The sequence below is a fragment of the Castanea sativa genome, chromosome 1 (genome assembly GCF_040712315.1).
Source record: "Castanea sativa cultivar Marrone di Chiusa Pesio chromosome 1, ASM4071231v1".
Taxonomy (NCBI): Eukaryota; Viridiplantae; Streptophyta; class Magnoliopsida; order Fagales; family Fagaceae; genus Castanea; species Castanea sativa.
Window position 1 is genome coordinate 40,484,334 of NC_134013.1, and position 71,053 is coordinate 40,555,386.

Here is a 71,053-nt window from a genome sequence, read left to right on the forward strand (position 1 = left end):
GAGCTTAATTAAAATTTTGCAAACCCGTGTTTCGATTGGTCAAGCTTGTCTTTCGATTGGTCGAACTTGACAAGTTTCTAATTTCCTCTTTCTGCTGCTTGAATGTTCTTGTATTTTGATTGGTAATACTTTGAGCATTGTCTAATCAAACCTATAGACTTAGGAATCTATATCTAGACAAGTTTGTGTTCACTGTTTGCTAGTTGTTCTAAACTTTTAGAACCTAACAGATCCCTCAATGTCAAATGGAGAAAATAATGGTTAAGCTACTTAAAGCATAATTAAAACTTTTAACGTGTGTGTGCAGATGAGCTTATTTTCAACTTTTATAACTTATTTGTTTTATTTATAATTTTTTTTAAAAACTACTTTTTTAAGGTAAAATTATTTTTATCCAACTTAGTTTTTATTTAATGCAAAATATATGTATTTAGTATAATTTATTTTTATTTTCTTATTTTGCTTAAAAATTCAAGGGAAAGATGACGCTTTGCCACAATAATTTCTAAGAGTGTAGTCCAGTAAGAAACATTGTCAAATCATATCACATCTTAATTAGAAAAAAGTATTACAATTTAGTTACTAGAATTTAAAGTGATCATTTTTAATCCATAACAATTTAAAGTGATAGTATTTTTGTTCTTCCATCAACATCCGTTTAAGTCTCTATAATAAAACAATAATGTAGCCAAATTAAAAATTAAGCTCCATTTCTCTTTAAAAAAAATTAAGCTCCATTTAGTATGATAAATTTATTATTGGACTAAAAACAACCACCTTACACTTTAGAGCCTAAAAATGATTACTTTTTCTATTATGAACTAAGGGTCCATTTGGTTGGGATGAAAATTAGGGGATGGAAAATAGAGGAGATAAAACTCAAAATTTGTGTATTAGGTTGGGAAGAGAAAGGGGAGAAAATGGTTGGGCCCAAAATTTTTCTCTCTAGGCCCACCAAAATTCAATCCCCAAAATGGAGAAAAAATGGGAGGGAGAAAAGAGGGTTGATGGAATTACTCATCTACCCCCAATTCTCCCCCACAACAATGTAACGTTGATTTCTTTATTTCTTTTTCTTTTTTTCAATTTAACTTACATGTTTGGTTTTATTTTTATTTTTTTGAAAAGGGATCATTCATTCATATAATCATAATAGCAAAACATCTTGAATCAAGGCCTCCACAACCGGAGGAGGGGAATCCTCCATCCAATACACATCATTATCTAAAGAATTCCTAGCATGTTGAGCAAGAGCATGTGCAACCTTATTCCCACCCCTCCTAGTAATGCTAATTTTAGCCCACTCTAAACAATGAACCAAGTGGTGAATGCCATCCACCACATAGCCTAGCAAAGAACAATCAATCTGTGTCGATGAAATGGCTTGCATAAAATTTACATTATCTCCCTCTATTATCAGCTTGTTGAATCCGGCATCCACAACAAATTCCATTGATCTTCTACATGCCAATAATTCTGCTTCCATACTAGAGCTCACCTACGGACCACTTGCTGTCATTGCCGCCATAACCTAACCTTGTTCATTCCAAAAAATTGCTCCCACACTAGTTTTGTCCAGGTATGAAAAAATGGCTGCATCGAAATTTAATTTATAAGTAGAAGATGGGGGAGGTTGCCAAATTGCACTACAATATGGTTCCGTCTGTATCACAGTCAGCTGCATCTGTGTTGATTTATATTCTGTCAAATACTCCTCTTCTCTCTTATTCAGGTTCTTCGGGTCCATTAGAGTTCCACCAAACATCACACGGTTTCGCTGGTTCCATATAAGCCAAGCTTTAATCTAGAACAGCTCCAATTCCTCTATCGTCAACTTGTCAATTAAATACTTCATGAGCTGCATCACGTCAATTGAATCTAAGCATCTCTTCTACAATTTTTGACAGCTTCCTGCCCAAATATCTTGCACCGCAGCACACTCCCAAATTGCATGGATTATACTCTCTGATTCCCTTAGGCCTAATGGACATTTGGCTTCAATTATTACTCTCCTCTGGACCAGATTAGCTCTTATAGGCAAAATATGCCACCAAACTCCTCCAAACATAAGAGCAACCCAGTGATTCCTTGGCATCAAGGAAAGATGATCGGGGAAAATACCACGCCTTGAAACACTTATATAATAAAGAATCATTACCTTGAATCATCCTCCACCCTTGTTTAGCCAACATCACTAAATTAAACGCTCTTAGATCCCAGAATGCCATACCACCCTCCATTTTAGAAGTTGATAATTTATCCCAACTCTTCTAATGAATTTTTCTTTCATTGCCTACTTGTCCCCACCAAAACTTAGCACACAAATTATTCAATTCATCACATAATTTCAAAGGAAGTAGAAATACACTCATCGTATATGTGGGTATAGATTGGGCTACAACCTTTATAAGAATTTCTTTGCCAGCTCTGGATAACAGCATGCCTTTCCATCCTTGCAATTTTTTCCATACTCTATCTTTCAAATAAGCAAAAGTATGATATTTATCCCTTCCAATCAAAGTTGGCAGCCCTAAAATCTTCAGCATCTAATGTTTCTGAATATTTGTGGTATTACTACTGAAGAAAGCTGAAGACTTCTCCAGATTAATACTTTGACCTGAAGCTCTTTCATAGGTTTGAAGAACTCCTGCTACCACTTCCCCTTCCTTTGGTGTTGCTTGACAAAACGACAAAGAATCATCTACAAATAATAAATTAGTAACTCTAGAAGCTCCTCTACAAATTGACACACCTCGAATCCTCCCTTCCAGTTCAACTTTAGCCAACAAAGCAGTGAAGCCTTCTGCACATAAAAGAAACAGGTACGGTGACAATGGACCTCCTTGACGTATTCCTCTAGACGGGTTTATCATGCCATAAGGTCTTCTGTTCACCAAAATAGAAAAAGATGGAGTAGTGATACAGCTCATCACTCTTTCTATCCACCTTATTGTTGGGAAACCCAACTTTTCCATAATTGTTTTGCAAGAATGGCCATTCAACCCGATCATATGCCTTGCTAACATCTAATTTCAATGCCATAGTCCCTTTCTTGCCCTTCTTCCTCACATGCATAGTATGTATGGTCTCATAAGCTACCAAAACATTATCTGTGATCAATCTATCCAGAACAAAAGCACTCTGGGTAGGAGAAATAATATCTGGAAGTACCCGTTTCAATCTATTTGCCAACACTTTGAAAATAATTTTATAAATCACATTACATAGACTAATAGGTCTAAACTCAGACATTTTCTGTGGATTTTTCACTTTGGGAATAAGGACTATGTTTGTATGATTTATCTCCGGTTACATATTTCCATTATTTAAAAAATCCAAAACAGCAAAAACTACATCATCACCCACTATGTGCCAAAATTTTTGATAGAATAGGGCATTCATACCATCAAGTCCTGGAGCTTTTGTAGGTCCCATTTGGAATAGAGCCACCTTCACCTCCTTAGCAGTAAACTCACAGATCACTTTATGAGGAACTGCATTCAGAAATTCCTCCATTTGATCAGTTGTACTTGCACTAAAAAGATTGTCAAAATAATCTGAAGCTACTTCAACCACCTCCTCTACCTCCTCCACCCACTGCCCTTGTACATTTTGTATACCACTTATGTGATTTTTCTTCCTCCTTTGTGATGCTTTAGAATAGAAAAACTTTGTATTCCTATCTCCATGCTTCATCCATGAAATTCTAGACCTTTGTGCCCAATAAATTTCTTCTTTTTGTAAGAGATCATCCATTTGGTTGCTCACATCCAGGAATTCAGCTCTATTTTCTTCACTAGCTTCAGCTTCATTCAACCTGTCCAGCCATTTTTGGAGCTCCTTTATGGCTGCCTCATTAGGTCTGGCCGAACCCTAACTTGCCAATTCCAGTCCACATGCATGAATTTTGTTTTTAATAGAGAGCAGCCCATTTGATCCATCTACAGACCTTCCCCAAGCTTCCTTAACAGCTTCTTCACACTCATTAGAAAGTAGACAAGCTTCCTCGAATTTAAAAGACTTCCCATGCTGCTGCCTTTGTTGTTTAAAAGATTGAACTTGCAACATAATTGGTAGATGATCTGAAGCATGTGTTGATAGATGAGTAATTGTGCTTATTTGAAATCTCACTCTCCACTCTTCATTTGCAACCCCTCTGTCCAGTCTAATTTTTGTATTTGCTTCACTCGGTCTCTTATTGTTCCAAGTAAACAAATAGCCCTTGTAGCCAAGATCTTGAAGTTGACAAGAATCCAACGCTTCCTTAAAAGCTTCAACCTACACATATTAAGGTGGTCTTGTACTTTGCTTTTCCAAGGCAGGTAAGAATGCATTAAAGTCTCCAATAACCATCCACAGACCCTCTACAAATGTCTTCAAGTATTGTAGCAATTGCCATGATTTTTCTTTATGTTGTGCTTCCGGCCACCCATAAAACCCATTCAAGTACCATTTAAAACCATCTTCCTCCGTTACAAGAGCCAATACATGGTTTACTGTATAATTAATGATCTCCAGATTAATATCATTTTTCCATAAGAAAGCTAACCCACCACTTGCATTAGGATGTTTAACAATAACCTTGTTCTGAAAATGTAAATTGCTATATAAATTTTCAAAACCATCCTTGTCTAGTCTAGTCTCCATAAGGAAATAGACCATGGGATCTTTTTCCCTCACAATCTTGCGAAGGCTTCGACCTGTCCAAGGTTCCCAAGCCATTGACAGTTCCAACTAATCAGCCTCATTGCTCCCGACAAGGGTGGCTGTCCACCCCCACCGATATATCAACAAAACTTCCTTCCACCTTATCTTGTTTACTTCTTTTAGTCCTTTGTTCTTCATGCTGCCCAATTTCCCCATCCTTCTGTTCACGTTCACCCAATCCAGGAATTGCAATGGCCTTAGCTAAACCACCAAGCCCAAAATTCATTCTATTTATCCTAGTCCACGTGGCCTTGGGCTTAAAAGAGGATGGCCCAAAATTCTCCAAATTCGTGGAATTACTAAGAGTGTTAACAAGCACGTGAGTTTGAGTTGAATCTGTCATGCAACTTATTCTGCCCTCATCCACTGAAAACAGAGCATCACCGAAATTCTTGGCAAAATCATTATTCTCCTTATCTATTATTATGATTTCTAGCCTTACCCTTACTTCACTAGACTCCTTTCCCTCCACATTAGCTTCTACATGCGAAATTACCTCCATTGGATTCACAGACTCACCCTCGTCCACCATTTTTCGAATTTTCTGGACTGTCCTTCATCACTGCCACCATCTTTACTAAGTCAGCCACCACCGAATTTGCTATATCATTATCCTCACCCTCCTCCGAATTGGTTTTGGGATTGGTATGTTGGTTTGGCACAACCCTCACTCGACCCCCTATTGCCTTAAGAAAATCACCGTATTGATACTCCAAGCTTCCACCATTTTTCTCCGCTGCATAATGCGCTGCACAGTGTTTTATATCATGGCCTAATATCCCATAAAATGGTAGAACATAGGGAGTCTTTCATATTTAAAAGACACCCAATGACGCTTGCCGTTAGAACCAGCAATAAACCCACCTCTTCGCAAAGGTTTTGTTATTGTTACAGCAACTCGTACTCACATAAAAAATTTGATATCATCCTTCCATTTTCTCTCTTCTACTTCTTCAACCACTCCCAATCTGCTTCCAACTTCCTTCTCCACCTGTGGAGAAATCATATCAAACGGAGCCCCCTAGATCTAAACCCAGAACGATGCTATCTCCATTCGAATATTTCCTACATTCATTCCTTTCCTCCATCTTTGTAGCATAAGGAGTTGATTATCAAAAGACCAAGGACCCCCTCTTAGAACCCTATCCATCTCGAATTCAGATTGAAACTTGAATTGAAATAGATTCGGCCCCACTTTTAATATGTGTAGAGATTCATCCAAACCTTCGTATTGTATTCTTCACCACCAATTTATTAAAAGATTTGCACGTTAAAAATTTCCCGATCAGACTCAGATGACAACTCTCAAGGGCTTCCATTCGTCCTTCCTCATAAATAGCTATAATTTCTTCTTCCTTAGTCATCAATTTCATTCTATGCATACTGTCAGCAACCTTGTCAGCCAAGGTTATTGTAGAAAAAACGAAAAAACAATGCCCTTCGCTCAAGGCCAAGGGAGGGAGGGACTCGTGTAGGCACGAGAGAGAGAGAGAGCTCCACTTGGTTTTATTTTTTAACTCAACTTTGGTTTTTTTTTTTTCTTTCAAATAAGATATTTATTAAAAAACAATATATCTACTAGGAACTTTAGATAAATTTATACAATGTACTTTTTATATCATTTTCCATCTTCCTAACCAAATAAATATGACATATCTCTTCTATCTTCTCACTATTCTACCACTTTCCCATATTTTATTATCCAAATTTTCTACCCCAACCAAACGGACCCTAAATTTTAGAGTCAAGTGTTTTGTAACTAAACCGATTGACATTTCTTGGTGTTTCAATAATATCTAGGGTTTAAATTCCATATTGTAGCATTTGATACACTAGATGGAAATTAGAAAAGGAATAATATTCTTTATAAAATATGTTGTATTGGTGAGATAGTGAAGACATTATTGAGTAGGGCTATATACATAAAATAAAAAAAAAATAAAAACAGTGAGAGAAAGAAGGAAAAGAATTTTAACACCATTGCCACTGGTTTGGATAGATCCAATTCTAAGCTCAGTCCTAAACTATGAAATCCGACATAGGACGGTTTTTAGGTTAAAAGAACCATCTTGGTTAACGGTTCCCAGTTAACCTAGTAGGACCATATGATCCGGTCTCTAAAAGTTAAAGGTAAAAGGCCAAGTGTATTTTCAAAAAGAGTTTAAATTCGGTCTGGTCTTGCATAAAAGTGAGGTTTTACTCCATGCAATGAGGGGAAACCATGTCATCCTCTTAACAAACACCATATACAATTAGCACACACAAGAAGAACTCAAATAAATCCCCAAATTCCAAAAAAAAAAAAAAACCATCGCATGCCATTTTTAGAGGAGGAATCAAAGATAACCCAAACACCAAAACCAAATGTCATCTGCTCTTCTTAGCACTGAACCTCCATGACTTCGCCGAATTAGGTGCTAGAACCTGGAAAATATGTCGGAGTTGTTGTGATTGTGGTGATGCAACCTTAAATTTTTTTTTTTTTTTTGTGAGTTCTTTTACCCAATTTGGATTTCGAAATATTGATTGGTTTGGGTTAGTTTTTTGGACGTGAATCACTTTATTTGATTTGGTATAGTTTTTGCTATATCTAATGTAGGACACAATTTACTATTTAATTATTGCAATTTATTAATTTTTGTATTTAATTTGTAATTTTTGTCATTTTAGGTTCAAAGTTATTTTTTCCTTGTTTTTAGGTGCTTGTAATGATTTTTAGGTCAAATTTGGTTCATGTTATGGTTAGGTATTAATTATGAGCTATTTTAGAGTATATTTTCTTGTCTATCAAGTCTTACGGAGCCCTTAAATAGACTCCTAAGTCTATAAACGTTTTTAACAATTATTCAATCAATAAAATTCAGACTTTTGTCTTTCTATTTTCTATTAGATTCCAGAACCTTTCTTCTTGTGGATTCAAGGAACTGTCGTGAATTCAAGGTTATTTTCAAAAGCAAACTTGTTTTGTTTCCAAAGTGGTTGAGACATATTTGACTGTCTATTATCAGAATCTTTTTTTTTTTTTTTTGCAGCTAATTTTGTTTGAGTTCCAAATCATGATTCTTGTATGATAAATCTTTCCTTTTTTTGGGGGGGGGGTAATTTTAATCCTCAATCCTTCATTGGTACATGACTTTTTAGTGAGCCTGGTAGTTTAGAAGATTCAAAGAGAACTTCATTTAAGGCCATTATCATTAAGGTTTTTAGGAGAACAGTTGGGTTTTCCTTTCTCCACAAAAAAATCATGGGATTGTGGAAACCAACAGGAAGGATAGACATGGTGGACCTTGGCAAGGATTTTTTCCTAGTGAGATTCTCGACTTAGGAAGATCTTGAAACAGTTCTCAAGAAAGGCCCCTGGTTCATAAAGGAGCACTTTCTATCCATTCGTAAATGGGAAGCTAATTTTAAGCTGTCGGAAGCCGTAGTTACCTCAGTGGCGGTTTGGGTTCGCCTAAATGAACTTCCCATAGAATATTATGACACTGAGGTCCTGCGACAAATTGGGCAAGCTTTGGGGAATGTCCTAAGGGTCGATACTCATACTGCCATGGAGGCCAGAGGCAGATACGCTCATATTTGCATACAAGTCGATATCGGTAAGCCACTTGTCACGACGGTTTGTATCGGAAAACACCAGCAACATGTAGTTTATGAGGGTCTTCAGAAGCTTTGCTTCCTATGTGGGCGCATTGGCCATCGTTAGGAAATTTGCCAGTATTCCATCAGACCTCCCTCGCCTCAGGCCAATGCGGAAAATACGGAAAAGGTTGACAAGGAAGCCCAAGCCTCTCCGGCTCCCGAGGTGCACGAGGTTGAGTCATGCGAGGCTGTCTTCGAGTCTTGGATGGTGGTTTCACGAAGAAGGAAAGGTTCTAAAGTTGGCCAGGAAAGCACCACTAACCTCAAACCCAAATTGCACCATTCTTTCAAAGATGCCAATATGATGGAGACGTTGGAGACAAATAAGGGTGATAGGCTGCCAGTTGGATTAAAAAGCTCTGATGGGAAGAGAAAAGCTCGAAGTGAGTTGAACCCATCAGCGGAATTGGAGTCCAGTTTAGTGGGTAATGAGGTAGGGGGCTTATGGGCTTGGGGTTCTCAAGGACTACACAGGCCGAGCTTCCTATTGGGCCTTCCATGAAGTTTAATTAGGGGTTAAGCTTGGAAAAGCTCATGGCCACTTCAATGAAGGGCAAAAAAGGCATTGCGAGAGGCAGGGCATCACCCATCTCTTAGGGCAAAGCCGCTCCAAGCAAAGGGAAAATTTCAACTTCCCTTTCTTCACATACTGAGAAACTTCCTTCCACGGGTGTTTGGTCAAGTAGTGTTAAAAAAATTCAAGGGGATGCTAATGGAGATTTCCAATTCCAAAGCAAATCGTGAAGCGAGGTGGGCAATGAAGTTGGAGGGGAGGGCTGTGGAAACTCCTACAGTGGTCGCCGATGAAGTCCGAGCTCGCCCCATACTTGAAATGGAATGGTTCAATGCAAAGATTTGCAAAATATGGAAGTTCTCCTTTCCTCTAACTCCGAGGAGTACGACAGTAGGTCTTCTTCCTCTGAAGCTTTGAGTGATTTTGATGCCGGGCAACAATCAGATGGTAGAAGTGGAGAGGATGATCGGATGGATTTTGACGGAGGAAGTGAGATTGCTCCCTCCGTATGATGCTTTCCCAACTCCAAATCATTGTTTAGTCATAAATGTGATTGCTTGGAATTGTCGGGGTGCGCCAAAGGCTTCGTTTATTAAGCATGCTACTAAAATGGCTACTAACCATAATCCGGCCATCATGATCATCATGGAGACTCGTATAGGCGACAAGAGAGCTAAGGATATTACGAACAAGCTCTCATTTGATGGAGCGATACATACAGACACAATAGGCTATGCTGGTGGCCTCTGGCTCATATGGAACACTGAGAAGATGCATGTTGCTCAGCTTGCCAAGACTGAATAGGAAATCCATGTTTTGGTTAAGGTAACCTCTTCCAACCTTGAATTTATTTTTAATGCCATTTATGCTAGTCCTAGGTTTCGTGAAAGACGTATGTTGTGGAATAATTTGAAAATTATTACTAACCTCCATGACAAGCCTTGGATTATTGCTGGTGTTTTCAATGAAATGCTTGTTGATGGGGATAAATTTGGGGGTAGGGCTGTCAGTGCCAACCAGTCCTTAATTTTCAAAGACTGTCTTGATAGCTGTAATATGATTGATCTGGGGTTTTGGGGTCCCCGGTTTACTTGGTCTAATCGGAGAGATATATTGAATCTAATTCAAGAAAGAATTGATCGGATTTTTGTCAATCCAAACTGGTGTGCATTACATCCCAATGCGAGGGTGAGTCATTTGGCTCGCTGTCACTTTGATCACTGCCCCATTCTTTTGGAATCTGATCCGAGTAGTGGTGTATACCTCCCTCGGCCTTTTAGGTTTTAAAGTTTTTGGCTTGAAGACCTGACTTTTCCCAGGGTTGTCTTTGTAATATATTCGCCAAAAAGAATCGAGTAATGGCTAGATTGGGTGGAGTCCCAAAAGCTTTAATGATGAACCCCTCTTCATCCTTGCTAGCCTTGGAAAACAGACTTCACAGCAAGTTAAATGACATTCTGAGGCAGGAAGAGGAGCTTTGGGTTCAGAAATCTTAAATTAATAGATTGGTGCATGAGATAGAAATACATCTTTCCATCATGTGTCTGCCATTGTTCAAAGAAGGCGTAATCGAATTTCTTGTACAAAAACCGATGCAGGAGATTGGATTCATAATGAAATGGAGATTTTGGAGTTCATTAGGAGAGGGTTTGATAGGCTGTTCACTTCTAGTTTGGATAGTGCTCCCCTCACTCCTCCTCAACCTTTTCGATGGCAATCTGCCCTCACTGAGGAGGAGAATAATTCACTTAGCATGCCTCTCTCTGATGTTGAGATTAAAGATGGTCTTTGGGCGATGAAACCTTGAAAATCTCTGGGTCTTGATGGTTTACATGCCCAGTTTTTTTCAGAGATTTTGGTCTATAGTTGGTGAGTCGGTTAAAAAAGAAGTTAAACTTGCTTTTGAGGAGAGGAAAATTCCTAGCTACCTAAACAAGACCGACATTGCCCTAATTCCTAAGATTTCGGGTCTAGAAACTTTAGGAAATTACCGCCCTATTAGCTTCTGTAATACGGTGTACAAGCTTGTGAAAAAAATTATTGTGTGCAGATTGAGGCATTTTCTTGACAAGCTTATTTCTCCCTTCTAATCAGCTTTTGACCCGGGTAGGAAGGGGGTGGATAATGCCATTGTTGTGCAAGAACTCAGTCATACTATCAGCTCCAAGAAAGGCCAGGTGGGTTATATGGCAATAAAGCTAGACTTAGAAAAGGCGTATGACAAGCTAGAATGGAGTTTTATTTGAGAAGTTTTGATCAATTCTAACCTACCTGATCAGTTGGTGTCTCTTATTATGGGCTACGTTTCTTCGATGTCCACCTCTATTCTTTTGAATGGTGGCAGTGCTGATCCTATTCTCTCGACCAGAGGCATCAAGCAAGGGGATCCGCTTTCCCCTTACCTTTTCATTCTGTGTATGGAAGTCCTTGGGTATCTTATTGAAGAAAAATGCATTGAGAAAAGCTGGATTCCTGTTAAAAGCTCCAAAAGTGGTTTAGCAATCTCTCATTTGTTCTTCACCGACGATTTAGTTCTCTTTGCCAAAGCGGATCACGTAAACTACTCTACCATAAGAGATGTGCTTGATGAGTTCTGCATCTGATCTAGTCAGACCATCAATGACAGTAAGTCCATGGTGTTTTTCTCCTCTAATGTGGACATTGACACTAGGGAATCTTTGTGCGACATTTTGGGATTTAAGTCAACGCCTAACCTAGGCAAGTATTTAGGTTTCCCTATTAAGCATCAGGGCACTGGTAGTCAAGACTACAATTTTGTGTTGGATAAGATCAAACAAAAGTTGGCTGGGTGGAAGGCCAATCTTCTCTCAATGGTGGGAGGAGTTGTTCTTATCCAAGCCTCAACTTCCACGGTTCCTGCTTACACTATGCAGTGTGCTGCCTTTCCAGGAAAATTGCTTGAAAACATTAATAGAGTTAACCAGAACTTTTTATGGGGCTCCACTGATACAATCAGAAAGACTCATTGGGTGGGATGGCACAAAGTCACTAGATCTAAGGAGGAGGGAGGCTTAGGCCTCCAATCGGCTAAAGGAAAGAACTCAGCTTTCCTTACTAAACTTAATTGGAGATTTCACACAAAAAATGACTCTATTTGGGCCAAAGTGCTCAAAAGTAAGTATTGCTCGAACCGAAGGTTAAATTCTAGGAACATCGATAAACTTCCTTGTTCTAGGGTGTGGAAGGCAATGAAAAAGGGTTCGGCGGTTTTTAAAAAAGGCATGAGATGGATTCCGGGAGGAAGTAGTAAGCTTAGCTTTTGGCATGATAATTGGACCATGAGTGGCCCTTTGAGATCAGCTATCCAAGGTCCTCTTTTGGAGGAAGAAGAGATTTTGTTTGTAAAGGACTTTAATGGGCCTGGTAGGTGGGATTGGTCTAAATTGTCCCTCCCTCTCCCTGATTCTATTCTTATGGAGCTGAAGTCCATTCCTCATTCCATTTTGGTCCCAAGTATGGAAGATAGGCTGATTTGGAGTGGCACGAATCATGGGGACTTAGACCTCAAATCAGCTTATGACTTGGCTATGAACTATCAAGATTCTCCTACTCCTTTCTCAAGTCAGTGGGTCTGGAAAATGGAGACCTTGACGCGCATCAAGTTTTTCATTTGGATGTGCCTTCATGATAGCATTGGAGTGGCAGTGTGTCTTGCTAGAAGGGGTTTAAGGGACTTGGAAACCTGTCAACTTTGACAAAGGGAGCCAGAGATTATTCTGCATGGGCTGCGTGACTGTGTGGCGGCAAAAAACATTTGGACTCAGCTGGGAATTAAAGCTAATGACAGGTTTTTTGAGGAAGATATGCTTTAGTGGCTTAGCAAAAATTGTAAGGATTCCTTGTGCCGCATGGGAAGTCATACTCCTTGGAGAATTATATTTGCTTTTGCTATTTGGATGATATGGAAGCAAAGGAATGGCATGGTTTTTAATAATTGCCCCTACAAAGCTAACCTCCACAAGGATATCCTTTTTAGTGCATCGGAGTTTCAATATTGTGCACTAAATCCAAAGCAAGCTGGTGCACGAAGGGTGATGCAAATTTGGTGGGAAAGGCACAACAAGGATGGACCCGCCTCAACACTGATGGTGCTTCCAGTGGTAACCCAGGCTTGGCTGGGTGTGGAGGTATTTTGTGGAATGAGCGTGGTGAATGGATCAAGGGTTTCTCAAGAAACATAGGGAGAGCAACCAGCTTTACCGCGGAGCTTTGGGGCCTTAGAGATGGCCTCACCCTCTGCAAAGAGCTTAACTTGTGTGCTGTTGATGTTCAAATTGATGCTAAAGCTGTAATTGAGATCCTTGCTAACCCTCTCTGCTCTAATAATGTGGTCACTCCTATTGTTGATGATTGTAGGTGCTTGATTAGTCAAATCCCCCTAGTTAGGCTTGGTCATTGCTATTGTGAAGCAAATGGTTGTGCAGATGTTCTTGCCAAGAAAGGGATTACTCAAGATAGAGATTTTATTGTTTATGTTGATCCTCCTTTGGATTTGCTTGAGCTTATAAGCTCGGACTGCTCTGGGTTGTATCATAGCAAGCTTTGTCCTGCTTCTATGGTTCCCCTTTAGTTTTGCTGCTATTGAATTCCAGGTTATCAAAAAAAAAAAAAAAATAGAATGAGAGTTTTATACATAGAAGTGCATAAAGACTAAAATGAAGTTACTAATTTTCCCTATTGGGTGGCAAAAAATTAAAGAAGTTAACCAATTGTTGATCTTGTGCTAAACGCACCTATAGTGCTGAAAGTTTAGCATTAGTCAAAAGATTATAAAGAAGGCAAATTTCTTACATTGTTGAACTGACAAAGATAATGCCGCTTACGAAACTTGTCTAGCTAGTTAAGTAGCATATTAAATTGTTAGTCTCTTATAAAGATTAGATTAGAAGTATTTAGGTCAAGTGATGTTGCAGAAACCTAAAGAAATGCACATGATACTCTCTTGATGGAATAAAAACTAAACTATTAGTTGCAGGTATTAAACCTCGAATCCACGAGGGATTTCCTTGAATCCACAAGGAGAAGAAACTGGAATCCACGATAGATATAATTTGACAAAAGTCTGTGTTTATTGATAATAGTTTAATTTGCCTTTGAAGGCAACAAAACATATAAATACTGAGAAAAATGTCTGAAACCCTAATTCGTACTAATTATGTGATTAGGTGACAAAATACCAAAATTAACAAAAATGACAAAATTGAGTTAAATGCAAAATCATAAACTATTGACCTTAATGTGGCGTTTAGTACAGAGTAATGTTTTAGGATTCCCAGAAATATTTAAAGATTCTCATGTTTGGTTGCAAATCACGCTAGGAAATCAAATGCCGGGGAAATCTGAATTCCTCCTTTAAACCCCTATCAGTAGAAAAGTGGATTCCCTTTAAAACAGATGGGTATCCAAATTCTCAAACTTAAAGAAAATTGTATTTTTTTATAAATTAGCAATTTTAACCCTTTTTCCTTATCATTTAAGCAATTAAGAAACAAATCGTCGATATCTTTTCCATTGTCTTTATCTTTTCCTACCAAAATAACATAAACAAAATAGACAACTCTGTTGATATATTCTTTAACAAAATTTTATTTAGGTTTTACGTGTGGAAAAAAAAAGTTTGAAGGAGACCCTCCTTTATTGTCAGATATTCACTTTTGTTGTTGTGTGTGTTGCTCAACAAATTATTAATAGTTTATATTTTGTTTTTCATTATTTATTTAGAGGAAGATTTTTTTAAAGAACTCAGCAGTTCACATTCAAATCTAAGGATAGAATGGAAAAAATAAATAATTCATTTAAGATTCCTAAGAATAAACCAAACATTATCATCACATCCCTAGGAATCTTAAGAGATTTCCAATGAAACCAAACATAGAAATAGCTACATTCCTAGGCATCTAGATTACAAAGAATCACATTTCTAGGAATTTGGATGCTAGGAGTAATGTGGATTCCCCTGTACCAAACGCCACATAAGGATCGTCCCAAAACAAGTGAGACATTATTAAGGAAACAAAAATTACTGTAAACGGCAAAATTGTAGTTTTTGGGGCCTAAATGAAGGAATTCACTATTTTCAAGGAGTACCTCATGGCAAAGCGATGACTATTGCTCAGAAGACTTTTTTGCTTCAGCCTATCAAATTTCATGCAATTCCAACTCTGAGGCCCGCCCATGATTTCAGGCGTGCGTGAGAGTCCAGGAAGGTCATAGCAGCTTGTTCTTCATCATCATGGACCTAAGATAGTTGACCGTGATTGGCCTCATGCTGATTGATTAATTGGATCTGGTGGATTAAGATCCAAAATGAATTTGATTGTATATCACGAGACTCCTGTTTTTCTTTTTGTGGAAACTTTTGTTTTTGGTTTTTTTGAATTTATTTTTTACATTTTACTAAAATTTATGTTCTTTAGCATTCACCTCAATCTTTGCCCAGAAGCTGTGCATTTCTTTGTAGATGCAACCAAGGATCAGACCTGGATGTGGGGATGCTTAGGGAAGCTAAATTCTTGCTTTGTAAAACTGAAAGTATAGGAATTTCATTGGATGGTCATGAAATTTTCAATAATTTGATTGAAGCTTATGTTGGTGAGGGTGAATTAGGGAGAGCTATTATTGTGTATGATCGAATGAGGGGGCAAGGTTTAGTGCCTCCATGATGTGTTGTTGTGTTCTTCTTGATCTTTTGGTTCAAAAGAAGAAAATTCAATTGGCGTATCGAGTTTGTTGGGATTTGTTGGAGATGAATGTTAATATGAGTGATGCAGAGAAATCTAGTTTTAAGAATGTCATTAGACTACTTTGTAAGGATAGAAAGATTCAAGAATGAAGAAATCTTGTTAATAGGGCTGTGGTTTCCGGTTTGGAGCCAAGTAGCCTAGTTATTAATGAAATTGCTCGTGGGTACTGTGAGAACAAGGACTTTGAGGATCTGCTGAGTTTCTTTACTGAGATGAAGTGTTCCCCAACTATTATTGCTGGTAATAAGGTTGTACATTGTGCATGTAGCATTTCAGGAACAAGTGCGGACTTGTTTTTGCAAGAATTGGAAATGGAAAGTGAAATGATTCGATGGGAACAAGAAATATCTTTGCCTATTTTCTAAGCTGTTGGAGAAAATGCCAAAGTTGGCTAATCAACTTGACCAAGAAACTCTCAATTTGCTTCTTAAAGTATACAGCAAGAACGGATTGACAAATGGAGGGAGGCTAATATTAGATGGGATACTCCAACGGCATTTAATTGTCAAGTATAAGGCCTACACTGCTCTAATAATGAGTTTGTGCTGATTCATGACACATTTTAATTCAGATGGATGTATTCTAAATTAGAAAATTTTAGAAAGAATTTTGACAAAATCTTATCTTTTGATGTGTTTATAAACCTGTGTGATAGGTTTTATTTATGAGAAAAAAAAAATGAATTAGAAAATTTTCTATCATTGTAGTGTTTCCTTTTATCAATGTCGCAATCCCCGAAATATTGAATTGTGAGTAGTTTTAAATCAAACGAAAAAAGAGGGGGGGGGGGGGTGCTTTCTAAGGTGGCGTTTGAAGATTTAATTTTTAGATCACCTTCTTGTGAACTAAATTGCTGAGTTAACATTGTAAGAGTACTCACAGCAGTGGTGGTATATTGCTATATTGGTATTTTTTAGCTCCTTAAACATAAAAAAGCTTGCTCCAACAGTGGAGCTAAATCTATTTTTTTTAGCTCTCATGAACAGTGCACATCTATCAATAGATGTGCACTGTTCATGAGAGCTAAAAATAATAATAATTTTTTATTTCAGCTTCCTATTAAAATAATCACACTGTGCCTCTCTCTCTCTCTCTCTCTCTCTCTCTCTCTCTCTCTCTCTCTCTCTCTCATCACATCTGAACCTCATCTCTCTCAACTCCGAAGCTCGACGTCACCGACCCACCGCCGATCAGCCTCAGACCCACGCCGCCGATCCGCCATCCGCCTCAGACCCACGAGTAGAGCGATGAGATTGAAGCCAAGAGAGAGTTGTAGCGTAATCGGAAACCAAAGCATCGGCGACTCACCTCAAATCGAAGCACTCCGTTTCGCTTTGCACTCATCATCACTGTCTATGATCACTGATTGATGATTGGCGCAAGTCTCGTCGGCCGGTATCGAATCGGACAGAGTATCAAGCATGGGTTTCGGTTTGGCTGTGTTGAATCCACTATGTTGCATTGCTCCGATTTCGATCGTGAAGGACCGAGCCACGCCGTTGGCAGCAAAATCGGGCGGTCCATATCAGTTAAGGCTCGATTCGTCGGTGAAGACCATGAAACCGTGCCCCTCGGTGCAGGTCTCGTCCACCGATACTGAATCGGACAGAGTATCGGGCATGGGTTTCAGTTTGGCCGTGTTGATTTTTCTAGGTTTTTGTTTTGTTCTTCTTCACTGGTTTTGATGGGATTTGATGGGCACGGTGGGGTTGTGGTTGTACAGTAATTTTTATGGGTTTAACGGTGGTTGTGGTTGTGTGTTGGTGGTTGAATGAAATATTATTTTATTGTAGTGTTTATATTATTTTATTCTGTTAAAAGCTAAAAATAGCTCCACTACTGTAGAATGTGAGAAGGTAAAATAGATAAAGTAACTTTTTGTGTAGCTAAAAAGCTAAAAATTTAGCTCCACTGCTGTGGATGCTCAATAGGTGTAAATAAGAATAGGAAAAACTCATTTTTTCCCTGAACATGTTACAAGAGTAAAAAAAAAAGTACCATGGGAGGAGGGGGAGGAAATGGTGAATTGCAAGAAGAAACTCGCATTGCAAGGTTTCCATGGATGACAAATATTACAAGCTTTCCATGGACAACAAATGAAAAAGAAGCTTACATTTGCTTTATAGATGAAAAGCTAAAATTTTGAAGCTTGTTTCTATATCTAGAAAACATTATTGTTATTTTCACTCCTAATTTTTGGCTACAAAGAATAGTAGCCTTCACTTCACTCGCCCACTATTGACATCATTGTTATCAAGGATAGCTTCATTTCCATGCTTGCATGGGATGGTAGAGTGTTCACTAACTTTAGCCAAATACTCCAAGAGTTCAGTCAAAGACAATAGTGCAGCTTTCCTTTAAGCATTCAAAACTATCTATCTGCATCACAACATGCAAAAAAAGAGAGAAAATAAGCTATAGCCACATTAGTAGAAAAATCCAGACCACAAGAACACCTAGAAACCCATGTGAATCTTGAGAATATATTTTTTAAAAAAAATTAAAAATAGTAATACTATAAAATGTAAAAAATAAAGTTAAACAAGCCGAGAACAAAAGTACTTTAAAAAAAAAAGATTCTCTTTAAGGTTGAACTAATATAGAGACTAAAAACAATAGAAAGCTCAAGAGTTAACAGCACATAATAAAAGCAGAACTTTTGTGTGATTTCCATTTCATTAAAATAGTTCCTACAAAGAATATCATCTCCAACAATGGCAAGTAAAATGATTAACCACTACATTAATTCCTACAAAAGTTCTCTTAGAAATTTAGAACATAGTTAAGGTTTCAAGACTTCCATAGAATCCTACTATTACATAATTGTTTGTAGCAAGAATCAAGAGCCATGAGATAGCATGTTTAAAAAAGCTTGCCGTCAACAACCTACAATGATATTAATCAATGGGAGTCTATCAGAAGCAACTTGATCACCAGATATTGAATCTTCTTGATTGAATACCATGCAAATGACAGCCAAATTCAAATGGCTATAATTAAAAATTTGCAACCAAAATTAAAGAAACAGGAAAATGAAAAAGGTTAAAAACATAATGCCAATGGTAACGATATCCGTTGAAAATGGAATTGAAGAAAATTACCGAACATTCACTAATAAGGTTTGGCTTGTGAAAATCATATTCATAGGCATGAGCAATATAAAGTATAGGTCCCTCTAACTCTACTTTCAAAAGTAATAGGAGCATTAGGACAGGTCCTATTAGGATGGCAATAGACGCTGTTCCTCTAGTAGGCTGGGCTCGTTTCTGCATAGACCTGCAGGAAACTACAAAGAAGTGAACTAATATTAATAAAATGAAAAATAATAATTTATAAAAAAAAATCATATTATTATATGAATTAGGCTTATTTCAAGTAGTGAACTAAAGAACAAGAATAGATTCAGAAATGTTTATTCATAAGCATTATATAGTTTATTCATAAGTACTATATAATTTATTCAGTGTAAGAAATAAAGAAAATCTTCTTGAATTTGGGGATGTGTGCTAAGGTGGTGGATTTTGTGTTTGTCAACTTCTATATATTAAGAGAATTTAAAAAATTAGTTATGGTTTCAAAAAATGTCAAAAATACTCCTAATCAAATTGTATATTTTTTTGAGAAACCCTAATCTAATTAGATAATTTTTATTATTAAAATATAAAAAAGGCGGAAATCACATTTTCGTCCCTACATTTTCAGGCGATTCCCACTTTGATTCCTAAATTTTATTTTTACCGCTTTTAGTCCTTATCCTAAAAAATGCTTCCTGTTTTGGTCCCTGCCGTTACATCAGAAACGGAAAATGCACACATGGCAAACGGCAGAATTAAAAAAATATTAAAAATATTTTATTTTATTTTAAAATAAAATAAAATTTTAGTTATCAATAATTTTAAAATAAAAATATTAAAAATTTTAGTTAAAAATAATTGTTCTTCATGTTCTTCCCCCAAGAACATGATTGCCTAGAAAATAAGAAATTCAAGATTTTCTTCTCTTTTATTTCATTTTCTTAGCATCCAAATAAGCAAAAATATATACAAAACCATGATCAAACTCAGATACTCCAACACAATCAACTAACAAAACCCAAAAAAAAAAAAAAAAAAAAATTAGCAACTATGGACTGAAGATACTCCAACACAATCACTCTCTCTTCTTTAGTTCTTTCAATCATACAGTCACTCCTCTCTTTCATTTCTCGTCTTCCTTTCTCTCTCCCCTCTCTCTGATTTGGTGTCTCTCTCAGATCGGCGTGGACTGGAGATTGACATCGGCGGTGACAGCGTGGTGGTTTGGAGATCGACGGCGTGGTGGTTTGGAGCGGTGGCGACGGTGGATTCTCTTTCTCTCACTCCGATTCTCTCTCTCAAATTGGATGTGGGTTTTAGTTTTGCTTTGAATTTTTGTTGTGGGTATTGATGCCAGATTTATGGTGGCAGCGGTAGGGGGTTGTTGTGTTGTTGGTGGAGATGGGTTCACTATGGGTTTACGCAGGTTGCTATAGATGTGGGTGGCGATTTGGTGGCAGTGGGTCTGTGGGTGTTCCGATTCTCTCTCTTAGATTGGGTTTAAGTTTTGGTTCTGCTTTGAATTTTTGTTGTGGGTATTTGAGTTTGATCATGGTTTTGGGGGAAAATTGGCCATTAGCCATAATTGCTCAAGAATATAGTTAGTAGGTACTGTTTTGAAAGTTAATATAATACTAACATCTCGAGTATAAGAGAGTCGATTTTGGGGGGCCAAAATCGAGTCTCAAAGACTAGATTTTCATGGTCTATCACGTCTGATGTGGCATTTTATCCACGTGGTGTTCACTTGGAAATCGAGTCTTAGAGACTCGATTTATAAACCAAAAAAATTTCAAGTCTCTCCCAAAAAAAAAAAATTTAAGAAATCCCAGAAACATAACAATCTCAGCACAATCAGATCAGAGCTCACCTCTCAGCACAATCTCACAACAATCAGATCAGAGCTCACCTCACCTCGCCTGAGTCACGACTTGGGTCGCGACCTGGGTTGCGCGCCTAGGTCTCGCGACCGGGTCTCGACCTGGGTCTCGCGCTTGGGTCGCGCCGCCTGGGTCGCGCTGCTGGGTCGGCGGCTATGGGCCTGTGGTGGTTGAGCTTGTGCAGGAAGCTGATGGAGAGGTAGTGAGGAGAGAGACATGAAGAACAGATGCACAGAATAAATGAAACTTAGAAAGAAAGAAGGAGAAGGAAAATAAGAAAAAACAAAGTGAAAGATATAAATCGAGTCTCAAATACTCAATTTCCAGGTGGAGTCCACGTGAAAAAAATGCCACATCAGACCTGATCCGACCATGAAAATCGAGTTTTTGAGACTCGATTTATAGGCCAAAATCGACTCTTTTAGACTAAAGATGTTAGTAAAAAATATAGTTTATAAACAGTACCTACTAATTATAATATTTAAAAATTAATGTTAAATTCCAATTTTGGCCATGGTTTTATATATGTTTTTGCTTGTTTGGATGCTAAGAAAATGAAATAAAAGAAAAGAAAATCCTAAATTTCTATTTTCTAGGCAACCATGTTGTTGGTGGAAGAACATGAAGAACAATCATTTTTAACTAAAATTTTTAATATTTTTATTTTAAAATTATTGATAACTAAAATTTTATTTTATTTTAAAATAAAATAAAATATTTTAAATATTTTTTTAATTATGCCGTTTTTCACGTGTGCATTTTTCGTCTTTGATATAATGGCAGTGACCAAAACATGAAGCGTTTTTCAAGATAGTGACTAAAAGCGGTAAAAATAAAATCTGGGGACCAAAGTGGGGAGCGCCTGAAAATATAGGGACGAAAATGTGATTTTCGCCTATAAAAAAATGAGGTTAAAATTATAATTCATAAAAAAAAAAAAAACTACCAGAGAAACATTTTTTTCCTAAAAATTAGCATACTCTATTTAAATATGAGAAATGATATATCCACAATATTTTTAATAAATCTTAAGTGGCAAGTTGTTACTGGTTGTTATTGTAGGGGTAAAAAAATAAAGAGAGATGCTACGTCCACAACATTTTTACAACATTTTCATAACAAATCACAAGTGTTTAGTTATTATTAATTCAAATTTCAACCTAACATTAAGATTACTTTTTTGCCTCAACAATAACAACCAGTAACAACCTGCCACTTAGGATTTGTTGTAAAAATGTTGTGGACATATCATTTCTAAAAAATAATCTTAGTGTTAGATTCAAATTTGAACTAATAATAACTAACTACCTATGATTTGTTATGAAAACATTATAAAAATATGGGTAAACTACATATTTAGTCCCTAGCCTTTACACCATATTTCAATTTGGTCCTTAACCTTTCAATTGTGTCAATTTGGTCCTTAACCTTTTAATGTCATGTCAATTTAGTCTTTGTCATTATATATTAGATGAAAATTGTTTACATAGTAAATAGCCAAAATTAAATTTTAGTTTATTATCACATCAACAGAAGTTAATTTTTTATTTTGGCCATTAGACATGTCATTAATTTTCATCCAAAAGATAACTGTAAGGATTAAATTGACACTGTAAAGAAGGGTTAGGGACCAAATTAACACAATTAAAAAGTTAAGGATCGAATTGAAATATGGTGTACAGGATAGGGACCAAATACGTAGTTTACCCTAAAAATATTGTAGACGTAACACATTTTATCTCAGACATGTTTGATATATATTTTCCTAAAAACTAGGGCACATTAACCCAACAGTTTATTCTATTTCAAACTATAAATTTTAGTTCCTTAAAAATTCATTCAATCTCACTAATAATAATAATAATAATAATAATAAATAAACTCAAATTGAAAAATTATGTGTATTAAACTCAAAAGAAAGAAAGAAAAAAGAGAGCCATTTAAAGTCTTTGTTCGGAAAGGAAGGGGTGAAGGGGTCGGCTCGGCTGGCTCCTATAATAAAAGAGGCTTAAACCCTACTTCTACTTCTACCACTAATAATAATAATAATAATAGTAATACATTCAATATGCAGCAGCGAGCTTTTTTTTTTTTTTGGGTGAGCTAAAGCCTAATAGCAAACATGGAGCAGCAGCACAGTATGAGAAAACGCAAACCTGTTTTTCTTTTCGGCAACTACAAAAACTACTACGGCTACCGTGTAATTTTTCTTACTCATCCTTTTCTTTTTTATTATTAATATATATTTTCAATTCCTCCTTTCCTTTTTGTTTTTCCCCAAAGTGGGGTTAGTGTTTCACTGTTTTGTTTTCAGTTGGTTGAGTACCCACTACCCATTTTCATGTTTTATCTCAAATTTAAACTTCCTGTTGGGGATTGGTTTTTATAAATATGGGTGATCGGTTTGTACTAGTTTTTTTAATAAGCATTTTCGTTTTATTATATTTTGCATTAATTGAAAAAAGAAGATGGATAATTTGGTGTGATTTTGGGTTTCTGAGGAAGTTGTGATTATGTATATTTTAAGCATATGAATGAGTATAACTCATACCCATTATCATGTTTTATATCTAATTTGGTGATTTTTTTTTTTTTTTAATTTGGGTTAAGCAATGTAGTTTATGTTTCTATTTTGCATAAAAAAAGGGTTAATTTGGTGTAATTTTTGGGTTGCTTAGCAATTTTTGTGTCATACCTAATATGAATGCAGTTGTGTTTTTGTATATTTATTCAGCCTTAAAAAAAAAAAAAAGGTTTAGATTTTGAGCTAATGACTTAGTTTGTGATATATAGTGTCTCACAGTTTGAATTACTTGGATAGGATTAGTACATTAACATTTTGGAATCTAAGAATTCCTTTAGAGCTGATGCTCTTTCTCTAGAGTGGCTGTGTAAATCACCTTTGTTCAATTAAAATAATAATAATAATTTCCTAAAAATATTTTTTTATTTGATGTTTCAGATTGGTCAAGACTTGGAGGAAGATCCTCGGTTAAACGTCTTCAAGAAGGAATGGTTTGAAGGCAAGGAATGTCTTGATATTGGGTGCAATAGTGGCATAATTACCATTCTCATTGGTAACCATTTCTCAACTCTGAAATATGGACACGTATTTTTTCTGGCTTCTAAGCCTTCTGTTGGTTGCAATTGTCCATAAAGGAAAATTTTCAGCTATAATTTGATGTTAATCTTCCCTAATTCTGCCAAACGTTCTTCTAAGGATGGTTTGAGGTGGAGAAATATGTCTATACTAATTAGAAATAGGACTTGGGCTCTTCTTTTTTTTCTTTTTTGGCAATTCAGCTTTTATTCATTGAAACAAACCTAAGAAGTATAGGTGCGTTTTAGGACTTGGGTGTGGGTGTGGGACTCGGCAATTTTTGAAAAAATAGGGTGCGGGTGTAGGTGCGGTTGCAGCGGGGTGCGGCAATTAAAAAATTATTAAAAATATTTTTATTTTTATTTTCTATATATTTTTACCATTAAAATATTCTTAAAAAACACATTACTATGACCTTGGTTCACAAAACAAAGAAAGAAAAAGGCAAGAAACATAAAACAAAAAAGAAAACATAAAAGAAGTAACAAATATTCATAATAAAATTGAGGAAGGACAGATTTAGGATGTTTGGGCCTCATTCAAAGCTGATTTCGGTTGTTCTAGCATGATTCAAGGCCGATTTCGGCCGTTTCGGTCAGTTTTGGCCACCAGCCAAAACGATCCGATTCAGTTGATACGACCCGATTCTAGTTGAATCAGCCCAGTTCGGCGCGAATCGAAGCCAAGTCGGTGTAAATCGGAGCCGAGTCGGCGCAAATCCGAAAAAAAAAAATATATATATATATATATATAAACTCAGACGCGGCACCGATGCGTAGGTAGTGGCATCGGTGGCTGCACCCTGCGTCGGGCTGCATCAGACTCCGGTGCGGCACCCTCCCAACCGCGTCGGTGCTTCCTAGAAACAAACACAGATTACAAAGGAAAATCCCAAAATAAACCAGCATAGGGAAACATCCCTACTACAGCAACCAAAATACAAAGCCAAAGCAAGCCAAAACAAATGGCAAAACAAAATGCACTAACAACTGCTCTAACAACTAAACAATACATCTATAAGGCATTTAAACCAGCACCTTTAGCACAATAGTACTCTGGCAAACATAGCAGCACTGGATTTCTAGGATCAAATTAAATTACTACTTGGATTAATCCCACAATTACAACAGATGGTGGCATTCAAAACTAACTTCTTGAACTTGGTTTTAAACCCCAGCCTAGCTTTGTCATCCTTAATGATGCTTCTCTTTAGCTGCTCTTCAGTCCAAATTCTTGCTTCATGAACTATAGCATTCCTTTGCAGCCAAATGTAGTAGACCATTACCCACCAAGCAAGTTTGCAAGCTTTTACTCTCTGTCCCTTCCCTTTTAACTCCCTAGCCCCCCCAAGCAATCAAATCCTCCCATAAAAACTGAGCATTTGAAACTGGACACATCTTCATCATGTCATCCCAAATTCTTCTAGTGGAAGAACATTCAAAAAAGAGATGATCTCTACTTTCAAGGCAATCTACAAGAAACACATAAGTTATCACCTGAGTATCCCCACTTGGCCATCCTATCTTGTGTGAACAACTTGTTGATTACAGCTAACCAACCAATAAATGAATGCTTTTTGGGATAGTTAAATGGAACCAAAGCAACAAGGAATAGTTGACTCTGAATAGTTACAAGGGCATCGGATCTTTCAAAACAGAATCCACCTTAGCTTAAGGATTACTTGCAGCATCATAAATGATAGGGAAGCCATATCTTTGAACCACAACCCCAACAAGATGCCAAAAGGTTATGTCAAAGAAATGTAGTTTTCCCATCCCCCACTTCAAACCTGATAAACTTTCTTGCTTCATCCCTCAATTTAAGAAATGCTCTCCAACCCTATGTACATTCTTGTGGGATTTTTACAGTCCAAAAACACTTGCCTTTGAGAAGATTTGCATGAATCCAAGCCACTCAAAGAGATCCAGCATTATAGCAGCTCCATTCCAACTTGCAACTCTTTGCAATCCCAGCCCTCCCTCTCTTTTAGGTAAACAAGCTTTAGCCCATGCTACTTTAGGGAGGACAAAGTTACTTGACCAAAATCATTATATACTATATAGAGCAGATTGTAGGAGTTGTAACCTGCCAGCAAAAGATAGTCCTTCAACCTTAATCTATCAGAGATAAGAGGTAATCCCAAGTATCTAATTGGAAGATTACCCTCCTTAAGGGCCCGTTTGGTATATGTGTTTAAACACATGTTTTCAGTTTTTAAACAATATTATACGTATTTCTATACATTTTTTCACCCATACGTATTTCCAAAAAATACAAACAACGTTACTAGAACAACATTACCAAACAGGACCTAAATGGCAACACATCCAAAATTTGCCCTTTCACACCTTGAGGCACAGCTGAGAAGAAGACTTCATTCTTTGCTTGGGTTTATATTCAAACCAGAGGCTACTTTAAATTCTTCAAGGCCCTCTTTTACTAGTTTTGTTGTGGGAAGATCAGTAGCAATCAATATGAGGAGGTCATCAGCAAAACTTTTTTTTTTTTGATAAGTAATAAAGAAATTTATTGAAAAAAGAGAGTCACCCAAGTACACAGGAAGTATACAAGGGAGAACAAATCAAAGACGAACATTACAAAAATCAAGAAAATCCAAAATAGAAAGAAAAGGAAGGCTTCTCCACACGGAGAACCAATCTAGTAAGGTTCGGAAAAAAAGAGACTTAAGAACAGGCATGGAACTCTTGATGTCTTCAAAACATCTACTATTTCTCTCCTTCCAAATACACCACAACAAGCAATGAGGAACGGCCTTCCAAATATCTCCATTACGATGGCGACCAAAACGACCTTGCCAGCAAGCCAAAAGCCCCACAACAGACCTTGGCATAACCCAGTTTACTCCAAATAAACCGAAGACCATGTCCCACAATTCCATGGCAACCGGGCGGTGAAGAAAGAGATGGTCAACACTTTCACAATTGCACTTGCACATATAACACCAATCCAGGATGCAAATCTTTCTTTTTCTTAAATTGTCTACAGTCAGACATTTCCCCAAAGCTGCGGTCCAAACAAGGAAAGCTACTCTAGAGGGGATCTTCTGCTTCCAAATGCTTTTCCAAGGGAAAATTTGCTCCTTATGGCCAACAAGAAGATGGTAGTAAGAACTAACCGTGAACCCCTTACTCTTACAGGGCAGCCAACAGGACTTGTCCTCCCCAATCCCCCTTACGGGAGTGCTATAAATGGAATTGATGAAGCTCCTGAAAGCTTCCAATTCACGATTATGCACATCCCTACAAAACTGAAACTCCCAATGGAGGACTCCATTGGTGTACCTCAAAAGATCCACCACAGTAGCCTCTTTTCTACGACAAATCCTAAATAATTCCGGATAGTGAACGGCAAGAGAAGAAGAACCACACCAATGATCTAGCCAGAACAGCACCTTTGATCCATCTCCAATATCAAACATAATAAAACGAGATAAGGAGTGCCACCCCCGTCTAATGTTTTTTCACAAACTGACACCATAAGGACCAGAGAAAGAGGTAGAACACCAGCCACCCCAATCACAACCATACTTCACCTCAATCACTTGACGCCAAAGAGCATTCCTTTCTTGCCCAAATCTCCATAACCACTTCCCTAATAAGGCAATATTGAAGGTTCTCAGATTCCTGATCCCCAACCCACCTGAAGAGAGAGGAGAACACACCGAAGACCAATCAACCAGATGAAATTTGGGCTCATCTCCTAGACCACCCCAAAGAAAGTCACGTTGAAGTCTAGCAATTCGGTTGACCACAGAAGCAGGAATAGGGAATAAGGAAAGGAAATAAGTAGGAAGATTGGAGAGAGTGCTTTTAATTAAAGTGACTCTACCTCCCTTGGATAAATATAATTTTTTCCAACCTACTAATTTTCTTTCCATCCTTTCAAGAATAGGAATCCAAATTGACTTGTCCTTAAATTTTTCCCCCAAAGGAAGACCCAAGTATTTCATAGGGAGGGACCCATGATTGCAACCTAAGACAACCACTAAAAGATCCATATCTTGCACTGACCCCACTGCCACCAGCTCAGACTTACCCAAATTAACCTTCAGACCCGACACAGCTTCAAACCAAATGAGCACCATACAGAGAGTCAGCAGCTGATCAATGTTAGCATCACAAAAAATAAGAGTATCATCAGCGAAAAGGAGATGGGAAACCATCAAAGGTCTACCATCAGAAACACCAACTCTAAAGCCAGATAAACGGCCTTCAAGGGCAGCCTTATCCAACATTCTACTAATGGCTTCCATAACCAAAACAAATAACAAGGGGGACAAAGGATCACCTTGCCGCAAAACTTAAGTGGGTAATCTTCAAGGCTTTGCAGTAGGGATGGAACTTAAACTGAGTAGGTTCTTGAATCTTCCTTTGCATGATCCTTGTGTAAGCTTACATGGCTATAACAAAGAGGGAGGGATAAATAGGATCACATTGTCTGTGCCCTTTACCTCCTTTGAAGTAGCCAACCATGCTTCCATATAAAGATGCACAAAACCTTGGATTGGTGATGCAATCCCTTATCCACATTTCAAACTTCACAGGACAACCAACAACTATCAAGCACATGGTAATAAAATTCCAATTTACAGAGTCATAGGCTCTCCTTAGGTTTGCTTTAATAGCACATCTACCTAGACCAGAATTTTTGTGATAGCCTTTAACTAATTCATGGGCAAGTAGTACATTTTCAGAGATATTTCTACCTTTAGTGAAAGCTGCCTGACTAGAGTTTACTAGGAAATTTAAGCAAGCTTGAAGCCTATTGGCAAGGACTTTGGTGATGCATTTGCACACCACATTACAGCAAGCAATAGGTCTGAAATCAGCTACTATTGATGGATTTGGGATCTTTGATACCAGAGTTATTAGTGTAGAATTTACCTCAATAAGAAGCTTCCCTGATCTGAAGAACGATGCAAGGGCTGCAACAAAATCTGATTTTACAATATGCCATGCATGCTTAAAAAATTCCACAGTGGAACCATCTGGTCCAGGTGCTCTCTCACTTCCCATGGAGAATAAGACTTTTTTTTACCTCAGCCTCTGTGACCTCTTTCTGCATGAATGGATTATTTTCTGTATCTCCACAATTAAATTCTCAGTTTAATTAATGGAGCTCCTTGTGGTTTCATTGAGAATCATGGAGGTTTATGATAGGTTGACCCTTTGTCCGCATTGTTGTTTGTTATTGTTAAGGAGGCAGTTAGCGAAATGATGGATAAGGCGGTGAGGGAAGGTCGTTTGTCTGGATTTAGTGTGGGTATCCCTAGGTTCCTTTGGGGTGAGTTTATGGAAGACTATAGGTAGTGGTTGGTCTACTTTTTCTCGTTACATTTAGTTTGAGATTGGAGATGGGACTAGAGTGAAATTCTGGCATGATGTCTGGTGTGGGGATAATCCTTTGAGTGTGCGTTTTCCAAAATTATTTAGATTCAGTAATGTTAAGGAGGCTTACGTGGCTGATCTCATGCAGTTTCCTAATGCGGTTCTTTATTGGGACTTGGAATTCTTGCAAGCAATTCAAGATTGGGAATTGGAATTTGTCTTTTTTTGGGATGTTATTTACGGAGTCTTGTTGAGGGGTATTGGTGAGAATAAGATGTGTTGGATGCCTGCTAAGCGTAGGGGCTTTGAGGTGGGCAGTTATTATCAAGCTTTGTTGGGTGTATGTACTTAGTCCTTCCCTTGGAGAAGTGTTTGGAAGCAAAGGTTACTTCCAGAGTTGCGTTTTTTGTTTGGACTGCAGCTTTGGGAACTATTTTGACTATTGATAATTTATGTAGGAGGAAGATATTGATTCTAGATTGGTGTTATATGTGCAAAAGTAATGGAAAGTCAGTAAATCATCTCTTATTACATTGTCTTATTGTTTTTGAGTTGTTGTTTATGTTGTTCACTTTGTTTGGTATATACTGGGCAATGCCATAGATTGTGGTTGAGCTCCTTGCATGTTGGCTTTTGAGTTATGGTCTATGGTGTTCACTTTGTTTGGTATATACTGGGCATTGCCATAGACTGTGGTTGAGCTCCTTGCATGTTGGCAAGGAAATTTTGGTTATTATCATAATGTTGTTATCTAGATGGCTGTCCCACATTGTTTGGTGTGGTGCATTTGGCAGGAGAGAACTAGTGTTTTGAAGATTTTGAAAGGACAAGAGTTGACTTAAAACTTTTCTTTTTTAAAACACTATTGGATTGAATGTCTATCATAGGAAGCCATTCTATTTTTTCGATTCATGATTTGATGGACGCTTGTAATTTGTGTATTTGATTATTTTGGAAATTTGGTCCCCTACTGTGTACTTCCTGCATACTTGGGTTCCTCATTTTTATGACTTCGAATAAGATTTTCTTAGTTTATAAAAAAAAAAAAAAAAATCTATGGAATCTTATCTTGGAATAAAGAAGAGACAGTTTGAATCATGGCAGTTTCATCCACATCATTTGAGGATCCCAACAACTTCTGATAAAAATCAATCATAATATTCTTGATTTGGTCAACTACTTCTACTCGATTCCCAGAATCATCCAGCAAGCATTTAATGGCATTTCTTTCTTGCCTAGTCTTAAGAAGGTAGTGAAAATAGGAAGAATTATTATTCCCTTGATGCAGGACCGTTAAGAAAGTTCAGCACTATACTAGGTTTTGAGGCCTGGCTACCTCGGATTAGTCACAAAATTGTGGTTTTTACTCTGTTGATATGGGAGGTTCCATTTTCTTTTTCGTGGAGTCCAAGACCTTTGAGTTCTCTGTTGAGGAGGGAGGAACTTATTTTATGTTACGCATTTTTGAGAGAAACCGAGATTCTCTCCGATCAGTTTTCATGGGCAAAGAGGGTGCAAAACGTCTGCTAACTATTGTGGAGGATCTCATCTCTAATGTAACTACTGGAAATTTTGCACGAACATTTAGAGAGGGTGTCAAGGTATTTATCCTGCAATTAGGTTCCAATCCTCATGGCAGATTTTTTATGATCTCGGAACTTGTCCATGGCCGGCGGAAAGGCTTTATCGTGGTGCCAGAAGGTAAATTGGGTAGTGGGTGGAGAGGGTTTGGGCTACACTTGCGGAAAGTCATTGTTCCTTGAGTCGAAAATCGGCACCCGACCAAGGTTGTCTTGGAAGCGAGCAGGTGGAGAAGTCCAAGTCTCTTGTGATGGCAACGACGGAGGCGGATCAAAGAGGGCATGGTGGTAGCAAGAAAGGAAAGTCATTACGCAAATTTTCAAAATTCAAACACAACAAACTTGCGCAATCATACCCGTGATTGTCGTGAATTGAATGCTGAAAAAGATCTTGCGAGGTACGAGGCTAAACTTCCGTTTGAAGTCCACGATATAAATGGCGAGCGTATCGGTTGGAGATCTCCATGGGTTTGGAGTGTGGGCCGGATGGTAGATGGCGAGGTTCGGTGGTCCAATGTTCAGGAGGTTATAAAGCCCAACCCTTCTATGAAGTCTATAGCTCCCTTCAAACCAAAGCCCAAGCCCAAACCCATACAAGTCTGGCGGCCCAAACCGACACAAACCCATCTTCGTTCTTTATCAACTGGAGAGACCCAACACTCTGGGAGTTCTGTACCTTCGGTTACGGTAAGTAATGAGAGAGAATCCCGAAGCAGTATCGCAGTGCTTGCTACGCCAATGCACCCTCAAGTTGATCCTTGTAGCTTTCCGACGATAGCCCAGTCATTGAAGCTCGCCGATGACGTCGATACTGATGCCGATACGGGGATTCTTGGCTCTGACGGGGCCGATACTGAGTCTCTTGGCTCCGACGAGGCCGATGAGCAAGCAACCACCTCTGATGGCGAAGACACTTTGCAGCGAGACATCCGATGGTTACTTCAAGAGCATTCCAGCAATGTTATCAAGAAATGGGGGAATTCAGATCAGTGGGTGCTTGAATTGAGAGATGGAAGGAGAGTGGCGGTTCCGATACAAATTTCTCTGCCACCGTGTGAAGTCACAGAGGTTCTAGAAGTGCAGAAACAGCTGGCTTTGGTTCCATTGAAGTGTTCAGACCCTTTGGAGGTGTCATCAGCTCAGTTTGAAGGGGATGAAGTAATTGTGGAGGACTGGGTTTCGGACACATATTCGGAGGTTGCTGAGTTGCCTAACGAAGGGGGTTTGTCACCTATAGCGGTGGAGCTGGCCTTTTCTTTACCATTGGGCATGGAAGAAAAGGAATTGGTAGGGCTTGAAGAGTCCGGTAAAGAGGGAATCTTACTACTGGTTTCAAAGTAAATTCAATGGGTTTGATAATTTCTGGGCGTATCATTAAAAGGGTTGGAAAATCAAGCAACAAATTTCTTGCTAGGCTGTTAAAGGTGAATTGCAACGTAGAGCTGCTTTGGAGATTAAAGCACGTGACTTGAAGAGTTCGGGAGTGAGAGGTATCGAGAGAGCTAAAAGGTCTATTCGGTTCGATTAATTATGGTTCTACTTCTTCTAGGCGGAATGGTACTAGTAGGGTGCGGAGCCTTATCATTTCTAAATGAAGTTGAAGATAATTACTTGGAATGTCAGAGGTTTGAATCGGGTTGAGAAGAGGCTTCAGATTCGTAATTTATTGCGATCATGGAGGGCTGATATAGTATGTTTGCAGGAGACCAAACTTGAGTGGATCACTAGAGGAATTGTTCGAAGTATATGGGGCTACCCATATGTTGATTGGCTTTACCTGGGTTCTGAAGGTGCTTCTGGGGGTATTGTTTTGATGTGGGATTGAAGGGTGGTGGAAAAAGTAGAGGAAGTAGTGGGGTATTTTTCTGTTTCGTGTAAATTTAAAAATGTTGGGGATCAATTTGAGTGGGCGTTTACAGGTGTCTATGGGCCTAATTTAAACAAGAGGCGGAGGAAAATGTGGGAGGAGTTAGCGGGGGCTAATTAGTTGGTGGGATGTGCCATGGTGTCTAGGAGGCGACTTCAATATAATCCGCTTCCCTTCGGAAAGATTAGGGGGCTGAAAGGTTGAACTCGGGCTATGTATGAGTTTTCGGATTTTATCTCTCTCCATGGGTTGATGGATATAGCTATGGATGGGGGCCTTTATACTTGGTCTAATACTTCCTCAAGCTTCTAGAATAGACCGATTTCTTTTCTCTCCACTTTTGGCGAGATCACTTCACGTTGTTCTCCCAAAAAAGGCTTTCAAGAGTACTTTCGAGATCATTTTCCAATGGTGTAGGAGGGGGGAAGTCTTCGGAGAGGAAAAACCCCTTTTCGTTTTGAGAATATGTGGTTGAAGGCTGGAGAATTTTGTTGATAAAGTGAAGGTTTGGTGGGCATCTTACTTGTTCCAAGGCAATCCTAGTTTTATTCTAGCTAAGAAGTTGGCGGCTTTGAAATTGGATCTAAAAAAGTGGAACGAAGAGGAGTTTGGTAATGTCACTATTAAGAAACGACATCTATGGAACAAATTAAATGATTTGGATGTTAGAGAAGAGATTCGACCTTTAACGGTGAGGAAAAGATAGAACAAAATAATCTCCGTACGGATATTGAAAAGCTCACTCTCTTAGAAGAGATTAGTTGGAGGCAGAAGTCTAGGATGTTGCAATTGAGGAGGGGGATGCAAATACCAAATTTTTCCATAGAATGGCTAATTCCCATAGAAGAAATAATGGCATTGAGAGCCTTATGGTAGATGGAAATTTGTCTTCGATCAAGGCATGATTGCTAATTGTATTACTCAATTCTATAAGAAACTATGCTACGAGGAGCAAGTTGATAGACCATTTCCGAAGTATTGATATTTCCAAGGATATCTGGTGATAATGCGGATTGGTTGGATAGACCCTTTGATGAGGCAGAAATTTTTGAGGTAATAAAGAATTTTAATGGTGACAAATCGCACTGGTCCAGATGGGTTTCCTATGGCTTTCTTCCAAGCTTGTTGGGGAATTCTTAAACACGATCTTATAGGCTGTTTTTAATCATTTTTATGTTAAAGGTCGGTTTGAGAAGAGTTTGAATGCAACATTCATTACTCTCATCCCTAAAAAAATGTAGCAATTGAAGTTAAAGATTTTCGCCCCATTAGTCTTGTTGGGGGCGTTTATAAAATCATTGCTAAGGTCTTAGCCAATAGGCTTCGCACAGTCATGGAAGATATAATCTCAGCATCTCAAAATGCTTTTGTGAGAAACAGGAAGTTTCTTGACCCTGTACTTATTGCTAATGAGAGCCTTGACGATAGATTGAAATCGATTTGCCGGGATTACTTTGCAAATTAGATGTTGAGAAGGCCTTTGATCATGTAAAAGTTTGGAGATTTCTTATGCGGTTGTTAGAAAAGGGTGGTTTCTCTGCTAAATGGCGTCTGTGCATTTTCTTTTGTAGATCTACAGTTCGTTTCTCTATTCTGATAAATGGCTCTCCCTGTGGGTTTTTTGAGAGTTCCAGGGGGTTACGACAAGGAGATCCATTATCCCCTTTGTTATTTGTATTGGTTATGGAAGCCCTTGGGAGGATGTTGGAAAAGGCTGCCCATGATGGTCACATGTCGGGCTTCGGGGTGGGTTACGTAGAGGGAAGATCATTGGTGGTGTCTCACCTTCTCTTTGCGAGATGATACTTTGATTTTTTGTGGTGCTGATTTGGACCAGATTACGTTTCTCAGCGTATGATCCTCATTTGGTTCGAGGTGGTTTCGGCTTAAGGATAAATTTGGGCAAGTCGATTGGTTCTGTTGGTATGGTGCATAATTTGGACTTATTGTTATTGTTCTTGGCGTAAACAAGGTACTCTTCCAATGAAGTATTTGGGTCTTCCTTTAGGAGCCAAATGCAAGGATAAAGGCAATGTACGGAACCCAATTCTAGAAAAGATGGAACGGAGATTAGCGGGATGGAAACGTACGTACTTATCAAAGGGAGGTAGAGTCACTTTAATTAAAAGCACCCTATCTAACTTACCTACTTATTTCCTATCTCTATTCCCTATTCTATTTGTTCTTTGTGGCTAACCGAATTGAGAAACTACGAGAGAAATTTCTTATGGGGTGGCATTGGAGATGAACCAAAATTCCATTTAGTTAAATGGGCTAATGTATGCAGTCCCATTGCTTCCGGGGGCCTTGGGATAAGGAAGATAAGACTTTTTAATGAAGCTTTGCTTGGAAAGTGGCTATGGAGATTTGGGATGGAGAGGACTGCCTTTTGGAGGCAAGTGATAGAGGTGAAATATGGGCTGTGAAGGGGGTGGCTGGTGTACTAGGCACCTATTAATGGTCCATATGGTGTGGGTTTATGGAAAAATATTCGTCGGGGATGGCCTTCTTTTTCTCGCTATATTCTATTTGATATTGGGGATGGGTCAAGAGTGAAATTGGCAAGACCATTGGTGTGGTGAGACTTCCCTTGCGGTCGGTTATCTAGGAATTGTATAGATTTTGCAGAGACAAGGAGGCTAGTGTGGCTGAGCTTATGAAGCTTGATAATGGAGTTCTCTTTTGGGATGCAAGTTTCTTTAGGGGTGTGCATGCTCGGGAATCAGAGGCATTGGCTGGTTTTATGGATACTATTTATGGTGCTTCGGTGAAAGGATTTGGTGATGATAAGATATGCTGGAAACTTGATAGAAAGAAGGGTTTTATGGTTAAAAATTATTATAGTCTCTTAGTGGGCTCCAATGATTGTTGCTTTCCTTGGAAGAGTATATGGAAACAGAAAATTCCTTCTCGTGTTGCTTTCTTTGTTTGGACTGCTGCTTTGGGGAAGTGCTTAACGATTGACAATTTACGAAAAAGGAAGATTTGGATATTGGATTGGTGTTACATGTGCAAGTGCAATGGTGAATCGGTTGATCATCTTTTTCTCCATTGTCCGGTTGCAATGGATATGTGGGCAATGGTGTTTGGATTGTTTGGAGTTAGCTGGGTGATGCCACAATCTGTAGTGGGGCTATTAGCGTGTTGGCAAGGCAGGTTTGGTAGTCATCGAAATGGGCATATATGGATGACTATTCCACATTGCTTATTGTGATGTCTTTGGAGAGAGAGAAATAGCAGGTGCTTTGAAGATAAGGAGAGATCAATTTCAGACTTGAAGCTATTTTTCTTTAGAACCCTTAGAGATTGGTTGACTGCTTTGCAGAACCAAACATTTTTATCATTTCTTGATTTCTTAGATTCTTGTAATTTTTGTTCTTGACTGTTTAACCCTTGTACACTCCCTGTGTACTAGGGTGTTACATTTTTGATATCAATAAACATCTTACTTATCAAAAAAAAAAAATACTGGGTTTCTTGATGAATTCTTAAATAAGGAGTGATGTTTAAGAGTTTAGGTTAGAAGAGAATGAATATTGATGGCTGTTTGGGGCTGAAACAGGGGATAAACAGAAAATAACATAATTACATCACATAAACAAAGCTTAAAATAAGCTACTGAATTTTATTAATCAAAATATTCTGCAATAACATGACTACAAAAGAGTCTTTATATAGAGGCTATAGTTATCCTTTTCCTAGTAGGACTTGGACTCTAGATAACCTATTCCTAGAATGAATAGAAATACTAATAATAATTAAATAAAAGACTTGATAATATGTAAACATAAAATAAGACTCATGGGCCTTTGGTATGGCCAAGGACAACCCTTTTCCAGATTTCTAGAAATTACCAAATTGCCCTTATTCTAATAGTAATTAAGACTGATCCAGCAGCTTCTCAACCTAAAAGACTCAATACTAATAACTAAAATGACCTATCAAAGGTGCAAAGGAGGTCCGACATCAAAACTAGACCACAATTCTTGAATCTTTGTATATTTAATCTTCTTTTTCCTTGAGCTCTTCCTTGTCCTCATCATAATCTCTCCAGTTTTCTCCTCCCTTACTCTTGTTTCAACCAAGCACACCAAATTGACATTCAACTTGACCTTTTCCTTAACCTCCTGCTTCAGGGGGCAATTGAACCTACTGATATTCCATATTAACCAATTCATGACCCACTGGTATGAAAGGAGGGAGATAAAGCCCTTCTAACTGATGAATCTCCAACCGTACAATTAACATTCTTTGGTCTGGCTTTAACAACCATTTTTGTACTACATTTCAATACCTTTTCAACTACTTCTTGAACAGTAAGAGTTGAAAATTTCTATTTAGGAGAATTATGATTCCTCAAACTGCTAAATTACAATCCTTTGCCTTAGCGGAATTAAGAACAGCATACATATTACTTGAGAGAAGAGGCTTTGGAGTTACCTTAGGACTATTAACCTTCACTTGAGCTTGCTTTCCCCTTGTATTATCAGCCTTCACTTCATCTACAACCTCCTTAGCCTTAGGAACCCATTGTCTCTTAGTCATCCTCTTTGGATCAACCATTTCAGTATTACCACAATTGGCAGCAGTGTCCAAAAAAATAAATTGCATTTTGGACACTTCATAGGGATCCGTGGGTACTCAATCCCAACAAGAAAAGAATTACCATCCCCCATATCAACTTCAATCTCCCTAAGAAACTCAGCCTCCAGATCAACCTCCATAAAAACCTGAGTAAAACCAAGCCTTTGATTCGCTTCAGTTACAGTACCAGCGTACAAAGGCCTTCCAACTCCACTGGCCACATGTCCTAAACAAATGTGATTCCAATACTCCACAGGGAGATGAAGAATTTTTATCCAAATAGGAACTTTCCTTAAAGAAAGATCAAGAAATTGCATTCTTGGCTGTCACTTACACAAGATGGGTTTGTTTGCAATATGCCGAAGTCGAGCTTCAAGAACAGAATCTCTACTTCGAATATCTGGGAAACGGAATAAGAACATGCCATTATCCAAAGAAAATACCTCCACTAGATCATATTGACCCCATAGACCCTCCTCAAAACATTTCACTAACAGGAATGAAGGAGCCTTGTCAAAGAATTTCCCAATTAAACTTGATTCCCATTTAGCAATACCCTTGTCCACAGCCTCTCTAGGTGGTTGAACAACTACTTTCCCATTGATTCTTTTCAGCTTAAAAAATTGCAATTGAGAAGAGCTATTAGATTCATTCTGAAATAGAGACCTCTAGTTGTTATTAAACTTGGGCTCTTCACTGTAAATGATGTGGAGATAAAAACAATAGGAATGAGGAGAGGGGATTATTTTCTGATGATTAAAAATACTTAAACCAAAAAGAGTAAATGGATCAATTCACATATTGTGAATTGATTACTCAAGAAGAATTAATATTCAAGCTCAGAAGCTCTAAAACCTCTATAAAAGAGGATGAAGGGATGCTGCCAAAACAGTTATCCACTCAGATAAAGACTGCAACATCCATTGCTTGAATAGATGAATGAGGAGAAGGGAATTTACCTACTAAAGTTCTTTATGTACTGGAAAGCAATCTATGGCATTAGCATTTGATAATTGATGAGTTTGGAGGCTGAGATACACCCCATGATGCTACTCTAAAATTAGCTTCATTTCTTGCAATTAATATTTTGAAAGATATTTTGTTAATTTAAGCTTTGTAATGCTTCTATCTTGGTGAATATTGAAGCATAATATGGTGGTCGAATTTAGGGGCAGAACATTCTGAGGTGCATGACTTGAATGTGCTATTTTATTTATAAGAAACAAATGGTAATATGAATGATCAACCCCCCAAAAGAACAATTAAATAAATCAATAAAGGAGTAGGATTGATCGCATTGATAAGATCTAGTGTATTGATTGTTTGACTTGTGAAATCTTGAAAAAAGTCATGTTTATCTCAAGTTATTCCTTCCTTTTGTTTTGTTTTGCTTTGTGTGTGTGGCGCTGTTTGAGAATTAAGTTGACAACATATGTGAGATATATAATATCAGGTTTAGCCATGTCTTTACTCAGACTGATGTTATCATTTTTTTATACAGCAAAAAAGTTTTGCTGCCGAAGCATTCTTGGAATTGACATTGATTCTGGTAAGATTCTATTCATCTTAATATCTTTTGCTCCAAAGTTCTATGTAAGTTGAAATTAAGCTCTTTTTTCTAAGATTCTGTTCTTTCATGTTTTCAGACTTTGGGTAAAAAATTGAAAAAGAAATATTGATTTGTGTGCTTGAAATGAGCTTTAAAGGGAACTAACATTATTAATACCTGATGCCAGACTATCAAATGGGGGGATAAAGGGGAAAATTGAACAAAAGGAAAAAGGATAAACCCTAAGAATCAGCATTTAGGGGTTTGGCTGACATCAACACCAAGAACAGAAAACTTAGGAATCAACATAAGTTGCTAGGATTTAGCACCAAGCAATTGTAATTCTTCCAATTCAGATTTCATCTCATCAAAGTCCCTTTGATAAGAGTACATAATTTGTTTTTATAGGAATACAAAACCCTTGTTCTAACAGGCATAGGAAACCTAATTGCCTTATTACAAAAATAACCGACTTTATATAAAAAATACTCATAAATCTATTTAAATACTAAGGCCTAAAATAAAGTACCATAAGAAATACAACTGACTTTCAAAATAAAGTAAAATAAATTAAAATTAAGATTTTTTTTTTTTTGGGTCTCCCGCACAAGAAAGCACAGGTGCGGCTCCAAGGGTGCCGCACCCCGTCCAACTCGCTCTTACATGGCGTGCAGCCGCCGACGTGGCTGCATGCGCATCTGTGGCAGTCCGAATCGATCCATTTCGGTAAATACAGGCCGAAATTTAAGATTCGGCCGGCATGAAGTTTTTACTTAAAAAAAAAAAAATCTTAAAACCAAAATGAATCTTGTATTCTATAGAATCTATACAACTAAAAAGGGGAAAAAAAAAAAGAACAAATACAACTACAACAACCAAAAAAAAAAAGTCCCAGTGAGAAATTTGAGAGTGAGAAGTGGAGAAGATGCACTGTTACTGGGTAGTCTGGGTTTACTGGGTTGAAGAAGCAAAGAAGTTATGAGGAAAGAGGAAGACAAACAAAATATAAAAGATAAAAGTGGCATAAAGATGTGATGAAATTAATAGTGAGATTTGTAGAAATTGAGGTAGAAGACGTGTGTGGATGACAACAAACAAAGGGAAAAAATTGAAAATAGAAAGAAAGTGAAGTATGGCTTGGAAATAGAGTTGGTTGGGCAGTGTGCTTAGCTGAAATGATGAAGCCACTGTCCACCTTATTTCAATTTTGCCACTTTGTTCAGTTTGCTGAATAAAAAAAAATTAATTAGTATTTTAATTAAAATAATATAGTGGTTTAAGTGAATTGATTAGATCAATTTTAAAGTAACAAGTTTTATAAATGTATGAAAATATAACATTTATGTTTCTTAAAAAGTAATAGGAAATGAATTTATATATATATATATATATATGTGTGTGTGTGTGTTTTTAGGAACCCAAAACATACTGAAACGGTATACTAAAAAAGGCCGGTATCGAAATATTCCATTTCACAAAAAAAACCGAAACGGTCTTTGGAACGCTATTCATAACATTGTTTTTTTTTTTTTAAGTAAAAAATTTTGTCAAAACACACTGTTTTGACATCCTAGTTTAAAGAAAAAAAAATCCTAAAATCATCTCAAACTCTCTCTGACTCTCGTTCTCTTCATCTCCTCTCTCTCTCTAACCTATGGTTCTCCCTCAGACTCTCTCCATCTCTCCTCTCTCTCTCTCTCTCTCTAATTTCTGAACATCATGGAATGTTATGTATTCAGTATTCCCTTTAGTATCTACTACTACTCTTAAATTAGTATATGTTTACCATTATATGAAAAAATATGCTTAGTAATATATAAAAAATATAAATAAAAATGTATTTAATAATTTATTAATAAACATATCCCGCCGCATCCGCACCCTATTTTTTCAAAAATTGCTGAGTCGCCGCTCTGCACCTGCACCCGCACCTGAACCCGAATCTGCACCTGTGCTTGTCCCTCATCAATACCTCTTCTTTACACTCAGGCACATTCACACGAGCTTTTCTACATTCCTCTAGTAATACTTTCTAGCATTTTTCTCTAGAGGTGTCAAAACTTCTGCAGAATGGATGCTTTAGTAGCATATTTTTATCAATAGGCATGTGCAGTAATGAAATAAGTGCATATAAAGTGCCCAGATTCTGGTTTTTGATTACATATTGACCTTATAGCCCCTAGATAAAGATAATCTAACATGTCTGTTTCCCAAGCTTGATGAGTCTCTTAGGCTAAGATCTGGATGTATGTGTCTAACTCTAATTAGAATCAATGCCTAGTTTATTTTGAAAACCTTAGGCCAAATCCTAGCCAAACATACATTGTTTCAGGTTGGGTTAGTCAGAACTTAACGATTGTTGTTCATATCATTTAAAAGTATGGTTTTACCAGTATGTGACAATTGTGTGCTCAAGTATTGAATTTTTCAAGGTTGAAATGGACCTGAAATCAGGGATTGTGCTTAATGTAATTTTCTTTATGTGCTAGATCGAATAGAGGACGCAAACTGGCATCTCAAAAAATTTGAACGTGCTGGGAAAACACATGCAAAGGCTTCAAAATTGGAGGTTTCGAGGAGTGCAAATGGCTCCGAGCAGAGTGTTGCTGCATCCCCAAATGAAGAGATGATGGAAATTTCTAGGGACTGTTCTTCTACGGAAGCAAATCTGTTTCACGTGGTCTCGTTCCAACAAGAAAATTTTGTTCAGAGTCGGTGTCCACCAGAGAAGAAATATGATACTATTCTTTGGTAATTTTTTTTCTTGGCTATGTTATGTCTAGAGTCTAGTATAAAGTAAAAGAAAGAGATAAGGGAATCTTGTTATCAGGAATAAGAAAAAACTTTCTTACAAAAACTTAATGCTACCTAATCATTTTGCTTTGCTTTCATTACAGAAAAAAAAAAGTCTTTTAAAAAATTACCTAATTAACTTAATGCTACCTAATCTCTCTCCAATGTAAAAGTTTGTGAAGTTCTTGTTTTAGCTAGTGGATAAATATATTCATGAGTTGTTTGATAACAGCTTCATTTTATTTTTTATTTTTAACACATTTGGGCCTCTTTCAGTTTAAAAAAAAATAGCTTTTCTAAACATCAGTAACAAAAAATGGAAACAATTATTATATCCATAGTTAGTATGTATTGTTATTATTTTTACATGCTATTATAAAATTCATTTATGGTTCATATTTTGCTTAACCTTTTTTTTTTTTTTTTGAGAAACTATATTTTGCTTAACCTAAATGCTCTGTTTGGTAAGATTTTTTGTCTCCTGCAACGCAGCTTGAGTGTAACAAAATGGGTTCATCTGAATTGGGGTGATGATGGATTGATTACATTATTTTCAAAGATTTGGAGACTGCTTCGTCCGGTAATTTTTATTTATTCTTATTATGCACATTTTATTTTCTTCAAATTATTGATGGGGTCTTGGTTGTGGATAGTTGTGGTTTTATGGCACTGCCCTTTGTTTTATGAAATGGTATCTTGAACAATATATTCAGGAGTTATTATTTTCTTAAGCAGGGTGGTGTTCTTGTGTTGGAACCTCAACCTTGGAAGTCATATGAAAACAATCGTCTTGTGTCCGAGGTAATCATTTTTCTTGCATCTCTAAATGATAGCTATTTTATATACGCGCAACTAATTAAATGTTTATTTATTAATTAATGTAATCATAAGAAATGTTGCAAACCCTAGACTGTTGCATTCAACAGTTACACACAATATTTATGACAAGGGAGCCTCACAGGAGGCTGTATATCATGGGATTCCTTTTGTCTGTCATTAATCGTTTGCTACTAGGCTGTAGCATTAGCTCTTCCTCTCAGGTCTCACTAGGATGCTGTTGATGATAACCCATCAAAAAACAATGATTGCTGTAATCTTCTCCAATATTTGTGTCTGCTCTTCATGCTCTGATAATGAGCATATCTAAGTCTGTTCATCTACAATATGAGAGAGGGCTCATGTTTTTTTCATTTTTTTCCCTGTACTTTTATTGAAAATGGAATCCTTTTTACTGGAATCTGAGGTTAGGTATACGGTAATGTGAATTAAAAATTTTGACACATGAAAAACAAAAAAATCTGAATTGAAACCTTTTAAATTGTTGGCTTAGTGTGATTTTTTCAGATCCTTTATAATATAATGGATTAAATTTTATTGATTAATTATGCTGAGGGTCTAAGGCATTGCTTTGCACTCATTTTGCAGATAACAGCAATGAATTATAGGAGTATTCTATTCCGTCCAGCAAAGTTTCAGGAAATACTTCTAGATAAGGTAAGTTTTAAGCTCTTGTTCTAGCACTAGTGCTGAAGTTAAAATTCAGATGATCTGTACATAGACATTTTGACCTATTCAGTTGTTGTTTGTCAACATCCTCGGATATATGATGATTAATACACAAAATCTATTTTTGATAATGAAGATACCTGATATTTATTGTAATTGCAGATTGGATTTAGAAAGGTAGAAGATATAACTTCGCACTTATCAGGCAGCAAAGCTGGATTCAACAGACCTATTTTGGTGTTCCACAAATGACTCATCTAGTAAAACAGCATCTAAAACACAATTCTCCTAGTATATGTAATCATTTTTCTATCTTTGTAGAGGTAGAATATGTTGTAAAATTCAGGGAGTTATGTTTTAATTGGTTGTTGATATGTCACTACAGCCTAACAAAAAATCAATCATACAATTCCGCAGGGATGTTCAGAAAACTTGGATGAAACATGCTCATATGGCTCGACTCAGACAATGCGGGATCTCCATCATGTACTCTTGGTATGGGATGGGATGGGATTACCATCTCTCTTGCCTCAGGACTTCATAAAGCAATGATTAGAGGGGAAGCTAATTTTATCAAATATGAGGTCCATTTTGTTCATATTTTTACTCTGCTCGTTTTTTCTTCATGGGAGTGGTGTGAGATGAGATCATTACAAGCAAAGCAATAGGATTCCTTTTCCTCTGATTTTGTATTTGCACATACACATAAGTATTATAGATATGTTAAGTTGTTTGTCAAGTGCTATCCTGTTATTGGTTTGTAGCTGATACAACCTCTATGATTAAGAAGCCTTGTAATTTTGTGATTCCGTATAAGTGAAACTAGGTTCAAATCAGCGCTGCTCCACTTGCTGTAAGGAATTTTTTTTTTAAAAAAAACACCCTGACAGACTTTCAGTCAAACCATCCAGTGGCATGTGATTAAAAAGGTGATCTGTGAGTTTAGGGGGGATAGGATCGTCTGCTTCTTCTTTTTAAATTTTCCTTCCAAAATTGTGTTTCAAAGTAGATTGTTTGAATGGTATGATCACAGATCATTTAAAGTTGCTGCCCATTTTCTACCGCTATGATGGGTACGTTTGGTTTGGGTCCAAGATTTTTGGATTACAGAGAACATTTTGGTTGAGCTGGGATGAATACCTGGGCTTAGCTCAGTTTAAGCATTGCTTATGGAATTGTTGAACCAGTTGAAATTGGGGTAGGTAGTAGGGTACTCCCTCCCCTGGTTGAAATGGTTGGTTCATAACTTAATTTATCTGCCAGGCGTGCTGATCTTTACCTGTTTAAATGTTAACTATTTGAAGGATATATAAAAGATAAAAAGCCTGCCTTCTTTTCCAGATAATTCAATAGCCGGGAGGACAGGTGACTCGGATGGAAACACCTGTTAATTAAACTACAAGACTTTTAAGTGGCGTTTGATATGGAGGAATTCACATTACTCTCGGTACTTAGATTTTTAGAAACATGATGCCTTGCAATTTGGATGCTAAGAATGTAACTATTCTTATGTTTGGTTTAATTAGGAATCTAATAAGATTTCTAGTATTGTGAAATTATAAAATTTGGTTTATTCTCAGGAATCTTAACTGAATTTTTTTTTATTTATATTCTATCATTACATTTGTAAATCCAATATAAGTCATTTTTAAAAAATAATAATAATAATTTTCCTCTAAATAAATAATGAAAAACAAAATATAAACTATAAATTATGACAAATTCATTAAAATTATAGTCTAAAAAAAGAAAAAATGAATATATTAACAAAGTTGTTTGTCCTGTTTATGTTATTTTGGCAAGAAGAGATAAAGACAAAGGAAAATATATTAATGATTTTTTTTATATTTTATCTCAATTGCTTAAATGGTAAGAAAAATAGTTAAATTTGTCAATTTATAAAAAATATAATTTCCTTTAAGTTTGGAAATTTGAATATTCACCTGCTTTAAAGAGAATCTATATTTTAAAGAGGGAATTCAAATTCTCCTGACATCTAATTCCTAGTGTGATTTGCAACCAAACATGAGAATTTTTAAATATATTTGAGAATCTTAAAACATTATCCCATGCCAAAAGCCACATTAGAATTTTACTTAAAGATTAAAAAATATTAAAAGATTAGAAACAACTACCTATCTTCTTGTATATTCTCGTGTGCAATGAAAGTAGAGTTGTAAACCTCTTCAATTTAATTGTTTTATTATTGTATATAATTCTTGGAGTATTGAATATTTTTTTCAAATTCAATGACTTTAAATAAAAACTCGTTAATAATGGTGGTGGCGAAGAGAGAGAGAGAGAGAGAGAGAGATGAATAAAACATAAATTATTCTAAAATAAATTATAATGTTGATTGTTGACCAATATTGTCTCATGCATGATGCATGAACCTGGCCATACACTTGCCAACATTTGTAGAATTCAACATGCTGGCAAAGTTATCTGCGGTTAACCTTGACGTCATTGCATAGTATTTGAAACCATCATCATGGTTATCATAATTCCTTCAAAACTCTTCGGTTTCTCTACCTACATTACTCTATTAGGCCTTACTTTCGTAAGGCTCTCTACTTATAGTATTTTTAATCACCGCACATCTTTGGTGCGATTGGCACTCCACAAGTATAAGTGCTTGTGGGGTATGGGGTGTAGGGTGTGGGGGTAAAGGTCTGGGTTCAAGTCTCCAGAAGGAAGACTCACACACATATACATTTAAATTAAGATAGAATATAATTCTATCATGTAAAAAAAAAAACAACAATTCCTTGCAACTTTTGCAGGGCAGTCTTGGAAGTTGGAACACACTTAACAATGGCTGCAAGAGACAACCCAGAGGACCCAACTTGGTGCTGTAATGGTATACATCAATACACTTTCTTTGATCATTCCAACCATTCCATGATTTCCATCACACTCATCACAGCTTTGTTCTCAAAGCCTGAAACCCACTTGAGTGAATTCAATGGCGTGAAGTTTACTGCTTTTAATGCTCTTGAGAGATCCAGGGCCGATAGAACCAACTCTATTGTATTGGAGACACTCAACGGAGGAGATTCATCTGAGCTATCTGACATACTTGATGATGATTCTGATTTGAAGTCAGATGCTGAATCATCATGTTGTCTTGAAGAGGATATTGTTTATATGATTCATGGGAGGATGAGCAAAGCATTAATGAATTAGTATGTGAAGAGGGAACAATAAAGAGGCTCGAGTTACTGGCAGGAATGGTTGGAGTTGACAATACAGAACCTGAGGTGGTTCTGGCTGAAGTTGTGAGGGTTCTGAAGGATTTAGAGAGATTAAATGGATCCTATCTATTACACAAATCCTATCTATAACCAAAAAAAAAAAAGGGCTGCTGAATCTTAATATCTTATTAGTTATTACAATTACAAAACCAGGCTTTAAAATTAAAATAAATAAAAGGAACAAAAACTTGAAGGCAAAAGGCCCAAAAATGTTACAAAACCAGGGCCCAATTTCAATCTTATTACAAGGCAAAGTGCCCAAACCAAACCCCAAATATTTATACCTGAACTGAGTGAACGGCTGGTGAGCAGTTAACTGATGAGGGAGGCGGAGAGTTCAGAGAAAGAATGAGAGAGGCGGACTGGCGTCTGGCGGAGAAACCAAACCGAGAAAGCTTGCTTGACAGCTTGAGCAGTTGAGAGAGGCGGTCCAGGCTTGCTGCCTTGCTTCAGTTGCTTGAGCCGTTGAGCAGATGAGAAGTGAATAGTGGAGTGGAATCAGAGAGAATGAGAGACAAAGAGAGGCGGAGAGTAGAGAGAAAGGTAAAATTTTTAGGGTTTGAATTATTTTATTTGTTTTGATTTGTGATTGTTTTGTAGTTTATCTAGATGATTTTTGGTTTATCCAGAGGATAACAATGTTTAACCAAATTTACCAAAATTTTTGTTTTTTGGATAAAAAGATGTGCCAGATTTTTGTCAAAAATCTGATACTAATTTTTTTTTTTTTTTTTTTGCCCCTACTACCCCTTATTTTTTAAAATTTGGGAGCCTCCCTTCCACTTGGGGGCCTTAGGCAATTGGCTAACTCGCCTAAGGGAAGGGCCAGCCCGGCTCTACATGAATTGCTTTATTTCTCAAATTATGATTTAATTGAAAATTTTGATATCTCCTACGGACACTAGAATGTCTTGCAGATATAGTATCTACCTGATTCTCTATCTCTCTTCCTTTTTTCCCTTTTATGAATAATTTCCTCCTATACTCTCCCCACTTCACCGTATATTGTCACACCTTTTGAGTTTGCATTAGGAAAAAAAAATTATATACTTATCTTAATAGCATATAAAAATTAAACATAATAATAGAATGAAAGAATAACTCATCAAAATCCAAAAAAACACATAATTTAAATATAATGGTAAATACTCCGTAGCATCCATCTGCTACACACACACACACACACATATATATATATATATATATATAATAGTTTGATAGTTGTAATAGGCATAGTGATTTGAATTTGGAGACACTAGAAAGTGTCAATAGAAAAGAATTTTTCCTCAAAATATAATTACCTTGTTATATTTAGTGGACCCATGAGTTTTCATATCAAAATTACCAAATGTCAAGCATTCTGCATTCTCACAGTTGATCTTAATCCAAATTTGCACAAGACCCTTTCGTATTAGTTTCTTTGGGCCGTGGGTCTTGTTAGAGGACAGACGGACGATAGGGAAGACGTAAGAGTCAGAGCTCTACGACCAAACTATGACTGCAAAGGTTTGAGAAGATAGTCCGAGGGGGAATTCCTCCACGACTAAGCAAAGCAAAGGTCAAAAGGTTTGGTCTTCCCTTAAAGGTAGCGCTTCGGAAGGTTCTATTGATAAGGATAAACATTAGGGAAACGTAGGACGAAGGGAAGTTAAAAAAAATATCTAAGAGAAAGCTGCTACCACCGCATTGAATGCTCTGCAGCTAACTCTCTAGCCGCATTAATGTGGCCAACAGCCTTACAACTACTCCTAAAGACTTCAAGAAGATGCTGATGGGATCGGGATCAAAGCCAACAACTTGACCTACACGTGGATGGTGGAGATGAAGAAGGACGGAGTATTTAATAGAGGAAGAAGCCCTTGCAAAAGGGATCAAAGATTTGAGAGAAAAAACACTGTAGCCAAAAGAACTGGACTTGTAACCAAATTCTAAAGATATATATATATATAAGAACTAGTCTCCTCGGACTGTGCTGATGACGATTTTCTTTGGGCAAAACCAGTTTATTCTTATTTTCTTATCATCTAGGCTCACTATAATTACTATCTAATTCATTAAAGTCTAGTTTTTAGCCCACTCTCTACAAATTCATTGTATTGGACTCTTTGGGCCAAGATCCTTTTCATTTTGGGCTTGGGCACCAAATTGCGTCCTTACAATTAGCGCTATCTATGGGAAATACTTGAGCTTTGGTGAGATTAGCATTCAGTTATAGCGGGCACAAGGCCAAATCGGGAGGAGTCTGTTGGGTCTCAATGTCAAGATCACTTCGTCAATCTTAAGCGGAGAAGGGACCAAGAGGTTAGTGTGCACACCACACACACTAGTAGGAGCCAGTCTTGTAGTGGAAGTCACATCTCCCATGAAAAAAATACTAGAAGCATGCAACTGAAGATTGACCAATAACGTAGGAGGTTGCACCGCGAGCGGCGTAGGGGAACTCCCTCTAGTTCTGACCATTCTTTTGGTGGTGACAGTGATAATAGCTACTAGCCTAGGTCAAGGACTCCCCCCAGTGAGTCTTTTTCGTGTGACGAGGAGCTCTACTATGGCCAAAGAAGGAAATGTCCATCTCACAGGGGCCTAGGCAACGATGCTATGAGTAAGGCCCTGAATCAGATCTTTAAGTCACCTTTTACTTGAAGGATTGAGAGAGGGAAGCTTCCTCGGCGGTTTACTCAGCCAACGTTTACTATCTAAAATGGCAGGACAGACCCTGTGGAGCATGTGAGCCACTTTAACCAGAGGATGGCTATTCACTCCAAAAAATGAAACCTTGATGTGCAAGGTGTTCCCATCCAGTTTGGGTCCCATGGTGATGAGATGGTTTAATGGTCTGGAGGAAGGATCTATTGCCTCCTTGAAAGAACTTACAAGAGCCTTCGATTCTTGTTTTGTCACCTGCAGTAAAGGTCCTTAACATTTGGACTCTCTGTTGTCTATGACTATGCGAGAGGGAGAAACCCTGAAGACGTACTCTAACCGATATTAGGAATGTTCAATGAAATAGATGGGTTTTGACGACGTAGCTATAAGGACATTTAAGGTCGGCCTACCTGCCGAGCATGATTTGAGGAAGTCTTTAATTGGAAAACCCATCAAAAGTGTGCGTCAACTCATGGACCGCATTGACAAGTATAAGCGGGTTGAGGAGGACTAATAGCTAGGTAAAGGCAAGGCTAAGGTGGTCTCTCAGGATAAGAGGAACTTGAGGTCGGAAAAGTACAATAACAATCGTCCTCAGCGGGATTTTTTTGGGCAATCTGGGGTTACTGCTACTCAAGTGGTTAACATGATATTCTAGGAACCAGTGCATCAAATCTTAGAAAAAATTAAGTACGAGCCATATTTTGAGTGGCCAAATAAAATGGAAGGAGACCCCACGAGGCGTAACCAAAGCCTTCACTGCTAATACCACCAGGAGCGAAGGTGTACTACAGAGATTGCAGAACTTTGTGGAATCACGTAGAGTAGCTGGTCCGAGGTGGTAAGTTAAAGTAATTTTTATATCACCTCAATGAGCAAGGAGGCTAGGCAGGGTTAGGGTCTCAAAGTGATGCTTCTTCAAAGCCACCTCTAGGCACAATTAGCGTTATTCTTGCTGCTTCGGGAAGGACTGGATCCTACCCCTCTAGGGTAATGTCCATAGTTCAGCCACTCGCAGAGGACTCCTCCCCTACACCAAAGAGGAGTAGCATGGAGGTCCGACCAGCATTGAGTTTCTCTAATGAAGATAAGGTTGGAACCATGCAGCCACACGACGATGCCCTATGGTCACTCTTAGAATAGGGGGCTATGATGTGAAGAGGGGGTTGGTGGATCAGGGCAGTGGAGCAGAAATCATGTACCCTGATTTGTACAAGGGGCTAAAGTTGAAACTTGAGGATTTGGTAAGTTATGAGTCACCTTTGGTAGGCTTTGATGCAAAAGTTGTTGTCTCAATGGGTCAGATTAGGCTACCGGTCCAGGTAGGTTCAGAGGTGGTCGAAGTGGACTTCATTATTGTGGATGCTTACTCCCCCTATACAGCCATTGTGGTGAGACCCTGGCTTCATGCCATGGGGGCCGTTTCTTCCACTCTGCATCTCAATGTGAAATACCCATCAGGGGACAAGGTGAAGGAAGTGGTTAGAAGCCAATCTATGGCACCAAATTGGATGGAGTCCTCGGCCTCTGCTGGAGAGGGCTTATAGCAATAAAAAATAACGGTTTTATTTGTGGATGAGGCAACAGAAGTGGCAAAGAGTGAGGAGTTAGAAAAAATTGTTATAGATAATGACATAGAAAGGTTTTTCCAAGTCAGAGCTCAACTGCCTCCCTGGGAGAAAGAGGAGTTAATAGTGTTTCTTAAGAAGAATATTGATGTGTTTGCTTGGAGCACTTATGAAGCTTCTGGGTGGATCCAAATTTCATTTTCCATCATTTAAATGTTAATCCAATCATCATCCCCAAAAAGCAACCACCTCGACGCTCATCTAAAGAGCATTCTAAGGTTGTCAAGGAGGAGGTAATCAAGCTCAAGCAGACTGGGGCTATTAACGAGGTGTTCTACCTTGAGTGGTTGGCCAACATGGTGATGGTGAAGAAGAAAAACGGGAAATGACGAGTATGTGTAGATTTCATGGATTTGAACAAAACATGCCCTAAGGACCGATTTCCTATGCCTCGGATTGATTAGCTAGTGGATGCCACTATAGGCCATCCTCGGATGAGCTTTTTAGATGCCTTCCAAGGGTACCATCAGATACCTTTAGTTTTGGATGATCAAGAGAAAACAACCTTTGTTACTCTTACTGGAAATTACCACTACAAAGTGATGCCCTTTAGTTTAAAGAACACAAGATCCACCTATCATAGGATGATGACCAGGATGTTTGTGCCATAACTAGAAAAAATATTGAGATTTATATAGATGATATGGTGGCAAAGAGTAAGCTAGAATCCGAGCACGTTAATGACCTCAGATATATCTTTGGAATATTGAGAAAACACAACCTCCGCCTTAACGCTCCTAAGTGCTCTTTTGGGGTTGGTTCAGGAAATTTTTTGGGATACATGGTCATTCATCGCGAAATTGAAGTCAATCATGACCAGATTAAAGCGATTAACAGTCTATAGCCTCCTTAGAACCCCAAAGAAGTCCAGAGGTTAACAGGAATGATTGTTGCCTTGAACTGATTTATCTCTCGGCTAGTAGACAGGTGCTGACATTTCTTCCAGTTGTTGAATAAGTGGAAAGGGTTTGAGTGGATCGAGGAATGTGTCCTGGCCTTTCAGCAGTTGAAGGAATACCTCTCTTGACCACCCATCATGTCCAAGCCTAAAGAAGATAAGGTCCTGTTTGCTTACATTGTTGTGGCTCCCCATGTAGTTAGCTTGGTACTAATACGGGTAGACGGCGGGGTGCGAAGGCCAGTCTATTAAGTGAGCAAGTCTTTACATAAAGCAGAGGTTCGGTGCCTACCATTGGAAAAGGCCATATTGGCGGTGGTGCATGCTACTCATAAACTCCCTCATTACTTCCTCTTCAAACTCTACTTCGGAGAGCTGCTTACACAGGAAGGATTGCCAAATGGGATACAATTTTGGGACCTTTCGATATCAAGTATATGCCTTGCACCTCTATTAAGGGCCAAGTCCTTGCGGATCTGGTGGCCGAGTTTGCTGAACCTCCTTAGGAAGAAGAGGGAGAAAAGCAAACCATGGATGGAAAATCAGTTGGAGTGGTCTCCTCACAAGAGCCTTTGTCTTGGAGGGTATATGTTGATGGTGCTGCTAATCAAAGAGGTTCTAGGGTGGGGTTAGTCATGGTGTCTCCTAAAGGGAATTTTATTGAGAAATCCTTAAGGTTGGGTTTCTCAGCCACAAACAACGAGGCTAAATATGAAACTTTGTTGGTAGGGATGACTATGATTCAAAAAATGGTAGGAACGGTGGTAGAGCTATTTTCAGATTCCAAGTTGGTTGTTGGACAGGTAAGGGGGGAATTGGAAGCTAGGGATCTAAGAATGCAAGAGTATTTGAGTCAGGTCAAACACTTACAATTAGGGTTCAAGTCTTTCGCCTTACAGCAAATCCCTCGAAGCAGAAATACTCATGCTGACTCTCTAGCCATGCTCGCAACCTCCTCGGCCCGAGGTTTACCTTAGATTATCCTGGTTGAAGATTTGTGTAAACCTGTCGAGGTGAAGAAGGAGGATGCACGGATTCATTAGATTAGGGTGGGACCTAGTTGGATGGATCCCGTGGTTATATTCCTTAAGGACGACATTTTGTCCAAGGAGAAAGGAGAGGCTGATAAAGTACGAAGAAAAGCTCCTCGGTTTTGGTTGTCCAATGATCAAAAATTGTACAAACGCTCTTTTTCTAGGCCATGTTTGTTATGTGTCCATCTCGAGGCAATAGAACCCCTTTTAGAAGAATTATATGAAGGGATTTGTGGAAGTCATACGGAGGGCAAATCATTGTCCCACAGGGCCCTCACTCAAGAATATTGGTGGCCAAGCATGCAAAAGGGAGCACAAGAATATGTGAGGAAGTATGACCAATGCCAAAGGTTTGCTCCAAACATTCATCAGCCTGGGGGCGTCCTTAATCCTCTCTCTAGTCCCTGACCTTTTGCTTAATGGGGCTTGGACATTATAGGACCTTTCCCTAAAGCAACAGGGAATAGAAAATGGCTTTTGGTTGGCACTGATTACTTCACCAAATGGGTCAAAGCTAAGCCCCTGGCAAACATCAAAGATGTGGATGCTAAGAGGTTTATTCACAGCCTCGGTCTGTCCATTCTCCTGGGGATAAGCCGGAGTTGAATATCTTTCCTTAATACTCATTTCCCTTCTCTTTGACTTATGGGGCCGAGGCTATAATTTCTCTAAAAATTGGATTCTCAATGCTGAGAACAAGCTTGTTTACTCCGGAAAGTAATGACGGGTTATTAGAAAAGAGCTTGGAATTGGTTGACGAGCGAAGAGAAAATGTTATGGTTCAGTTGACATATTATCAGAAAAAAGTTTAAGCAGGGGTACAAATCAAATGTGAAGTTAAGACCATTAGCTCCTGGAGACTTGGTATTGCGGAAGGTTTTGGGTACCGCAAAGAACCTAGCATGGGGGAAGTTAGGGTCCAATTGGAAAGGGTCATACCGTATCACCTCGATAGCTGGTATAGGATCATATTTCCTAGAAGATCTAAATGAAAAAAATGGTACCACGCCCCTGGAATGTAAATAACCTGTGAATGTATTACTATTAATGAAATGCATTTCTACCATATTTTATTTATGATTTTATTTGTTGCATTGATTATTTGTCTAAGTATTAAATAGAACATTGGTCATGCCTGACTCCTCGGACCACATACATTAGGTAAATTAATACTTCTTTTTATTTGTCTAAGTATTAAATAGAACATTGATCATACCTGACTCCTTAGACCACATACCTTAGGTAAATTAATAATTCTTATTATTTGTCTAATTATTAAACAGAACCTTGGTCATGCCTGACTCCTTGGACCACATACTTTGGGTAAATTAATACTTCTTTTTATTTTGTCCAAGTATTAAACAGAACCTTGGTCATGTCTGGCTCCTCGGACCACATACCTTGGGTAAATTAATACTTCTTATTATTTGTCTAAGTATTAAACAAAATATTAGTCATGCCTGGCTCCTCGGACCACATACCTTGGGTAAATTAATACTTCTTTTTATTTGTCTAAGTTTTAAACAAAACATCGGACATGCCTGGCTCCTCGAACCACATACCTTGGGTAAATTAATATTTCTTATTATTTAACTAAATGCTAAACAAAACCTCGGCCATGTTAGGTTCCTTGAATCACTTGCCTTGGGTAAATTAGTAACCAGTCTAGCTATGTTGTCCAATCAAGATCCTCATTGTGGTAATCTAAGAGAAGGGAAACACTTGTACGTCACATAAAGCATTTGCAAGTGAGTCCCCGATTAGTTCATAAGCTAATTATCATCTACCATTCTTTAAATCTACTGCTAAAGGGAAGGCTGGGTGGAACCAAGTATGAACGGAATGCTCCACCATTCTCTGGGATCAATTAAAAGTCCAATGATATGCAGGGTCTTTTAAGTTATGCCTAATGTATGTTTGTGAAGCTGATAGTATAATTTGTTGAGATTATAAACTTGGATGTTTCTGCCAAATCTGTTGGTGATTGTATAGGAGGTGACAACTACATTATCACTTATAAGGATAACTGAATTAAATTATATTTCGTTTTTGTTTTTGTGTGAAAGGTATGTTCTCTAAGTTAAAGTCATTTCTGGTTGAAAAATGTAAACTTGGAGAGCTTCATATATTCCTTAATTAATTATGCGAAATAGGGCAATGATGTTGTCATTTGCACAAATGATTATTAAAAAAGTTAGATACATATACATGTGTCAATTCAGACACTATTATTCCTTATTCTTATATCAGTTAAGTGTAAAGCAAAATATAGGATATGTTAGAAACTTACATAAAACATGTATAATAAAAACTCTATGACTGTCATTGAACCAAGCCTTGAAGAAAAAAAGGAAATTTTATTACAAATTTGGGAGGCCAGAAACAACAATTAAAAAAAAAAACTACTACTCTAAGAACTACTTAATCCTAAGTACAAGTTTGTCCTTTGTTGGGGCCTTGACGAGCTGGGCAAGGGCTGTTGTTGAAGAAGTTGGGCCTTTACCCTTGGGGTCCTCCTTGGTAGGCATGGGTAGAGTGGCGAGGATAAGCTCCATATTATGGGGGGCCTCTTTCTCCTTGGAGGGGTCCTTAGGGGCAGCTGGAGGCTGGGTGACATCATGGGCCACTTCCTTGGTTGTGTCAACTTCTTTTTCAATAATTTCAGGCTACTCGGCCTCCTTGGACGGACTGCCAGAAGAAGGAGGGACCTTAGCTGGGCTGTCCTTGCCAGTATCTGCCTCCTTGGAAGCAGTGTCAGCTTTGGGGACAGAGGAGCTAGAAGCACGGATGGTAGAAGGGTAATACACACTCTCTGCTCTCCTGAGGGCAGAAGAGGCCTCAACCCCAACTTGGTTGAGGGCTTTGTTCCACACCTGGAGGCAATAGTACCTACACACCTCCAATACCTCAGCCCTGAGGGCCTCGTCGGTCTATGCCACTCCGGCCTCATACCTATCTTGCTCAGCTTGGTCCTTAGCCTTCTCGGCCTCCTCCAATTTCTTTGTTAGGACTTTTATTTGATTTTTGAAATGACGAGCTCGTCCTCGGCCTGACAAAGCTACTTGCGCTAAGCCTCCGCCTACTTCTCTGCCCCGTTTGAAGCGGCCTCGGCACTTTTCTTAGCCTCGGTTAGCTTAGTATTAAGCTCTTGTGTCCTTTTTTCTGCTAACTCAAAAGCCTTCACAGCAACAATGCGCCTAGCCTCTCCTCCTTCATTGATTTATGGGAGCTAATGACTATTTCCTCAACTCTATGTGTAGCTTGGACAGCCTTTCAAAGAAATAAAGAAAAAATAAAAATACCCAAGTTAGAGAAGTCAAGTATAAGTACAAGTAAAAAATAAATAAATAATATAACAATAATAAGATAAAAGGGGGTAGTTGGTGGTCTTACCAGAGCGAGGTCCCTCTTCAGGCTGAGGAACACCTCATGCTTTCTCAATAACCAGCCCTCCCTTGTTAGAAATCCCTGATGGAGGCGTTAGCGGTCAGGGCAGCTTTGTCCAACAACAGAGCAGGAGACCAAGCTAGAACAGCTATCTCAGAGTTGCCTCTCTTCTCCACTACTGTCTGCGTTATTCTGGCTTGTTTGGCTCCCTTTTGGGGCTCGGCCTTCTTGGAGGAGTGGCTTTTTCCCTCTTCCACCACCTCCTTACCTCTTTGATCCCTCTTCCTTTTGAGATCAGCAGGGTAAGGTCATTGAGCTTGGGTGGGTGGAAGGGTGGGAAGTTTGGTTTGGGCAGTTTTTTCTGCCTCATGGCTTTCTACTTGGGACTCCATCAGGTCCCGAAGACTCGATCTGGTCCTGCGTTGGATTACCATTGCATCCGAGATGGCGGGATCTTCTTGTAAGTGACTTACTTGTGCTAGGGGAAGAAGGCTAAGGTCACCAACCGGGCTTTCCGAGGAGGAGGGTAGGTTAAAAACTTCGAAATCGCCATCGAAATCTAAGACATCAATTATCTCTTCCTCCTCTTCTTCTTTGATGGCAAGCTGGGAAGAGGTGGCTTCTTCGACTATATACTGAGATGGCAGGGTTACTTCAAGTACACCTCTTAGAGTAGGGCCGGTGGTAAGGAAACCCGGAGCAGCAACACTTATCTGGTGCTAGTGCTGATCTTTCGCCTTGATCACGCACTTTGGCACCTGAAAACTGGACGAAAGAGGGTTGTAGCTGAGGATGAGGTGGGCTTAATTGACCGTCACTGTGAATGAAGACCTCGGCTTTAAGTATTTTTTCTAGGTCTCGCTGATTGACAAGACTTAGGTTTGGAACAACGGCGTGCTCTTATCTACAAAACAAAGAAAATTTTTGTCAGAAAAATGGCACGAATCAAAGAAAATTTCAATTACAAACACAAACGGAGAGAAAAGGATGCAAAAGAGGTAAAAGAGAAAAAATGGTGATTTTGGAGTAATAAACCTAGACCTAAGAACCCCACCTGGTATCCCATCCCTTGTTAGGCAGTGGAGACCATCGTGCCACTCCCTTGAGATGATTAGAAAGTCTTTGTTCGTGCCTTTGTTGGAATCAGGGAGGCATGAGATGAGCCTAACCTCAGGAACCCTAGTTTTTAAGTAACATCCCTGCCCTTTATAGAGGTGAAGGTTGTAAATCCAGTTGACATCGTGATGGGTGAGGTTTAAGCCCATTTTCTCGTTAAGGGCATCTACGCTACCTAAAATTCTAAACATGTTAGGGGCGCATTGGGTGGGGCTAACCTATGGGCTATTAGGTAGTCCCTAGTGACTCTTTCCATGGGGATTCTCATCCCTCCCTCTATGAAAGCAATCATTGGGATTACCACTTCTCCCTCCTGCCTCTGAGTATACCAATCCCCTTGTCTACAGTACCTAATGGAAACCCTAGTGGGATTCGGTATAGAGTCTTAAAACTCTCTAGACCCTCGATGGTGTTTACTAGATAAGCAAATCTCCCCATATATGCAAAGAAAAGTAAAGAAACTAAAGAGACGAGATGAAATGGGATAGGCCAAGGAAGAAAAATATCTAAATGAACAAAATAAAAAGAGAAAGGACCAAAGAGAAGGAAGGAAGAAAAGATTGCTAAACAAGTTATGGGAAGGAAAAAAGGCTCCTCGGACTAACTCTTGAATTTTTTGAGTACAAAAAGTGAAGTGAATGAGGTCTATGAACAGTATATATATATATATGAGAGAAAAAAGCAAGCGGGAGAATTCCCACTCGAAGTAAAAATTCCCAGTCGTTGGATCCCCATTGTATTGTAGAATGTAGGGAACATAGAGCCGCAGGAATTAATTGAGTGGCGTTTCGGATGCCGAAGTATCAGGAGCGTGCTTCTAGGCAATTGAAAAGACACCTACACAGACAAGAATGATGTGAGGGAAAAGCAGAATAAAGATTATAGTATCAAAATTCCTTTCTTTTCAGAGGAGCAAAAGAATGAAATTTTGAGGGGCTATTGTAGGGATAAAGGGCACAACAATATATATTGGGCCGTTGGCCTTGTCCGAGGATGCTTAGTGATTCAAGGACAGACAGACGATAGGGAAGACCTAAGAATCAGAGCTCCACGAGCAAACTATGACTACAAAGGTTTGGGAAGGTAGTCCAAGGGGGAATTCCTCCTTAGCTAAGCAAAGTGGAGGTCAAAAGGGTTGGTCTGCCTTCGAGGGTAATGCTTCAGAAGGTTCTATTGATAAGGATAAACATCAGGGAAACATAGGACGAAGGGAAGCTAAGAAATATCTAAGGGAAAGCTGCTACCACCGCATTGAATGCTCTGCAGCTAACCCTCTAGCCGCATTAATGTGAAGGTGATACCTAAACAATGGCCAGCAGCCTTACAGCTACTCCCAAAGACTTCAAGAAGGTGTTGATGAGACAATGATCAAAACCAACAACTTGACCTACACGTGGATGGTGGGGATGAAAAAAGACGGAGTATATAATAGAGGAAGAAGCCCCTTGCAAGGGAGTATATAAGAACTAGTCTCCTCAGACTGTGCCGATGATAATTTTCTTTGGGCAAAACCAGTTTATTCTTGTTTTCTTATCATCTAGGCTCACTGTAATTATTATCTAATTCATTAAAGCCTAGTTTTTTTAGCTCACTCTCTACAAATTCATTGTACTGAGCTCTTTGGACCAAAAACATTTTCCTTTTGGGCTTGGGCACCAAATTGCGTCCTTACAGCAACAATTTTGGTAAAAAAAGAAATTGTAATTTTGCCTCATTATTTTTCTACAAATTATTTATGTTTAAGGAAACCATGATAAATATGTAATGATTAATTCACCCACTTTAAGAAGAAACACAATAAAAAAAAAAGTAAAATATGATAAACATTATGTCCTCGCCATTCCATTTATTATTACATAGCCCCCAAATATGTATAATCGAAAATAAATAAATATACAAAAAAAATGGGACAACATGTGAAATTCCCTAAAAAATACTTTATTGGTATGTTTGGATGCCATGGGATTTTGGCTAGGATTTGGATTTGAGGGGCCAAATCCATATTCTTTGTTTGGGTAACTTAAAAGGAGAAGAATTTGGATTTGGCCCAAATCCAACCAGGATTCCAAGGTCCGATTAGGTCAAATTGGTCCTTATGGAATAAATATTCAGCCATTTGTCAAATCCGTTGATTTTCAAATATCCTCACAACCGTAGAATTTGGAAATCCCTCATATGCACGTTCCTCCATTCTTAATCGGCTTGTGTTTCTCCATCATTCTCTTCCTCGCCAAAAGCTCTTCTTCTCTCTCAACTCTTCTCTTCCTCTTTAACCTCTATATTTCTCTCTTTCTACTAATTTTGAATCCATAAAGGGTTCTCTGTGGGTTTTTTTTTTGTGAGTTTGTTTGGGTTTCATTTGATTTGTTTTGTGGGTTTTGTTTGATTTCTTTGTGTGTTTTGTTTGATAGTATTTTCAATGATTTGTTTTGGGTTTGTCTTTATATTTGTATTTTCGTTAATGGGTTTGTAATGCAAATTATGTGTTTGATGAAATATTTCTATGAATTGTCTATGAGTTGTGAAGTGTCCTTACTTTAGAGTTATACTATTATCTAAAAGTTGGAGTTGGAGTGTTGGAGTTCTTGGGGTGTTGGAGTTCAGGTTCAACCCCCCTTTTTTTCCCCCCAAATCAATCCACAATATTTTCTTCTCCTTTTACTGGGGGTTCAATAGTCAAACATTTTTTACTTATATATATATAAACCGAAACCTTTGAAACTCTTACAATTTTTCACGTGAGCACAATATTTAAATAAAATTATCATTTTATTTAAAATAAAATTATTTTTGTTTAGTCCAAACTTAATAAGGAATGAAACTCTATCTCTCTAACAGTCCAACTTAAACTTAAACTCATCATTATTTTTAAACAAAATTATTTTTGTTTAATTCAAACTTAACAAAAAGTGAAACTTTATCTTTCTAAAAAATCCAACTTAAACTTAAACTCAAACTCTATTGACACCCTAATTTACAACTTACATTTAACCAACCGGTAGATCTTCAGATTTGTGATACAAAACAAATCTTGATGCTCTAACAATCATAATGGTATGTCATGGGTTTTGATCGGATCACCTGATCAAAAGTTATCATACAATCAATTTTCAATGATCATGGCTCACCTACACGATGGGTCTAATCACGTCCTATTTTAAACACTTAATTTTGATTGGTTCCAATAAGAATTAATTTAAAATTAATTAAGTGTGAATTTTGATTGGATTTCATTTTTTTTTAATAAAAAATGTTTTCCTTTATGGCATCTTATCTGCTCTTTTGAAAAACAATTTGGAGAGAGAAAGATATGATCCATGAAAAATTTTTAAAAAAAAAAATGCTCAAAAAACGTTATTATATTCAGCAGAAACTTGAATCGCATTTTTGGCTTGGAAAACGTTGAAATTTGATTTTATCTATTTCTGGAAAAGTTGTAGAGAATTAAAGTTCCTTTCATAAAACACTAATTTTGAATCAATTAGAATTTTGAACAGAAATTTAGAGCCAAAATACGAAACAGGTGCAGAAGATAACACAAATTCAGCATCATCTTCAATTTTCTTTCAAAATTTCAAATGAGGATCAACACCCAATCTGATCAAGCTTATCTAATAGGCTTATTTCTTCCTTTAGCTTCAGAAGAAATTTTTTGAAAAACAAGTTGGATAGGAAAACAGATACATTCTTTGAAAAAATTCAAAAAACAGAAAAACGCTCAAAAAACGTTACTATTTTCAGCGGCAACTTAAATCAAATTTTTAGCCTGGAAATCGTTGAAATTTGGTTTTCTCTATTTATTTCAAAGTTGTAGATAATTGAATTCCCTTTCAGAAAACACTAATTTTGAATCAATTGGAATTTTGAGCAGAAAGTTAGAACCAAAATAAGAAACAGGTGCAGAAAATAACACAAGTTCAGCATCATCTTCAACTTCCTTTCAAAATTCAAATGGGGATCAACACCAAATCCATTCCAGCTCATTTAAATAGGTTTATCTCCTCCCTTAGCTTCAGAAGAAAGCTAACAACTTAGCTTTAAAGCTAAGCCATTCCTTCCCCTATAAATAGAGAAAACCTCTTCCATTTTCTAGACCCCGAATTCCCTCTAGAGAGCTAGTGAGAAAGCAAAAAAGAAAAGCTGTTGTGCAACCAATTGTTCTTACTTGGGTTGTAGTTGAGTACTTCCTTGCTTTCTCCCTAGCTCTTTAAGTGATCACTTCCCCCTTTTAATTTATGTTCTATGTTGGTAAGTAGTTAATTACGTTTTTAACTTTCTATACATGCTAGAATAAATGTTTAACAAATCATTATTTGTTTCTTTCATGATATGTTTAACATGCCTATATGTCTCATTGATATTCCTTTTAAATGCTTAAATGAACACTTCTAGGTTAATACACAAATTTTCTCTTGAATGCTTAGATGAACACTTCTAGGCTAAAACACAACTTTTTCTTGAATACTTAGATGAACATGTCTAGGTAGTTGTTTTACTTTGTTAAATGCTTGAACAAACATGTCTAAGTATTTTGATTTTCTCTAGATGAACATGTCTAAGGGATTTTCCTTTACTTCTTTTCATAATTGCTTGGATGATCAAATGTGCTTAAATGTTTTATTTAGTTTTATTTATTTTCTTCTCTTTGGAATTATGTTGATGACAAATAACATGACAACTTTGTTTATCTTTTTTTCACATGCTTAGATGAACATGTCTAGGCTAGGAATTCTTAGTTTACATTGATTTTTTGGATGAACATGCCATTACCTTCAAAACACATATTTGCTTACAATTCTTGCAAATTAACATGTTTGTATGACATATTGTTTGTATTTGTTTGACATGACATGATGTTGGCCACCTTAACCTAGGAGACCGGTTTTACTGGGCGAGATGGGTGCTTAATCCCTTCTCATCTCTTAAATTAGCCTCCGAACCAAGATCAAGGGTTCTAGATTATGATATTGTATATGCAATTTCACATTTCTTAGAATGTAACTAGGAAATAAAGCAATGTAATTTATTTTTCTTAGATTGTATCTAGGACAAAAAGCATTGTAATTTTTTGTTACACAATTAATGTAAATTGTCATAAATATTAATACAACATAAGCATTTTTTATTAATGGTTTTCTTATTTTTCCATTTAAATTAAATAAGTGGCGACTCCATGTAAAACCCTCGATCTAGGGGAGAGTACATTTTACAGTGAATTCGTACATTTTGAGCATCACGATCCCACCCATTCACATGGGTTAGGCCTAGTTTAAGAAAAAATTGGCGGGCCGGGGTTGCGGTCGCTCACAAACTCAAACGTTGATAATTTATAATTAATTAATAGGCAAAAATGCAAAACTGACCCTCTAACTTTCACCGTTTTTCATTTCAGTCCTCTAACTTTTATTTTTGTCAATTCAGTCCTCTAACTTTCAATTTTTTTTCAATTCAAAACTCCGTTACTGCTGCCTTCAGAACCACTAAAACGGTGTTGTTTTGCTTGTGGGTTTTTTTTTTAATTCGGAATTAAAATAAGAAAAATCTGAGGGGGGGAAAAAAACATTACTTGAAATCAAAAGAAAGAAATCATTGAGAATTAAAAATCACCCAAAGATTTGGCGAGAGAGAGAGAGAGAATGAAGGAGTCGATCCGAAGCTTTTGTGGAAGCTTAAGTTCATTCTACAATCACGTCGAGTCCAGTTGCGATGCTCTAAGCAATCCATCGATCGCCATCCCATTCCTCTCGGTCTCTCCCTTTTCTTTCCTTTTTCTTCGTTTTTGTTTTCTCTACCCTTCTTTTTATATACTATACCACGTGGTAGATTCGGCTTCATCGACCTTCATACAATCCCTCAATCGCCGCATATCAATCAAACCGACGATCTCAACCTCGATTCCATGACTTTCGGCACCGTCTCTTTCGTAGAGCTCTTAGGTCAATGCAATGAGGTCTACAAGAAGAACCAATCCAATCCACCAAACTCGAACTTCGCCTCAAGGACTTTGGATACAATCCCGGTACAATTTCACGCTCAATTTCACACTTCCACAAAAGCTTCAGATCGACTCCTCCATTCTCTCTCTCTTTCTCTCGAGCCAAATCGTTCCCCTTAATGTTTTATTTCTTTTTCTTTTTTTTTTCAGATTTTTCTTATTTTAATTCTGAATTTTTTATTAAAAAAAAAAACCACAAGCAAAACAGCGTCGTTTTAGTGGTTTTAACGGCAGTAGTAACTGAGCAGTAACGAAGCCTTGAATTGACAAAAAATTAAAAGTTAGAGGACTGAATTGACAAAAATGAAAGTTAGAGAACTGAAATGAAAAACGGTGAAAGTTAGAAGGTCAATTTTGTATTTTTGCCTAATTAATATTATAATATTAATATTGTAAATGACATTAATGGAGTGTTTGTATCCTAATACTAACTAGGAGGAGAAGTCTGCCATGAAATTGCCATTGTCTTTGTCGGCTTCAAAAAACAAAAAAGAATGTACTTAGTATGTTTTATCCAACGAAGTCTTTAGTTGTTTGGTCCTTTATTATAGTTTGAGTCCATGATTTTAAGGGCCTGTTTGGTAGAAGAGTTTAAGTAATATTGTTTGTAGTTTTTTGAAATACGTGTGAGTGACAAAGTATGTGGAAATATGTGTAAGGTTGTTTAAAAACTTACAAGTATAAGTGCTTGAGGGGTGTGGGGGGGCAAGAGCCAGGATTCAAGTTTCCAAGAGAGAACTTCACACATATACACTTAGATTAGGCTAGAGTAGAAATTATATCTTGTATAAAAAAAAATTGTTTAAAAACTAAAAATGTGGGTTTAAACCACTCTACCAAACAGGCCCTAAGATCTGATTTTTTTTTTTTTCCCCCCTGAAAAGCATCTGATTGTTGTCAACTGATAAGTAATTGTTGATTTTAGCGTTTGTATGTTGCTAGCATATAAAGCTGGTCAGGTTGTTAAGAATTATGGACTATTATCATCCTAGATAAACTTAAGCAGTGGTGGCTCTAGGATTTTCTTTAAAGGGGGTCAATAGTGTCTTGAGCTAGAATTTTGTTGTGGGAGAGTAAAAAATAAAATGATTAATTTTTCTTTTTGTATATACAATTGTTATATTACATCCAATAATCTAACATAATATTCTAAATAGTATACAATACAACTATACTGTAAAATAGTCAAAAAAAATATTAATAGTTTAAAAATCTGTAAAAAAAACAACAATAGAATGCATATAAATAAATAACAAATCACAATATTTGTCAAATTAATAATAATTTATTATAATCATATGTAATATCAATTAAATAAAAATACATAATAAAGATGAATAGCAACACACCTTAGAGTAGGTCTGAGAGTAAACCTTAAACTAAGGAAAATACATAGTAATTCATATAAGATTTTGCTTTTGAAGTGTATGGATTTTTAACCACACATGTGGTTATTCTCTTGAAATTAGAGCAAGCACTAAAAGACTTTTTGGACTCGAAAAACCGTAGAACACTTATGAAACTACTTGATTAGATAGAAAGAAAATATAGAAGGGAGAAAGAGAGAATGAGAAAAGAATCATAGAAATACAGATCAGTTGGTAGTACAAGTGGTGTAATTTTTTGTTGATGGAAAAGAAAAGTGCAGGAAAAAAATTTTTCATTTTACCATCAACTGTAAAGTAAGCCAGAATCCATAAAGAATATTTATTTTTTAATAAATGAGCAATTTTAAGAGTACAAAACATTTACGCAATAAAATCTAGGCAAGTTGTTAAAGGTATGTAAAAAAATGATGTTAGTTATGAGTTTAGATAAAAAGTCAATATATTATAACTTGTCACTTAACCTTTATTGTAGAAAAATTGAGAAAATATTGTGAAAATAGTACTAATATGATCATATATCATGTTTATTTCAATTGAGTTTAAACAAAATAAAGGGTTAGGGTGTTCAAAATTAAGGGTCAAAACAAAAAAAAACAAAAAATATTTTTAAAAAAATTAAGGGGGAATGATAATTTAATTATACTTAGAAAACATAACAATATTTGTGTTTTATTAGTCAATCCTTAATGAATCCTAGTGTTTGGATTCAATTAAAAAAACAAAATGTACGACACTAAAGTCAATGTATACAAGTCTCAGATTAGCTCAGATCAATCCATCTATCTTCTAATCTATATATACCTCAGGTCAATGATTATATATTGCTCTCTCTCTCTCTCTCTCTCTCTCTCTCTCCACTTCAACTGGTCTCCCTCCATCTTGTGGTTCACACCGTTTTCGGTATTTTTTATCCAAGCGTATGCAATATTTTGTAAGGACAAGCCGCGCACTTTCATTCTGATGCTTACTCTGTTGCCCATGGTTGCTTCCCTCTTGCTTATGTCTTTTGTGCGAATCTATAAAGCAAGCAGGGTTGATGACGAGAAGCACTTGAATGCTTTCCTTGCAATTGTGGCGGTATTTTTTTAATAATATATATATATATATTTATCTAGATTATGATGTAGTTAACTATGATTTATGCTTGGGTATTTTATCTGAATTTGTTTTGATTTAGACTTAGGTTTGGGCATGTGATTTTTTGAAAGAACTGTTTTCTTCTTTTTTTTTGGTTCCTCTATATTTTTCTTTATAGAAACAGTCCAATGAATAGTGAGACTAACTTGTTCTTCCCTTTGATTTTTGAATTTGATTGCAATTGTCAATTTTTCATATAATTACTGATATGTTTTTATTGGTTTTGTGTCTTATTGTGATAAAAGTTGAATACTTTAATAGGGTTTGTAAACTTGGGCTTCTTCCTCTAGAGGTCGAAAGTCTTTCATATTTTTCTTGTGTTTTTGGTTATTGGTTCTAGATGCACATTACTTTGTTGTTGTTGTTGTTGTTGTTGTTATTATTATACTGATGTGTAGAATTGGATCGCGGGTGAATTATAAATTGAATTCATAGATTAATGGGGTTAGATGTAGATTATTGGATGCATTGGATTTTTATGTTCCTATGTATTATGAGTTTGATACATGTATGTTCGTTGCTTTGATTTTGATTGACTCAAAAAAATATTGTATAGTTTATATCATCAATGGCCTTTTAATTGATAGGTTTTGGATCACGCTGAATTGTATGGTATCCTCCTTTCTCCAAAATTCCCAACCTTGACATAATAAGACAAAAGATCAACCACTACATACTACCATGTTACAAATATAAAAACATATTAGAATAGTAACTCTCTTCTAACATGAATATTGCAATGAAATGAAGTTAAAATTTATATAGCTAAAATAACCGTCCCCCCTAAAATGATTCATTGATTTCACCGTTGACATGGACACCTATGCCACAATATATATATATATATATATATATATATATATATATATATATATATATATACATATATATATATATATATATATATATTTTTTTTTTTTTCCTCTTTTTGAAGGAACATTTATATAAGGCTCGGTAGTCATAATAGAATGAAAATTGAAGCCGAGTTTAATTTTCCTAAATTCGTGTTTGTCGCAAGAGGATGAAAAATGAAAGAAGGATACATTTCTCATCACTTAACCCAAAGAAGGCATATTTTTAAATATTTCTTCCCAATTAAGTGATGGTATCTTAATTTCTTTTGATTACATTTTTGTTTATAGTTTGTAAAAGATCTAATGTTATAAGATTTGAAATAATCTTTTAAATTATCATAAATAAATATGCAATATAAACAAAACTTCTAAAATTATTCTTTTCAAAATTAATTTTATTTTTAATAATTTTCTCGTGCATTACAGGAGTTAGCGACTAATTTATAATATACTACTAATCACCTTCATTTCTTTTCCAGTTTTTCCGCACCTTATTTTTTTGGGCGGCAGCTTTCTATTTACGAGTTTGCATTTGTGTGCTAATTTAATGAAAAAACAATTGTATGAATAAAATGGAAAAAATTAAATTAAATCATTTTTCCGGAGGAACAAGGAACAGTAGAATGCAAGTAAATTACGACCAAAAATTTCGCAATACACCACTGCACTCTTTCATTTACTAGACAAAGCAAACTTTTAAAGATAAAGTCTGGGGTCATATTCAGCACGCTAAACCAATTTTCAGCAAACATATACCGAGAACTTTTACCAAATCCTGCATGCATTGGATCACAACAGTAGCCACTACAAAATTTATATGGTTCAACTTTCAAAACAATATTTCCCTGTCTGGCATCCTTCCGGTACATGCAGTTCAGAGCCAGAGACTGCCACAATGCCTGAAATATCAGTGACCCCAAATAATAAAACTGAAAAGGGTTGGGGTTTCCTTGGCAGATGAACATGAAGTATAGATTATCAATGCGTTTAAATGGCCAACTTTAATAGGAATCATCATCTTTGATGAATGATTTAACAGGAGTGGATAACAATATAACTACCTTTTGGGATCTCACCTTGACTGCTGCTGCACACTACTCATTTCCTAAAACATTTCTTCTTTTTTCCTGGGACGGCTCACATCGACTGGAGTCATGAAATACACTAATGCCCACAGGAATATCAGCATTAAAACATAGAAAAAGAACCCTAATGTTAAAAGCAAATCTATTTCTCCTGCATAATTTTACCTAAAATGTAACACTTGGCTCCTTAAAACAGTTGATGCCACCACATTGGTGCTATGAAATAACAGACAAGTCAGCCGCCTGGATTTCAAGTCTCATAGTACAAACGCACCAAACAATCCCATGTGCCCAATGCGATAAGTTCACAATCCATAAAAATTGTGACAGATTCCTAGCAAACCAAAAGTAATTGAAAAACTTCCTTACTAACCTGCATTCAGAAGGGATGTACCTGGCAGGACAAGCATCGAGAAACCTTTCAGACAAAAATGGCATAGCAATAAGAGAAAGATGGCAGGCTTCTTATAATCTCCTGATTAGACTACATCAGGATATTAATCAAGTCCCAAGCATCCAGCCAAAGGGCTCAGCAGATTTCAACACATCCAAGTTATAATTGTGGTGCATTAAAAACCACTCCTAGTAAGAGAAAGGAATAATCTAACCCACCCCTTTTCAAGCAGAAGCACTTCTTCCCGCAGAGAAGAAGCTACCAATAATTTCATAATTTTTGTTGAAATCAAGGGTGCAACTTTCATGACATCTCCAAATTTCAAGAACTAGCATACAAATACTCCATACGGTCAACATATCAATTCCATGTTGTCAACATTTCTTTTGATGCAGACTTCTCCGGTAAGCACTGGTATGGCATCTTTCCTGACCAGTTGTAGTAGCATGCAGAGAAGAGGTTTTTATGGTCTTCATATACCATCCATAAATGGTATTAGCCTGCCATATTCCATCTTCAAACTAGCTGTAGCAGAAGAAAAATCCTGCAAATTACAAAGTGTGAACTGATAACTGAGTGGGTTATTATAAATTAGTCTTAAAAAATACATAAAAAAGCTATAATTTCTTATACTATGCATAGCTTAATGTAACCATACTAGAAACAATTCATCCTCTTTAAAGAAGAATGGAATTATAAAATAGACCCAAGTCAAATTATGTTGTCCTACCTATCATAATGAGATGTTACATGTATATCTTGGAAGTATAATGAATTCTAAAAATGTGAAAAGGCAACTTAGGAAATAAAAAATAATAGCAAGGGTACCATATATCAAAAAGAAGACACCAAGAATCTCCACCATGCTACACAATTTTAAAAACACCAACTTTCAGGGATTAAGCAACCAAATGTAGAAGAAAGATCAAGCCCTGAAAGATCAGATAGCAGCTTATAAACATTTATATGACCTATCTTCTATAATGTAGATCAGCAAGTGTAGAATGCATCCACAAAGACTTCCTTTAATATGTTTTAATGGGATTAATTCTAGAGCTCACTAAGCCATATTTTCCCTCTTGTTCATAATCAAGTTTCAGAAGTCCACGTTCATTCACCTGATCACTTTACCATAAGTAACATTGTTATGATGAAAATTCATTAACTTGGTCAAAAGGAGAAAATCAAAACATGCAAAAATTCTTCAGTTTGAGCTCCCAAGGTACTTAGTGATGCTTCAGATAACAAAGAAGAGAATTTGGGGCATCATAAATATTAAGATCATTAAAAATTAGTTTACTAGGTAAAATACCTCCAGGAGAAACCCAAGGGTCTGATTCAAAAGATATAAAACATTAAGGTTACACCAGCATGTCATAAACATGGATAAAGTATAATAAAGAAGCTGTCAACAGCCAGCACATGGCACAACAAACACTTATTATCTATGAATAGAAATGGGAATTAAAGAATACTTTCACACGTCATTCACATTACATAGAACTGTAAATACAAGTTTTCTGTGAGCCACTTGTGACATCTATGTACAGCGCAGGACCCAAGCTTTTGTGGTCTGTGTTTATAACAACCAGTGTGATTGTAGTCACCTTAAGAAAAAATTACGCATGCTGGCATCAATAGAGGAGCTAATGCAACACATCAAATTAGCGACACATTTTGCAGCCTCCACAGATGCATCACTAGAATCTTCTTGATCACATACATAGCAGAAACATGACATCGAATCCCCACACCTTTGCAGCTTCAAAGATTGTATCACTAGAATCTTCTTGAGCAGATCCATTGCTAAAAATATAATGCAGAAAAGTCAACAATACAGTTATCTTGTAAAATAAGGAATCCAACCCGTAACATGACTGAAGTATGAGCCTAGTAAATTACCACATATCACTTCGCAGAAGAGATGCGTGGCAGTGATGAAATCCAGCTACTCGAAGGACCCATTCTATTGCCATGTCCATTACCAGGATTTGTTGCTTCAGAGGGCAAAACAGGCTTTGAGGAGTTTCGTTTGGAGGTACCAGCAAGCGAATACGAAGTAGAGGCCATGTGTGCTTCACTCAGAACCTACATAAGGGAAGTTCGTCACAGATGGATAATTGGATACGTCTCATAATGCTTAAAATTACTGCAAATTCAATTCCCCACCCCCCCCCCCCCTCCCTCCAAAAAAATGTCACAAGAAAATGCCTTACATTCTTCTCAATAGGATTCTCAGAATTTACATTCTTGGTCATTGGTGATTTAAAATGCATCCGAACACCAGGACCGCTAGAATTTCCAGTTCTAATGCGCTCTGTTGCTTCAGCTGGATAAGAAGCATTAACACCTGCCAAGCAGATAAAGAACAATCATAATATTCTTTCATTAATGCAGTTGCAAATCTGACATCAAGATCCAGAAGAGAGGTCCATCAGCAAGAACTAACCTTGATGATTGTCCACATCCATTGGCATTGCATGGCTGCTGCTCCCTCCGGGAACTGGCTGTACCGTGTACATTCAATATTTTTAGAAACTCAACAATATGTCAATATCCCTATTTCACACTAAAATAATTTTAAAAATTGTAAACAGACAAGCAGCAAATATACATACAGATAATCGAGGCTGGGTTCTACTCTTTTGAGACTGCTGGTACTTTATGATTGTCCAATCAAATATGTAATCTAATTCATACCCTGAAAAATTGCCAAAAACAAAAAGAATACAGATTAATTTGCAGCAAAGTAAGTCTTAGCATGGAAAATAGTTTGAATTGTACTGGCCATCATCTATTAATTCACAATTAGTTGTGCATGTTTAGAATTGATAGTTGATACCAAGTATGTGCTTCTAATTTACAGAAATGAAGCCTTTATATCTTGAGGAAATTACATGTGAGGTCATGTGTCCATGGGTATGACTCTCAAACTCCCATCTTACATGGGAAAATTGCCCAGAGATGCATTGGGACAACAGGCTGAAGGCTATCGTTTAATCTTTTATCTCTTAATTTATATTAACTTTGTGGTGAAGCTGCAGAGATTGGAAAGGGTCTGAACAGGGGCAGGGAACATCACCCAAGAAGAAAATCATCATGATTATATTGTCACTCGAGCATATAACTCCAAAACCCACTGGTCCAATTAACAGGTACAGTGTACACTTTATCAGATCACTTAAATTCCTAATAGACAATGCCATTCAGGCCTTAACATTACTTCCACACTGAGAATCAGGATCTCAGCAGCATTAAAGAAAATTACCCAAAAAGAGAGGAAAATGTATAACTAGAGTTTACAAATCAATACCTTCCCGATCAAATAA

The 71,053-nt window shown here is 37.2% G+C and overlaps 5 protein-coding genes and 1 long non-coding RNA gene across 10 annotated transcripts in view; 3 read left to right on the forward strand and 3 right to left on the reverse strand.

Annotated features, from left to right (window-relative positions):
• Positions 1 to 2,856: 2,856 nt before the first annotated feature.
• On the reverse strand, positions 2,857 to 4,722 carry LOC142627021 (uncharacterized). Its single transcript, XM_075800803.1, has 4 exons — positions 4,351 to 4,722; positions 3,950 to 4,278; positions 3,405 to 3,817; positions 2,857 to 3,194 (listed from the first exon to the last, which is right to left on the reverse strand). The coding sequence occupies exons 1-4, from the start codon at positions 4,720 to 4,722 to the stop codon at positions 2,857 to 2,859; spliced, it is 1,452 nt and encodes a 483-aa protein (XP_075656918.1).
• Positions 4,723 to 9,757: 5,035 nt separating this feature from the next.
• Positions 9,758 to 10,359, forward strand: LOC142627031 (uncharacterized). The gene is made up of 2 exons (XM_075800812.1): positions 9,758 to 10,051; positions 10,183 to 10,359. Exons 1-2 carry the CDS (start codon positions 9,758 to 9,760, stop codon positions 10,357 to 10,359), a joined length of 471 nt encoding a protein of 156 aa, XP_075656927.1.
• Positions 10,360 to 22,550: 12,191 nt separating this feature from the next.
• Positions 22,551 to 43,811, forward strand: LOC142638738 (putative RNA methyltransferase At5g51130). 4 transcript variants are annotated; one of them, XR_012845046.1, is made up of 9 exons: positions 22,551 to 22,781; positions 23,544 to 23,658; positions 38,562 to 38,609; positions 41,099 to 41,360; positions 41,895 to 41,982; positions 42,138 to 42,203; positions 42,828 to 42,896; positions 43,071 to 43,231; positions 43,326 to 43,811. XR_012845046.1 is itself a non-coding variant. In XM_075812807.1 (9 exons), the coding sequence occupies exons 1-8, from the start codon at positions 22,704 to 22,706 to the stop codon at positions 43,158 to 43,160; spliced, it is 816 nt and encodes a 271-aa protein (XP_075668922.1). In that variant the 5' UTR covers positions 22,551 to 22,703; the 3' UTR covers positions 43,161 to 43,205; positions 43,326 to 43,811. The 4 variants fall into 4 exon arrangements, 3 of the variants coding, with proteins under 3 accessions (XP_075668922.1, XP_075668935.1, XP_075668933.1); XM_075812807.1 differs by having other exon boundaries at positions 43,071 to 43,205; XM_075812820.1 differs by having other exon boundaries at positions 43,071 to 43,168.
• A 6,121-nt stretch (positions 43,812 to 49,932) lies between these two features.
• LOC142627047 (uncharacterized) lies at positions 49,933 to 50,355 on the forward strand. Its single transcript, XM_075800834.1, has one exon. The coding sequence runs from the start codon at positions 49,933 to 49,935 to the stop codon at positions 50,353 to 50,355; it is 423 nt and encodes a 140-aa protein (XP_075656949.1).
• Positions 50,356 to 66,879: 16,524 nt separating this feature from the next.
• Positions 66,880 to 67,635, reverse strand: LOC142605825 (uncharacterized). Its single transcript, XR_012839116.1, has 3 exons — positions 67,496 to 67,635; positions 67,307 to 67,409; positions 66,880 to 67,144 (listed from the first exon to the last, which is right to left on the reverse strand). It is a non-coding gene; the product is annotated as an uncharacterized LOC142605825 (long non-coding RNA).
• A 138-nt stretch (positions 67,636 to 67,773) lies between these two features.
• LOC142605816 (casein kinase 1-like protein 3) overlaps positions 67,774 to 71,053 on the reverse strand; it is a 6,231-nt gene continuing 2,951 nt past the window's right edge. The window contains exons 10-16 of one of the 2 annotated variants that reach the window (XR_012839115.1): positions 71,038 to 71,053; positions 70,343 to 70,425; positions 70,174 to 70,231; positions 69,941 to 70,074; positions 69,627 to 69,812; positions 69,332 to 69,530; positions 67,774 to 68,268 (exon numbers count right to left, since the gene is read on the reverse strand). The exon at positions 71,038 to 71,053 is cut by the window's right edge and continues 111 nt beyond it. Coding sequence is in view for 1 of the 2 variants with exons in the window: in XM_075777254.1 (XP_075633369.1) it covers positions 69,633 to 69,812; positions 69,941 to 70,074; positions 70,174 to 70,231; positions 70,343 to 70,425; positions 71,038 to 71,053 (471 nt within the window). In the remaining variant the exon portion in view is untranslated. Of the gene's footprint in view, positions 68,269 to 68,999; positions 69,531 to 69,626; positions 69,813 to 69,940; positions 70,075 to 70,173; positions 70,232 to 70,342; positions 70,426 to 71,037 lie in introns of those variants that run through there. The other variant, XM_075777254.1, reaches the window with a different exon arrangement.

Bases quoted from the DNA above. Each gene is read 5' to 3' on its own strand.
- LOC142627021 (XM_075800803.1), bottom strand. From the start codon at position 4,722: ATGGCTTGGGAACCTTGGACAGGTCGAAGCCTTCGCAAGATTGTGAGG. The intron at 4,279-4,350 runs GTTATTGGAGAC...TAATATGTGTAG, and splicing joins TTGTAGAGGGTCTGTGGATG to GTTGAAGCTTTTAAGGAAGC. The intron at 3,818-3,949 runs GTCTGTAGATGG...ATGGCTGGACAG, and splicing joins GTTAAGGAAGCTTGGGGAAG to GTTGAATGAAGCTGAAGCTA.
- LOC142627031 (XM_075800812.1), top strand. From the start codon at position 9,758: ATGTTGTGGAATAATTTGAAAATTATTACTAACCTCCATGACAAGCCT. The intron at 10,052-10,182 runs GTGAGTCATTTG...GACTTTTCCCAG, and splicing joins CATTACATCCCAATGCGAGG to GGTTGTCTTTGTAATATATT.
- LOC142638738 (XM_075812807.1), top strand. From the start codon at position 22,704: ATGGAGCAGCAGCACAGTATGAGAAAACGCAAACCTGTTTTTCTTTTC. The intron at 22,782-23,543 runs GTAATTTTTCTT...TTGATGTTTCAG, and splicing joins AAAACTACTACGGCTACCGT to ATTGGTCAAGACTTGGAGGA. The intron at 42,204-42,827 runs GTAATCATTTTT...CTCATTTTGCAG, and splicing joins ACAATCGTCTTGTGTCCGAG to ATAACAGCAATGAATTATAG.
- LOC142627047 (XM_075800834.1), top strand. From the start codon at position 49,933: ATGGTCACTCTTAGAATAGGGGGCTATGATGTGAAGAGGGGGTTGGTG.